The sequence below is a fragment of the Archocentrus centrarchus genome, chromosome 10 (assembly GCF_007364275.1).
Source record: "Archocentrus centrarchus isolate MPI-CPG fArcCen1 chromosome 10, fArcCen1, whole genome shotgun sequence".
NCBI lineage: Eukaryota > Metazoa > Chordata > Actinopteri > Cichliformes > Cichlidae > Archocentrus > Archocentrus centrarchus.
This window is the reverse complement of record NC_044355.1, coordinates 3,130,790-3,202,878: the sequence shown is the minus strand read 5'-3', so window position 1 is coordinate 3,202,878 and position 72,089 is coordinate 3,130,790. Positions and strand designations below refer to the sequence as shown.

Here is a 72,089-nt window from a genome sequence, read left to right as displayed (position 1 = left end):
TAGTCTGAGGATGGTAGGCTGTGGTAAGGCGATGCATGGACCCAAGCGCAGAGAGGACATGCTCAAACAACTCGCTCACAAACGGTGAGCCCCTATCTGAGATAAGATATGTGGGGGTACCGTGTCTGGCAAAAACTTCACTGACAAACTTACTGGCCGCCACCTGCGCTGTAGCCTCTCTAACAGCACACACCTCGACCCACTTGGAAAAATAGTCAACAAAGACCAGCAAATGGGCATTCCCTGAGGCAGTGCGAGGCAGTGGCCCGACAAAATCCACCCCTGTGTACTCCCAGGGTTTTTGGGGCATGATAGGAACCATGAAACCAGCTGGTTTCCTTTGGCTTGGTTTAGTGAGCTGACAGACCGAACAGGAAGCAACATAACGCTTGACATCCGCAGCCATTTGAGGCCAGAAAAACCTGGACTGCAGTCTCACCAGTGATTTAGAAATACCAAGGTGACCTGCGGGGGGGTGATCGTGGTAGTAGCTGAGCAAGGTACCACGGAGTGACGTAGGAGCATACAATTTAAGCTCCTTCAATGGATGCAATCCACACTTGTGTTTTGGGTCTTTATAATAGAGTAGACCATCATACACAGTGTATAATGAGGAGTCACTCTCATTCATGTTATTGAGGTCCATTTCATTACCTCTGAGCAGTTGGCCAGTGACTGGGTCATCCAACTGCAATCGCTTAACATGTTCGCGATCCGCCAGTAGTACTGGAGGCAGAGTACGGAGATCCAAACTGCCAATGACAGCATACTCAGGCAAAAGATCTGTAGGTGTCGACAGCTTGCAACCAGTCCTCTGGGCGCACCCCAGTATCACCTGCAAATACTGGAGGCTCCAGCTTAGCATGGTGCAAAGCAGCAGCAATCATCCTGGACGTGTTGTTCAGTTCCAGGGAATGTTGTTGCAGGAAAGAACAGGATTTTGTGTCCTGGGATGGGGGCACTGTCTTAGTCACAGCTGGTGAATATGGAGTTGACGAGGCTACCGGGTTAGAGGTTGGCTGTTGTGCTGCGCGTGTGTCACAGTCTTTCTTGTCACACTGATCCCAGCATTTCAATATACTCTTCTGCAGGCTGAGGGAGTCTTGTAGACATTCTCGTAATCTTTCAACCTCTGTTTGTAACTCTTGAACCTGTTGGTTAAGCTCAGAAGTTATGGGTTGGGGAGCCAAGTACTCTGTTAGGCTAACAATGTCCATGTCAGAGTGACAGTCAACCTCGTCATCCATTATATCCGGATGGCATGCCATTCTGCATTGATTTTTTTTTTGAATTTGCACCTTAAATCAGCAACACAGTGTTATTAGAGTGTGTTATTAGCAGAGGTGGGAAGTAACGAAGTACAAATACTTCGTTACTGTACTTAAGTAGATTTTTCAGGTATCTGTACTTTACTTAAGTATTTATTTTTCTGACTACTTTTTACTTTTACTCCCTACATTTTTACGCAAGTATCGGTACTTTCTACTTCTTACATTTTCAAACAGACTCGTTACTTTTTAACGTCAGAGAGAAGTTTGCATTTCCGGTCAGTGCGCCGTCAAACATAAAACGATCTGAGCCTAAACGGAGGAATAATAACATATAAGAGACAATCGTACTGCGTATCCTCCATCACCGGGGCTTATCTCGTACAAAGGGATTAAATACGCAAACCCATATAATTAATGTATCATTTATAGCGCTATAATCGGGCCGGACCGAGTCCGTAAGTTGCGCTGCGGCACATAAACAGCTTAGCTAGCGCTACTGAAGAGGAGCAAGCATAAAGGGAGTAACGTGTGGCAGGTAAATGCAACGTTTCTAAATGCTCAACAAATATCAGCAAACACACAAAGTGTGTGCAGTTTGTCACACAGCTAGCTAAAAGAAGAGCTGCTGTATTTCAGGGAGAGCAAAGAGAGAGAAGTTCACTCAGAGATGGAGAAAGAGGACAGGAGAGGAAGAAGAGAGGTTAGAATTAAAGGTAAGGACTGCAAAACAAACTGAAGTATGCTGACTTTGTGTAATTCAAAGATTCTATGAAAATGCTGCAGTTTAGGTTAGCTTGTTGTACTGTATTTACAGTAAAGCTCTGTGTTGGACTGGAGCACAGTGTTTGTGTTCATGGTCAGAGTTACAGGTTACATCAGTGCAGCAGAGATGAGTTTGAATCAAAGCTGCTGATGCTGAGATTCATTCACTGAATCCAACATTTCTACAGCCTGTATGCTGTCAGTGTAGGGGATGGAGATCAGCTCAGAGAGCTGTGAAATACTGGGTTACATCTTTGTAATTTCACTTCATCCACACAGAGCAGTAAACCTCAGAGCAGCAGCAGCAGCAGGTCAGCTGATCACAGCCTGCACACCAACATCATTTACTGCAGCTCACAATAGAAAGCTGTGATTCTTCTCCCCATGCAGAGCCACTACAGCTGATCTTAGGGTTCCTCCACCTTCTGAATCCCACTGTAACCCCTGAGTATCCTCATGTTTGTGTTTAGGTGGAGGCACAGTCACCCTCTACTATGGAGGACACAGAGAACAGAGCTGTGTTTAAATTCCCTTTCACAGTTTGTGTCCTACATAACAGATTCAAGCTGAGTGCATTCATTAGGATTACAATTTATATTGGAATAACATTTGTATTCTCATGTACTATTTTATATTATTACAATAATATATAATGAGGTTCGGTTTGTTTTACACAAAAATAGCAGGTAGAAACATCCTCCAAAGAACTACTTTTACTTTCTTACTTTGAGTACATTTCAGAGCCTGTACTTTTTTACTTTTACTTAAGTAGAGAAGTTGAACCAGTACTTCGACTTTTACTAAAGTATTTTTTAACATAAGTACTTGTACTTCTACTTAAGTACAGAATGTCAGTACTTTTGCCACCTCTGGTTATTAGCAGCCAGAAGTCTGTAGTCTATAAGACCACTGAAATCTCAAATCTCAGTGATTTAAAGTCAAAACATCAAATTCACATAGCAAAAACACCCCAAAATACACTGCCCTGCAAAGAACAATAGTTAACAATGAATGAAAGAAGCAAGGTTCACCAAAACATCGATTAATCACAGCAAAATAACAATAAAAAAATAACGCTGTAGGTAATAGAAAAAATTTTTTTTTTTTTTTTTTTTTTTCAGCTATAAGCGGAGTCTGTACACTTCGCAGTCAGTTAGCGATGAAGAGTAAAGTTCCAAAATAGTCCTTAAATCCAACACGGCAAAAGAAAACTTCTGGCGTACTTCTTGTAATATACCTCAGTTCTCTCCAGCATAAAAAAGTTACTTTGTGAATGTCCGGCGTGCCGCGGTCATATAATCCATCACACCCAGTCACGGTCACGCCAGGGGAGGTTAGCTTTGCTTTAATGGACGAGCCGGACAAAAAGCAAATTATCCACTTACACAGACATCCGTGGTTGGCGATCGGGAAATCGACTGAATCCAATCCAAACCTCGGCCGGTGTGCTCGAGAAGAGGTCCAAGGAACAATGTTCGGGCGCCAATTTGTAACGAGGGCTAACTGCGGGTGGAGAGTCTAGCGAGATTAGCTAGGGTTAGCACTAGCCATGCCTGGGTAACTCATAAACATAACCGACAAGATTCCGAATACAGTGCCTTTATTTGGCAGAACTTACGACCATCAAACGCCAGGTCTCCACGGTTCTACATAGCCAGATCATACATGACAATAGGCACAGAGAGTCCCGCGATCAGCTTGTCACAATGTAGAGCTCGCGCTCCAAGATGTCGGCTGGGTGGGCATCAGCGGCGTTCTGCAGTGGTTCTCAGTCCAACACACACAACAAGGAAGAAACACCACCTTGTGGCATCATTCAACCTTGCAACATATCCCATCCCTGTTGCTCTGGCTGTTACAGTAACCAGTATATCAGGGGGACAGCTCAGGTTGCGTGCTTTGGAAACAAAGCAGGAGAGGCAAAGTTGAGATGGTCTGGACATGTGAAGAGAAGGGATAGTGGATAATTTGGACAAAGGATGTTGAAGATGGAGCTACCAGGCAGGAGGAAAAGAGGAAGACCTCAGAGGAGGTTCATGGATGAAGTGAATGGGGACATGCAGAGGGTCGATGTGACAGAGTAGGATTCCAGGGATAGGGTGAGATGGAGGCAGATGATCTGCTGTAGCGAACCTTAAAGGGAGCAGCTAAAAAAATGTCTAAATAAAGCCTGCGTCAAAACACAGGCTTTATTTAGACACACATTCCAACTGGACCACATTTTGAGAAAGGTTTATCATACCTGTCATACCTGTATGAAGCCTAATATTCTTGGTCACATTCTCAGGATGAGACCACACAACTTCTTATATAACAGAAAGTTGCAGCCAAGCTACCAGATTGCTTCAGTGATGCTTTCCTGTCATAATGATAATTCCACAATGCTCTAGGTACATGTTATGAAAAATGGAAGTGGTTTCACAACTAACTCATGTTAATAACCAGGAGCACAAAGACAATTTGTCTTTCTCTGCTGTGGCAATCTCACATGTGACTGTTTAATAAAACAAACCAAAGCCAAATCACAGTTGCATAGCCTGATGTTAGAGTCCTCTCCTGGATTTTATTACTATAATAAAGAATGTGAGTACTGGGTTTGCCTGCACATTTCAGCACTCTGCTCAAAGATGCTTTTTTTTTTTTCCATCAGACTAATCTGCCATATTTATCACTTTGCTGTGTGTTCTTCCACTTTTCTTTCATTTTTGTTTTTGTTTTTTATAGACAGATCCCCCCTCTTCCATCCATTGCTGTATTATGTTGGCATGGTTGCCTCACAGTTTGTATCCACTGACTGTCTAGGGCCTTTCTGTGTGGAGTTTGCATGTTCTCCTCGTGCCTGCCTGGGTTTTCTCCAAGTTTCCTGGCATCTTTCCACAAGATAGACATGTAAGGTTGTAGGTGAGAATGTGCACGTGAATGGTTGTTTGTCTTTATGTGTTAACCCTGTGACATACTGGGGATCTGTCCGGGGTGCACCCCACTTCTTGCCCTGTGTCCGCTGGGATGGGTTCGAGCCCCAAATAAAAAAAAAAAAAAAACTTCATATTTCTGCTGCAGATGTTTAATGTTTGCTTTTTGCTTATTCACTTGCCACCTCGGTTTTTCACACACTGTTACATGTGTATAAAAACACATATTCTAACTGATCTCAGAGCAGTGAAAGTGGAGAAAATACTGAACATGAAACACATGCCACATGGCTATTAAAAGTCAAATGCCCAAACTGAAAGTAAGGCAATGTTCCACAAGGGAAAAAAAAAACTACAGCGATAGTTGGATAGTGATTTTGGCATACCATAATTTCTACACTGATACAAAATGGTTTAATCATTGACAGATGTCCAGGGATGGGTTTTACAAGCCACTAGCCAAAATCAACCCCCCACTGGGACTAAACATCAGTGAATTTTAGTTTTTTTTTATGTCTTAGAAGTATCGTATTATCCCAACAGAGCACTTCACATTCAGAGTGGAGGCTTCTTGTAGCTCTTAGAGTTTCCAGAAGTAGAACAGGAGGCAGAGCCTTCAGCTATCAGCCCCTCTAATGTGGAACCAGCTCCCAGTTTAGATTTGGGAGACAGACACCCTCTCTCTTTCAAAATTAGCTTCAAAACTTTCCATTTTAATAGAAATTATACTTAGGGCTAATCAAGTGACCATGATCAATTATGCTGCTGTAGGTTCAGACGGTGGGGGACTTCCCATGATATACTTAGCATGATATACTTAGCATTTCTTCTCCATTCTCCTCTTTTCCATCCTGCTGCATTTACATGCCACTACTGCATGTTACCAACTTACTGCTCTCTCCCATAGTTTGTGCGTTGTTCTTGTTTTGTCCTCTTTTGTCCTGTTTTCACCCATTTTTTTTCTTCCCACGGTCACCAACTGCTTGCTTATAGTTGACCAAATGACTGATTTTTTTTTTTTTTTTTTTGAGAATAAGCTTCAGCATTTAAGTTAATGTAACTTAATGTATCTTTTTAAGCAGTAGAACTATAAAGAAGAAAAGAGAAGCCTGCAGCTGTTATGACTTATAAACATTCACTTTAACTTTTTCAGCTGATCGCTTTCACTAGCACCACTATGTCTACCCATAGAGCAGGTGGTGCTAGTGCAGAAATGGTGGATGGATATCTGCTACTTTACCTACTTTAATTAGATCTACAAACTATTGTGGTGGAAAATCTGGGGGCCATTATGTGCCCTGAAGACTTCAACTTGAACAACAACATATGAGATATTACACCATGTTGTGATTTATTTGACAAAAACTAAACCAAAATGCAGAAGCAGCATGTGAACAACTAAGTGCACCCTATTATTCAATAGCTTGCAGAAGCACCTTTGGCAAAACCACCTTTAACAGCAATAGCTTGATGATATTCATTTTCTGTATGACTATATCAGTCTCTCACATCATTGTGGATGAATTTTGGCCCTTGACTCTTCTTTATTAGTTTGTGTGCATTCATTTATGCACAACTCTCCTAGTTGTGCATAAACAAATATTTCAGTTGGTTTGAGGTCTGGATTTGGTTGGTCTACACAATGATCATTTTCTCGATATTTTGTTGTAGATTTGCTGGTGTGTTTGGATCATTGTCCTGTTGCACGGCCCAGTTTGGACTAAGTTTTAGCTGTTGGACAGATGGCCTCACATTTGAGTCTAGAATACTTTGGTATAAAAAGGAGTTCATGGTCGATTCAGTGACTACAAGGTGCCCAGGTCCTGTGGCTGCAAAACAAGCCGAAATCATCATCCCTCCACCACCACACTTGGCAGTTGGTTTGAGGTTTTTTTGCACTGATATGCAGTGTTTGTTTTTACTAAATGTGGGATTATGCATTACAGCCAAACATCTCTACTTTGGTCTCATCTGAAAAAGGACGTTGTTCTAGAAGTCTTGTGTTTTGTTCATATGCCACTCTGTGAACCTGAGCAGTACTGTTGTCTTTTTAGAGAGAAGAGGCTTTCTCCTTACAACCCTTCCAAACAAGCCATACTTGTTCAGTCTTTTTCGGATTAAACTATTATGGATTTTAATATTTAACATGCTAACTGAGGCTTGTAGAGTCTAAGATGTAGTTCTGTAAGGTTTTACCTTAGGGTAAATTTGCTGGGAAATCCACCTCTGGGAAGACTGTCAACTGTCTTGAATGTTTTCCACTTGTGAATAATCATTCTCCCTGGAGACTGATGGATTTCAAATTGTTTGGAAACCCTTCCCAGATTGGCAGGCAGCAACAATTGCTTCTTTGAGATGACTGCTGATGTCTTTCTTCCTTGGCACGATGCTAACACACACCTGAATGCTCCAAACCAGCAAACTGCCAAAACCATCTGCTTTTATAAAAGTGGTCGGATTTGCTGATAATCAGTTAATCACATCACCTGACTAAAGGTGATGTTACCAACGTTCGTCATTCCTACGGCAACAGTAAGGGTGTAGTTAGTTTTCACACATTGCTTCTGCATTTGGGCTTAGTTTTTGTCAAATAATGACATGTTGTTCATGAGGTTGTCTTTCCTAATCTTAAGATCTGCTAAGAGCTAGATGATTTTTTTTATTATAATGTCCTGATATGTCACGACATAATAGAAAGCAGGAATTGAAAGCAGGTGCACCTTTTTTTTTAACCATGCAGTGATAGATTGAGGCACATTTGACAGAGACAAGTACAACACAGTTCAACCAAGACCTCTGTAACCTGAGCCAGCAAAGGAAAAAAAATCATCTGAAAACTCAACAATATGCCATTAATTTTGGATCACAGCATTCTGTTTAAGAAAATATTTTGCTTTGTTTTCGTCAAATTCTCTCAGTAACCTTGGAATCTGTCAAAACAGTTTGGGTGCATCAAGTTTACCTGACAGTGTTCGATTCCATCAGAATACAGGTCTGAAATATTCCACTGTCCCAGATTAGTTGGTGTTTTGTTAAACAAAGGAGGGTTTGACTCTGAGCAGAACTCGGTACTCCACCTCCTCGGCATTACATAAAGCGTGAGCGTTGACTTGGCGTAGTCTGCCTGTGACAGCGCTCCATGAGAACATGACTGAGCAATGCAAAACCCATGACCCCACTTACACTTGTACCCCTCATCACCCTGTCACCACCTCTGTGTCTCATTCGCTCTGTTTTTCAGTTTTTAGTCTTCTCCTCCCTTCTGTCCTCGCTGTTCCCTCTTAAACAGCTTATCCTGTGTTTGACTGGATGTACACAGGATCCAAAGAGCTCTTCAGTACTATCAGCAAGAATAATACCATTAGTAAAGAGTAGACCTGAAAGTAGTGGCCAAAACTGCTAAAAGTAGTAGTAGTAGTATGGGAATTATTAAAAGCTAAATTAGTGGCAGTAGTTATAAGAGTACAAGTTGCAGAAGCTGTAGTAAATAGCAGCAGCAGTTGGAAGTGAAGACAGTGAAACTGTAGCCTCATAGCTGCAGAGGTAGTATTACTATAAGTGTATCAGTACTTGTTCAGTGAGATAACCACAATTGTTGTTTCTGTGTCTGGCTTCCTCTCTCTCTCCCTCTCCTACCTGCTAAGACTTGCAGCTTTGCAAGTCCAGCCGGTACACCTTGTACCATAACACAATCAAACCCACCTCCTATTTGTCTCGTGTCTCGCTCTGCAGCTTACATCCTATCACAAAAGTCCTGTCACTTATTTAATAACACATCAAAGGCCCTTTAGCTTGGATCATATCATATGAAAATATCACTGCTGTCACTGATTCTGTTATTGTTAAGAGTAATGACAGTCTTGTCTGCCCTCTTTGCATATTTTGGGTGGAGTATAGCCCCAAGTAAAAGTATTATAGAAAGTTAATTCAGTAACTACTGCTCCAGACATGGGCAAAATTTAGCACAGAACAGTCCAAAAGAGCCATGTGAAAGAGAGGAAAAGCAAGGCAGTCCAGGGACCGAGCAGTGTGTCAACTTTTACGCACAGGGCCAAATTATTATGGTTAGACCAATGGTTGGAGGTGTTTGAGCACCAACAGTCACCACAACATAGAAAGAGGAAAGGGTTGGATGTGGCTGAGGTGTGCAAAAGCATCACTGTCATAAGTTTGACATTTGTTTTGCAATATGCAACTGTCAGTAAAAAATGTCAGCGCTGATATACTTAATTGATAAACTCAGACACATACAATTATGACGGATTAGACAAGTTGGATCAGGTTCTCAACTGGTTTTCAGTCTGCATCCCTGCTTGTAGATTGCCCTTTGGAGAATAAGAGTGTCATTTCATTCACTGCTGAGATGAATTCATAAGCTTGAATGCTTCTGATTTGGATGGACTGGAGAATTTGGAAATAGCACTCAGTTCCCATCCCCTCTTGTAAACTGACCATCAGAGCCTGAAGATCAGCGTCGTCTCAAGCCTCAGGTCTTCCCCGCCCACCACACCGCTTGGTGACAGACCAATCATTGTCTCTCCACCATTGCCAAAGGATTCTTTGGGAATTGAATAAATGCAGGTGAGTTAGTGCTCTGACAGGGAACTGAAATATTCCTATATTGTATAAACATTACATCACCCACCCTATAAGCTGTAACTGGCAATTGTCCACAAGTTATTAGATGCAGGAACCTAAAGTTTTGTCTCTGGTTCTCTGTGTTGCCTGGTCTGGTCCTTTGACTGAACACAAAAGATTAATTGTGTTGGACCATTTTTAGATAGATTTCATTAAGACTATTGACAGAAACTTTAAAAACTTTGTACAAGCTCACTCAGTTAACTCCAACAGACGCCCAGCGCCAGAACTATACTTGGGTTGAGGACAGACAAATATTAGGAACATCAGCAGGAAACGCTCTGTTTAAGACCAAGACATTTTCTTTTATTACCTCTTGGCACTTTTAAAACATTCCACTTATTTTCTCCCTCTTCCCCTCATCCATAAAATCTGATAAAACAACCAGACTTAAACAGTTTGTAAGCAACTGCTAATATTTCTTTTTCTGTTGCAAGTCCCACATTGTGCGCTCGGTTCTTACTCGAATGGCTCTCTTCATTATAAACCAGGTGTTTATTAGTTTAAGAAGAAATGTTGGAAAAGACACGACACAGCAGAAGACCCGTTTCAAAACAAAGGCTCGTAAATCTGTGAAGGCATTTCTATAATATTTTTTCCTCCCAGACAGAAGGAGTTAACGCAGGCACACATCTGCAATGCCTTTTTTTTTTTTTTCTTGACACTGTCAAGTGATACTTTTAAAAACATTGTTATGGCTAGGCTTTTATTTATGCCAAAGGATATGTGAGAAAACATTTCAAGATACATCATCATGACAAGATGACCATTCAGGATGTTGTTCACACAAAAGAAAAAATAATAATAATAATAATCCTTGTTCTTTTTTATTATATCTTTGTTTTATCAGGTTTCATTGAAAGAAAACTAAACAACCCATCAACTATCATCAGATCTAATTCAAATGTTGCTAAAAGTTGCTATCACAACATTCACATACCTGATGTGAGTTTCATCTCTTTCCCTGTCATGTTCATCTTGTTGTGAAATGCTGTGAGCATACCAGCATTCCCGCTACGTTCCAATTGCCTTGAATCTGTTCTACTTGCCGTGTGCACTGGATCTTCTCTACTGTGTCAAAAACAACACATTCTCACAATTTGACGCCCTGATCTGGTTAAAAGGAGACCCTGCAAGTGGAATTTAATTTTGGGGAAGAGTATAACGTTAAACCTGTTAAGCTGAACTGATGACTGAACTAGGTTATGGTGATGTGGCTGAAAAAATTAAACAAAACCCCTCCCTTTTATAATATTCTTGTGAGCAAGCAAAAGTTCTCCCATACACACCTTAGGATGTCAGAATAAAGGTCTGCATTGACAATCTGACCCTATGGTGCAAAGCTGCAGAGTGAATATTGGAAAAGAAAAAAGCAACAAAATTCATGCTGCTTTAGAGCTCGAACACAATTATTAGTGATGATCGTCAATGCAAAGGCTGCATTAGGTTAACACAGTAGTTGTTGCCTGCTGTCAGAGCAGCTTCTGAGGTCTACAGTGAAATCCCAAATGCACACATTCAAATGACCAGAATGGGATTTCCAAGGAGTGGCTTAAATGGTGCAGGAGTGTTTCAGCACTCCCTTCACAACAAGACAACCCGGAAAGCCAAAGCACGTTAAATATAGAAGCTGATTAAGAAAATTCGTTTTCACTGTCTTTGAAATACTGTTTCTTAGAGGCAGTAACCTTAACATTTGGTAGACAATTTAACTTTGAGCAAAGACATTTAGAAAAAACTAAACAATACAGCAATTTTAATAAAATCAACAGGGGAATTTTCACTGCACACTAAGGAACTGTGCTATCAGTAGGAAGGATCCTGGGCATTGCTATCTTATTTCCACTGTAGCCATTCCTCGTTTTCCTCACAGTTTGTCCAGATCATATAGTCACAGGCTGCCTAGTCTCCCATCTGTAACAGCTGATAGAGCAGCAGGAGCAGCTGTAATCTGATCATAGATAATCTGGGGATAATCTGTGGGATCATACATCACTACCGTATGACAACAGTTTGAACTCGTCTGAAGCCTTGCACAGCAGTGACCTCTGTGCAAACAAAAACTCTTGACGGGCAATCTGTCACTCTCTGTTCAACCTATACATGAGATAGCAACAAATTGCCTTTGAATTGCTTGTTGTGGGTGAAATCCCAGCTTCAGGGGAGAGTTTTTCTCCTCCTCTCTCAGAGCAATGAATCATAAAAATGTGACAAATATACTTTGACATTGCTTTTTGGGGCTGATTAATGAGTGTAGCTATAGTCACGGTGGAAAGTCCCACACAGACAGGTTTGAAGATTTCTGTTTAGCGGTGGAGCGGTGAAGAAAAGCCTCTTCATGTGTGTCCTGGCGTTGAACACAGTTTGGCTGGATGACATGCAATCAGGCCGTTCCCCTTATGTGAACCTTGAAATTTACTTTACAGCTTGCTGCTGTCTTTTTACTGCCTCCACAGTAACAACAGAATGCTCAATTTGTCATCTACTGTGTGTATTGACACTTTCAGTACTGCAGTATAACAGAAAGTGTTTTACAACAGCAGTGTGAGCGTTAATGCAGCACAAATAAGAATAAAGGATCAGTCACATTTGCCTTCAATCAGGAGATTATGCACTCAATATGAAGAAAGGATGTGCTGTCATGTGTTTGATGTACTTAAGGTAACAAAGTATCAAACATATCAAACATGCAGAAATAGAATAGTCTAGAAGAGCTCTCCTCCTTTATGTGTTAATCATAACAAGACACTAAAACACTAAAGGGCATTTTTAAGGGCCTTTTTTAAAAAAACAAAATGGTGTAAGGCAGCAATTTGAATCTGATGCAACTTGTATTGAAATACATTACACCATGCCACTGTTTTATGCTGCATATAACAAACACAAACTAATATATTTATTCAAGAAAGTGAGGAATGTGATTTCACCATCACCCTTGAAAATATGCACAAAATGCAAATACACTGGCCAAAATACTGACTCATCTAGCAAATTACTTGCCAACTCTCTCTAGTTCCTTTACTCCATCCAATATTTAAAATTGTCCTGATGTCAAATTGTGCTGAATTTGTCTTGTTTTACAGGAGCACGTTTTCAATATTTTACCAGTTGGCTTAAAACACCAGTGTGCAGCAGAGTTCTGTCTCCATTAGCAGGAAGTCAATACCACTGTGCACGAGACAAAAGTAGTAGTGGACAGAACTGACTAATGAGATAAAATTACAGATTTTAACAAATGTTTGCATGCATTGTTTTCTGTAAATCCCAGTGTTGGCAATGACCACCATTACTCACCGGCTTTGGACTCCACATTTTGAAGCTTCAAAGCTAGCTTTTTAGCGCCATCATGTTAGCGTTTGCGTAATAGGGTGAGACAGTGACATTGCTAGTTTATCAACCAACACTAGGTTAGTTAGTAAGGTATTTGCATAATGGCTCAGTCACACTAGATTAAAAATAGGACAGCAACTTCCTTGTAATTAGTAAAAACCATTCATGCAAGTAGTTGTAGGTCACTAACTGGTTACCTATAATTACTTGGTTAAGTCTGCAAAATCCTCAACCTCTGGGGATGGCAACCTGTTGCCAAACAATCATGGTCTGATTCAGACTGACTGCAGTCATTCTCAGATTGGTGAAGGTTTGCAAATAACTGCCATCTAATAATTTATAAATGCAGATTGCCAATAAGTTGCAATCAGTCTGAGTCAGTTTGCACCAATGAACACAACTTAGTAGTCTCCAACCACTTTGGCTAGTGTGACTGTAGCATGAAGTATATGGGTGCATCTCACAGATGCTAATTAGCCAAGTAACAGACCAATGAAGTGGTAGAATTTTAATCACCAAAACTGATGTACAAACTTCGTGTATGTTCTGTATCTCAAAGCAGGACATGTTATTTCTCAGATAATTCCAGAAAACACAAAATTTTTGTACCAAGAGCAGAATCACTGCAGAAAGGTTCCCGAATTAGCGGCGGTGAGAAGGGCTAGCACATAACTGTTGGCTGCAGCTGTCTCAAAGTGGCCATGTTCTTAACTGTCTGCCTGAACAAAGTTCAAAGGGATTATTTATGAAAACAATTACACCACTGCAGCTGTTTGTATCCATGGGGACTGACTCACTTTGAGTATTTTTTTTTAGCCCTGGAGATTGCCACTTTGGGAGTAGTAGTAGTAGTAGTTGTGTAGATTTATAAAAGTTATAGTAGTAACAAAGTAATGCTAATTTTTTCTTAGAATATCTGAATTACCTGTTGTATAGTAGCAGAAGTGGTAACATCATAGTTTTGGTGGTAACACTATAAGATGTGTAATAGCAACAAAAGTACTGGTAAAATAAAGAAATAAATACTCCTATTTGAGGTAGTCGTTAATGCTGAAAAGGTTGGGGATCAAAAGATGGGCATTAAAAGTAGTAACAGTAGTAGTATGATATCAGCACCACCGTGTATGATTAACAGTACAGCGGTTTGTGTTAAAATACTGGAAGTTATAGTGATGAGGTCTTCTGAGAACGTCAAAGGGAATGCTCAAGTCCCTGTGGTGTTTCAAAGTATCACCACACAGAGAGACGAGCTTTAAGGCCCACTAAATATTTCATAGTTGAAGAGTTACAGCAGCAAAATATGAAATCATCATCTTCAGCTATGAAAAGTCACTGGTATTTCTTCTGTCGGCACCTATGATAGTAACCATGACTTCATACAGAACTGTTTGAAAACAACCGTTTCAACCTGCTAACCTCTCACCGGTTTATTTTATTTGTCACCTGTAGCAACATGTTCGTCTGTGTTTTATTTAGCCATGCATTCCAACTGGACTACATTTAGAGAAAGGTTTATCATACCTGTCATACTTTCAGAGCCATTTTCCTCCCTTAGGAAGCCTAATATGCTCAGTCAGACCACACAGAGCATGCAGCTTTTTATACAACATCCAGCACAAGTAATTGGTCAATGATGCGTTCCAGGCGTGCCGATTATTCTCACAATGCACTGCATATGTTTCATCAAAAAAAGTTTAACTAGTTGCTATGGTAGCAAATGGCTACAATGTAAAAAGGTATCGAAATATGTACGACACCTCCTCTGAAAACATCCCCAACTCTATTGGTGTTGCATCATAATAAAAAACACCTGGAGATTTTTTTTTTAAAGGGGTGGATTCAGTTTTTTTAATCCCCAGGAGTCTACTGCACCATTAATGGTGGAGGTTTCCCTTTAAGAAGTGAAATAAATTTCTGCCCAGATGTGAAGATCAACACAGTTTAACACAATGGTCAATGTAATATGTGTTTGCCTGTAAAAGAAGGACACAGAATTTGAGTTTATAGAAAACACTATGGAGGAGGAGGAAGAGCAATGGCAAGAAGTTACTACAGGAAATTCTTTGCTTGAACTGCAGAGGTGGAACTATTCGTGAAAGATGAACAACAAAACAGAATGGGAGTCGTGGAAAACAATATGAAATGGCCACAGTGTCCACACAAGAACGATGAAGTCAAAACAGACAAGCTAGCTACAGGCTAGCTGTTTTGGCCTAATTTTTGTAACTGATAAAACCCTTTGAGAAAGCAGCAGTCTGACCTCCACTTTCTATTTAGGCTCTAAAGAGCCATCAGTCGTCTCACTGCCAGCTCTTGATCTATTGTTTCTTTTTGGTGTGTTTTTAATGACATACATAATTATGTATCATTTAGTGTTCACGCTTGGGTGTCTTAATGGGTGTTACGTCCAGTGATCAAAACTGATTTGCGATAGCTGGTAATGTAACGTTGTTGTTGTTATTGCTGTTGGATGTTTGTTTACAGATCCCAGCTCAGCTGAAATGATTTTACAAGACAAGAATTTTTATTTTAAGTATGTAAGATCATAGGTTTTCTGCAAGCCCTTTGATCAACTGGAATGCTGTGCAGGGTGTACCCTGCCTGTTGCCCAGTAACAGCTGAGATAGGCGCCAGCCCCCCCGCCCCCCATATCCCTGTATGAGCAGCAAAGACAATTGATGGATGGACTTCTGTGATCTGTTCCAGGTTTATCACCCAGCTTCAGACCGTGCTATTTGCACACACTCATTAACAAGGACCAGTTTGTGATAATGATTTCTCATTTAATGAAATCATGTCTGGATGAAACACAACTGATGAGCTCCCTGTACCAAAAAAATACATTCAAGCACACAGATGCATGGCAAAATGCCAAAGCTTAAAAGCTGGGAGACATTTTTTAAAAAGTCCGGGTGGTGCCATAACATAATTTGTGAAGCACTGAGTTACACTCAGTATTTATAACCGAAAATATCAAATCAATTATTGTAAAACAGAAAATATCTAACATTCATTAAAAAGTAAGTATAATCACAAAATACATATGAAATTTAAGGCTATTAAACAAACAGGAAAGTCCTCATAGAGTGCTTTATGTAAAAAAATTATTTTGTAATAATCTGAAAGCTGCTGATGTGTTTATTTCAAAACTCCTGCCTGTCAAAAAGAAGACAGACATTCTTTTCATGCTTTTCATTGTGGTTTTGTCCCACAGCTGCAAGATCGCTGTAATAACTTTTGTCCCATTACAACAGACTATGTGATTTCAGCATTGTTTGGGAATTTCCCCCAAAGAAGCCTAATATTGCATAATTGTATTAAGACCGCACAAAGACTTTGGCTACAGAATAGGTAGAGACAATTTTTCAGATGATTCAGCTGCAGCAATAATAAACACTGACATTCCTTACTTTATCTCACTATCTAGAGTTACACACAAGCTGCCAAAATGAGCAAGGTGTTTTTTACTACTTGTGAAAAATATTATTATGTACAAGACTCGAGACCACGATGGAATAGAATCCCACCAGCTGCAACACTCAACATGTCGATGGGCAGACTGCTCGGTATCTGATTAAATTATTACTTATGTCTTGTCCCTTGGTCACCATATTAAAAGCTGAATGTATAAAATCAGTATTTATTTTAAATGGACATATTATGCTCACTTATGGTTTCATAATCTCATTTTACATTATAGGAGCTCTTCTTTTCACCTTGTGTCTGTGACACTTCACTTTAGCTCTGGTCTCATAAAGATGCCTCCAATAAAAGCAGACTCTGACAGAAACAAATCAAAGGTATATTAGTTACATATTACGAGCCTTTCTATTACTATAGCATAACCCTGTAAGACCTCAGCTTTAAAGTTCAACCATCTAATTTAACCACAACAAACTGAGACTCCAGCAGAAATTGTGACATTAAAGATTTTGTGCAACAGTGTTACTATTTTACAAAATTACTTGCATTCTGATTATTTTTCACACATGTACTATCAGGTAATGTTAAGGGGAGGAAAAAAAGATGATTTTAGAATACACAGTAGCATAAAAGGTGACAACGTCGTAACCCACGTGCAGGGAGCTTTGCTGTGGTGTGTGGCTTTGCTTACAATACTGTTCCTACACAAATAACCAATAAATAAGCAGATGGTACTTGTTTATTAGTTTCAAGCTTTAAATATTAAAATTATTTATTTTTTCCCTCATCTTTAAATTTTTGATACATTTCTGGCCTCTGAGCATACAGTCAAAGCTAATGGTAACATCACTCACATTACGCACACAACCATGGGAATGCTGTAGGTTTATGTTCAAATTACTCGTCAGCTACCACACAGCGTGTCCACACGGTCGGCTCTGTCACCATCTAAAGGAGTTCACCAGGCCTGCAGGGTAGAACCACAGGTCTCCTCTATATACCTGACAATTTATCAAGTGCTGTGACACAGTTAAATGGCAAAATCATCTGAACCTTTCCAGATCAAAACTCAAGGCACTGAAACTGAAATGGGTACAGCATGAGAGTCTTTAGGTATGATTACAGATCAGAATTTGTCATTTAAAACTCTCGTTGAAAAGCTGGTTATCAAGCTGAAACTTAATTTAGAGGATTTGTTTGTTTTTTTGAATAAATCTTGTTTTTCTTTCTCCATGTGGAGAAAATATTTTATTTATCAAGGGTGGGCAGAAAGGTCCCAAACGCAGGACTCACAGACACACAAGAATGAACTAAAAACAGCCTTTTATTATTAGGTGGAATGACAAAGTCCATAAACAAAGAACAAAATCCAAAATGGAACTACAGCACAGTCAAAGGCAGGAAAGCAGGCAGGTAGCTTAACAGAAGGAATATAAACACTGAGACAAAGGGCAGAGAAAACAGGGACTATCTATACACACACACACACACACACACACACACACACACACACACAAAGACACACTGAGGGCTAATCAGGGAATTAGACCCAGCTGGGGAATGAGGCACAGGTGAAACTAATAGGATAACACAGTTTGAGACATTCTAGAGTTAGCAAATGTGGCTGTAGGAAATAAAATAATAATAATAAATAGCTCAGAGGAAACTGTTCATTCTTTATTTGAAGGAATAATGCTAAATGCTAAACTAGTTGCCATGCTAAATCTGTAATGATGTATAAGCAGTAGTTGAGGGTCAGTGTCTTTAACAACTACAAGTCCACTGAAGGCAGATAACACACAAAATAAGCTGCCTACAGTTTTGCTCATGGTATCAAAAACACCATAAATGTGTCATCAAATTAAGGCAACTAAATCTACTTGTATACATATATTATGTTACTTAAGTGATATGTTTGCTTTGATGAGCAGCCTCAGACTGTTCTGTGTGTGCATACTCTCACTAATAAATACAACTCAATCTAACACTGAAACTGAACTTGTTTAACTTAGCCTAGGAATACATTAAAATGTCAATAATCCAAACTTAAGATAGGGATTTCAAAAGACTCCCTATTCTCACAACTGTTTATATTAAACATGCTCACAGTTTAATTTATACCCTTTTCAAAGAGCTGGTAAGAGCAAGTTGTTTTTGTAGGCTTTCTAAATTCTAAAAAAAAAAAAGAAAAGAAAGGGAAGTAAGACAGAAAAAGTAGCCTAAAGGAGTTAATACAAAAATATAACCTTTCTCACAGTAGTGTGACATAACATCAAGTACTGAGAGTGATGGATTGGGCTGTGCTTGATGAAAGCAGAATCCTTATTTTTTATTTATTTATTTTTTCACTTCAGGGCAGTGCAAGAAAAAAAACACACAACATTGCCATCTAACCTTATAAAGTTATTGAGCTAAACGTGTGAGCTGAGAGACCTGGAGCAACAATAATTTATTAATTCCTTCCAGCAAAAAGCAACAGAATCAATCATTTCAACAAATCCCTGAAAATAACATCTTCACTCTTAAGCAGCAGAGAGAGGTCAGGTATAGAGCACGGGTTCTCTGACTCTGGTGGGGCACAAAGCCGCTGCAGGGAGGGAGGCGTGGTTGAGGTCAAATATGTGAAACTAAGTTGTATGAACAATATATGTCAAGGAAAAATAAGCGAGAGAGATCCTATCATGCTGACCTTTATTTTACTAGCTTTTTTTTTTGTTAATGATTGATTAAAAAAATGTTGGTTATGGGGTATGAACTTGCTTTGGATTCTAAATCCATACACGCCAGAAAAGGTTTGTGTCACAGTTAGGCTGCGTGACACAAAACTAAACTTCAAGGCAGCTTTAATGCTGAATCGCTTTAACAGTGTCCAGAATACAAAAATCCAAGGTCAGCCATTAATCCATAATATGAAACACTTGGAAATCAAAATAGGGAAGGCGTGCGCGCACACAGCGGGCCAGGAACACAGACGATGACATAATAATGAACTGAGGAAGACTGAGGTCTTAAATACACACACACACACACACACACACACACACACACCAGGTAATCAAGGAGAGAGAGAGACAGCTGGAGAGGACGAAGCACAGGTGAACAGAATTACACAAAACAAAGCAGCACACAGAACACACAGAACACAAGACCGGAAGAGAGAAGACAAGGAACCAAAAGCAACCTTGGCACCACACGGGGAGGCAGACACACTGAGGAAAACAGACACAAGAGACTCCACACAAAAGGGAGGAACGCCGAGGGAAAACGCAGGGAGAACCAAACTCCAAAGCCGTCGGGAAGCCAAGGACACGTGATTAAACGGAAACCTAAACACAACACGCAGGGAAACAACAGGAAGTGAAGCTCATTCTAAAGTGTGATTTCAATTATTTGTTGGTTTTGTTTGGAGCGTTTCTGTCTTCCTCGTGGATATATATTCACATCTGTTAGTCTCCAAAAACTTCTCAGGGGAAAATTTGAGTTTTTACTTGCTTAATGTTTCACTAGTTCCTAGTAATACTATTGGTAAGATAAAAGTTATGAATGCAGCCTTATGGTGAAAATAAGAAACCTGAAACAGGAAATAGAGATGCAGTAAAACTCCATCCTCTCTAACAGAGACCAAAATTACACCAAATAATCACTGGATGTGAGGCCTGTCTTTAATTGTTGCTTTTATGTTTTCAGTTGTTGTACTTTTTCTAAGTATTGTTACCTGCTGTATATAGACAGTGCAGCATAAAATACATATTATTCTCAAACATGCCTTTCACGCAGGACTGGCTATTGTAGATGAATGCAGAGTTTCTTTATTCAAGCTCTCCCGGAGTTCATCCAGCCATGGCAAAGTGCTATTGGCATTCTGTGTTGCTATGATTGGTGGTGTTGATACGTTTCATTAAGCGGTAACTCTAGCTCCTCATATCTGTGTTTTATCCTCACAGAGTCTCCTAAGAGCTCGCTGGAAAACAAAGGCGGCAGGGTCCTTTGTGGGGTACACTTAAGACTGGTTGAGTTTACTGTAAACACAGTGGCAGGGGCATCGCAGAGGTCACATATGAGTGTTTGTGTATGGGTGTGGAGGCTTTTGTCACAGGGCATACATAGACTTAGGTTGGGGTTAGTGATGGAGAATGAAAAGAGAACTGCAGAGGAAGCCGAGGAGAATTTAGATTCTGGACTGTTTCTGGTGTAGGCCTGTGGGTGAGATTGATTTTTAAATCCTTTTTGCTAAAGTTGACATTAGACAATCTTTTATTAATGCTATTAATGCAGTTACATAAAAAATGAAAATATTTACTACTCAAAACTTCCTTTAAGGTATAATTAATCATCATAAGCTGCAGCTGTATATTTTGCTGGTGATTTTATAGCTTCTTCTGCTTTTTGCTGTTTTACCCGTTTACTGAGAACAAAAACCTCCACCACAGCAATCTGAGACAAATCTATGGTTAATACAGCCATCCATCCATTTTCTTAATTGCCTATCTAACCCTGGTTGTCTATCACAGGGATAAACTGTAAGTCATGTATAGAATTAATATCATTCTTTATTGACTGGGGTTAAATAATGACCGAGGGTCGATAACTTTGTAAATCCAGATTTCCTGTTCCTGAACTTGTTAATGATTGCACAACATGTTTTTGTAAACGGCTTTTATGGTATATTATCTTCTGTTTTTACAGTATCAGATGCTTCCAATAAAAACTTCCAAGGCCAGCTGCTGTGTTATGTCTTTAGTTTAAACGTGTTTAGCTAATTGGATACCGCAGTTATGCTTATTGCATGTTAGGGTTCATGTGAGATGGATAATTCTTTTTTTTTTTTGCCTACCCTTTTGATTACAACAGCTGAAAATGTTGTGAAAAGCAACTCTAAAAGGTTCACTTTTTTTTTTTTTATTGTGTAGCATAAGTAGTAAAAGTACAACATTCCTACAATACGCTGCTCTAACAGAGATCTAAAGCTTACCCAGGAAGTAAGTTAGAAGAAGTAGGTTAATTGTTGGCTGACCAGTTAGCAGAGATTGGTATTTGTCACCTTGACCCCTAGTCTTTCTACAAACACTGGTTGTGGCCTGCAAGGTACATGCTGTGAAGTCTGCATATGTGAGTGTGTGTATGTTCTTGTATTACTCATGTTGTGGGGACATAAATTATTTTGCATTGCCACATTGTGGTGACTCGATTCCTCATCAGGGAGAAAAAGTTGCCATGTTGTATTTCAAGTAGGTTTAAGACCATGAGGTTAGGTTTAGAGTTATGGTTAGAAAAGAAATGAATGTTTGCAATGTCCTCTGAAGTGATAGAAACATGACATTGTGTGTGTGTTTGCACTTTACCTTTTCCGATACACGGGTCAACCAGTCAACTAGGTGATGAGGGAACGATTTTTCACAAGCTTTGATTTGCCTGTGAGTAAGTTGGCAAGTATGCTTTCAAAGTCCAGTAGTCTGCGGTCCCAGCAGACCACCACAAAGGAGTTAATCCCCCCTATCACAGCCAGTGCAAACACATTAGCCACACAACATCAACACAGCACTCAAGAGCCCCATTGACAAATCCTCCTCGCTTTCTCAATGAAATTCAGACTGGAAGCCACGATGTTCCTTTCCCAGCAAAACAAGGAGCTCACATGTTGAAATGCAAGATACTGTGAAGAATAATTACACTGCATTGTGTAAAGTTTTTATCTTAAAATAATAACTGAATAAAGTGCATATATGTTAGGAGTTGTTTTTTGTCTCTGGCATGGGCTTATCATGTGAATGAGCCTAATTTTTAAGGTCAAGATACAATGATGAGGCTTAGAAGTACAATGAGGTTTAAGCAACTAAGGGACTTTTTCCATTTATTATTATTATGTTGTTGTTATAGATGGTTTCTGTCAGCAATGTCTGATAACATATGATATGCCTTTTTTTGGCACTGCTTCGTGTATACAGTGAAATTCAGATGGACTATCAGAAATGTGCTCAGAATCTAACACGCACAGCTCACCTCACACATTCACAGGGCTGTATTGCACCAGTTAGGATATTAAATAAACAAATAATAAGTGCAAAAATTGCACAGTTGTATCTACAAGGTGTGTGGTTGGAAACACACCTTGGCATACAGGGCATACAGATCATCGAGATGAGTGTTGGAGTATCAACTTGACTGAGATGTAGCTAAAAAAAACAGTCAAAACCATTTATTGTATCTTAGGCCCCACTCACACAGGCCTAGACAGCAGTTGGTGACTGCCTGGCAACCTCCGGTCACCAGGGAAAAATAAGTATTCCCCAATCATTTGCGAGTGGTTGCTGGCAGCTGCTGTGAAATTGATTGGGGAAGCTCCAGTTCCACAGGCCAGAAACCAGTCAGTGACCTCTGGTAACTATCAGCATCTTGGACCTCAGTCATACAGCCCTAGACAACAGTTGGCATCTGCCTGGCAACCTCCGGTCACTAGGGAAAAAACGTGTACACCCAGCTATTGGTGAGTGGGTGTTAGAGGCTGCTCAAAGTTGCTAGGTGAAACTGAAAAGAGTTGAACAGTGATGCACCAAAAACCTCCTTACGATTGCTTTGCTCAATAGCAGATTGCTGCAGTCATCCATAGTTTGCATGGAAGATGCTGACTTGTCTTCAAGCATTCACCAAATACCCACTAAGCTGTAGAGAATCTGAAGAGTGTGACGCACCGTTTGAAACATGTTGGTTTCATCAGTAAGGCACAACCTTTATTCTGAAGATGAACTTTCTCTGTTTCCGGTTTGCGTTGCACTCTTACAAGTTCCACTACAACTCGGAGAATAGTTAGCAAGTATTCCAGGCATCTTCCTTCCCTGTGGTACTCTGTTAGCGACCAAAGCAATCGGAAGCACACTCTTTGCAACCGATTTCACCCGGTGACAGTCAGCAATGTCCAGGAACCCCTCAGCTGGTTTCTAGGTCTGTGTGACGAAGGCCTTAAATGGTACCGGTTGCAGCAACTCTTACTATGAAGTGTTCTTAATTAAAATTTTCTTCATATGGTACAATCAATTAGAAGTGGTTGATAGTTTTATTAAACATATCAGAAATTGTTGTACAAAATGTCACATGGGCTTAAATAACCCGTACAATAAACATACCAGTCTGCATTATTTAGAATTTAAAAAGAAAAAAAGTTTAAAAGAAAGAAATTATTTTGGATTCCCAGACCGCTTTGTCTAAAGAACCGGTGTCTTGTTACCCCACTGAGTAATCTATAAATTTAGTTGTCTGTGTAGATTCTCAGTTATCCAGGTCATAGTAGTCTCTGGAGCTTGAAAAAAGGCGACTGGACTCAAGAAACAAAAAGAAGTCCAGTCGCCTTTTTTCAAGCTCCAGAGACTATAAATTTAGTTACTACTCGCATATATGTGGAAATCATCTTGCTATTAAAGCATTTTCAGAGGTTTGCTTTGCCACATTTGTCTGTGTAGTTTCAGAGGGACACCAGAGAAACCTAATCAGAAATCCATCCTATCATTTCATTTGGAGCCAATGCTCATGTTGACTCCAGGCGTCTTCCTTCCTTGTCTGACTGTAAACATTTGGTAGACATTCCCCTCTAGCAGCCAAACATGGACCAGCATTGCATGACGTTCTGCCTCTCTGTGTGGCTCTGCTGGCACCACACCTTGCAATCAGGCCACTGAAAAGTAGAACACCAACATAGCTGCTAGCAGTGTGAACACAGAATTACTGTCGAGCTCCTGAGAGGACGTCACTGGAGGCACAATGGTGAGTGGGCAGCGGCCCCTTGGTCCCCCGTGGGGGTTGCAGGCTCCCGAGAGAGAGCACTGTAGACTCCCAGCTGTTCTATGCAACATGCTGAACAGTAGGGGGTCGCCCTGTGTTTGTTTAAAACTAACAGGAATCCCATTAAAGCCCTGACTCCCCTCATTTAGGACTGCCATGGGGACACAAAGGACAGCCCTGGGAAGCGGCACGTTGCAAGGGACACCAATTATTGAGGCAAGGACACTGGCCAGCTTGTTCTTGCTCAGGGACATGTCAACTCGTTGGACGACCCCCTCTGTCAAACCCATTGACCAGAGCACACGGAGAGGCATCTTAATTGGTGTTGGGCAAACAGATTTTGTCACAAAGTTGCAAAGGAAGCTAAGTAGCTGAATGTTCACATTGTCTAACCCCTGACCTGAGCTTCAGGGGCCCCTCCGAGACATCATTATGCTCCATTACTTTGAGTAATCGTCTCAGACTCGTCCTATACCGCAGCAGGGAATCCAGGACAGCAATTAAAAGCAATATTCTGGCAATAAAGATGGCGTAAATAAAAAGTGAGCCCTTTTCTCTGTGTACAGTGATATGATAGTGGCGAGGGGCAAGATCTGGCACAGAAAGTAGCTGCTAGGGTCTTTTAGCTGGAACAAGTTGAGTTTTGATAATGAGGAGTGGTCTTTTCAGTCTTTTTTTCTTTTTTTTTGCTCTAACCTGTCGCTCAGCTTCAGCTCTATCCCCTTGTTGGACCCCCAGAGCCCCTGCACTTCCTCCCCTCTCTGCCTCTTTCATTCTGTTTTAAAAGGGATTTTGTTAGAGGGAATCACTTGACATCATTAGTTTTGGAGAGCGGCCACCATGGCAGGGTTGCTTGTCTTGGCTCATGAAAACATATGTTAGATTAGCAGCAGGGGACTTGTGTTTCGACCTCAGGTGAAAGGTCGAAACACGTCTTTTCTTCTTTTTTTTTTTTTTTTTTTTTGCTTTTGTTTCCTACTGTTCTTGTCTGGCCTGTCATTAAACTGAGAATAGATATTGGTCACAAATTATTCTGGGCATTCACTTTAACCTGGCAGGGGGTCTGTGTTGTCGCTTTGTGTCACCTTAATGTAAGCTGGCCATGAAGCAAGACGGTGCTGCTGTTTTCTTAATACAAATTCTATAAAATGAACTGTCCTCACCAGAACTTCCCATCCCCTTTCTAATACTTACTCAGTACATTGTATGTATCTTGTACCACTGGGTAAATTGTTCCTGTGCCTGGGTCCCTTTAATGCTGTTCTAATGCATTTTAAAAATCATGGCCTATTTGTTACACTGCTACTGTAATTGCATGTATTATATGTCAAGTAAACAATACACATGTTTATATGTGTATTGCAGTGTTTCAAGCTAATATGGTTCTTCATAACTTCTGTAACCAGCATATAGAGGCTCTTAAAAGATAACTGTTGCATAGTCTTCAACAGGGAGGTTAGCACGAGACTATCCCCCACACATAAACAAACACCCTTGTACAAGTTGTTTGTACAAGTTGTATTAAGTGACCTCTAGTTGCACGTTTGCATCAGCATCAGTTGTTTTAACAAATGCCCAAAAATACATGGAAGCGAAGGAGGATGTCAGTAAGGTAGTAATAGAGCCACAAATCTATGGAGAGAAGATCAGGTGGATTGATGGATAAACTAAAGCTTGGATTTTATGAGCAGTCCACGACCTTAAAGCTTAGCTTATGCTTGCTTGCTGTGTGCTTTAGTGCTGCTTCAGGTCATCATGCATCTCCCAGTTTTTCAAACATGGCGTGCACTGTAGGGCTGTTGTATATAACAAGCCAGAGTGACAAGTCTGTGAGCAGGTCCCTCTCTGCAGGCATCTCAATCACTCGATGCGGGAGCATAAGGATTCCCAGATGAAACAGAACTCATGGAGGGAGATTGCTACAACAATTGAAAAAGATGAGACTTTCAGCTGAAAACCTGAGAGAAACTACCCGCTTTGACTGTTATCATCACAATGAATGGTCCTTATCAGTTGTAATCACTCCCATAGATATGGTCAGTAGGCACCCTTGTGTATCTACAGGTAGTCCAAAAGGTGCACTATCAACCCTCCTAATCAGTGATATAAGAGAAAGCAACCCAGATTGTGTATGAGAACTCTTCATGTGAATAAGTGTGTGTAAAGTCTCTAGTGGAGACCCTTGTAAGCAAGCATTCTGATATGTAGTTGAAAATTTGAAAGGATGTGCTTGAACCCAAATCACTGTATTTTCCTAAGCTTACGTGCATATAAGACAAGGCAGAGACATGGCACTCAAGAATCCTGAATAGAAATCCTTGAGAAAACTCTGCCTAAAATGTCAGTTCTCTTCCCCCCAAGAAGCCAATCATCATCAGCTGCTACACCCGGACAACTTTGCTGTGCACAGTGCAGAGTTCTGACTGTGTGCTGACAGCATATCTATGTGTTATTATAGTAAATAATCTTTCTTGGCTTATTGTGCATGTATAACTTGAATTACTGTGGTGTTTTGTTCAGTGCCTGGGTGCACTGAGCCAGAGACACAAAAAAACAACTTTTAAAATCTTGTTTTGGGCCAAAGTCACAGATCAGTTTTGTCGAGGTGACCATTAAAATAAATAATAATAAGTAATATTTTCTAACTATTCATTTAGATAGGTGCTTGGTCTTGTTGCAGGCCAGAGGTGTTGCCAATATCGCTGCCAAGTGGGTAGACTTGACTAGACTTGAAAGATTTTGCTGTAACCAATTAGATTTTGGTGCCTAAACCTAAGCAAGTCAAAATGCAAAGAAGGGTGTCTAATTCAGCTCTGGAGCCAAGTTTTTGTGCTAATGTCTGAATAATTAAGCTTTACTGTAGAATTATCACAACATAAATTTGTTAATAATGTTTTTTTTCAACAATGATTTTCAATATTTTATCTGTGGCAAAACAACCTAATAATCTGATCAGGTTGGAGGGTTGTTGTCATGCATTGTGTAACAAACTGTAACCACATTCTTCTCGCTCAGCTCTCGCTCTCGCCCTTTGTCTGTACAACTGTGAATCAAAAGCACCCACACAAATCTCACAGCACTGCACTGGGCTGTCGCTGTTTGGTGCTATTTTGCAAGCAAATGCTTAAGGGCAACTCTGATAATAATTAACCAAAGAGCACAAATTAAAGAAAATAAGGATTAAAAAGAAAAACATAACAGGAGAGTAGATAACACAAGACAATCTGGCTGCTAATAAAATCATTCCTTTGAGTCAGTTTTATGTGAACAACAACCATTAAAATCATTGCTTCATACATTAGTAATAGTAGCACTTGGGACAGGTGTAACAGTAGACTTCTCAGTTGTCAGGCAGCTTGCCACTGGTGGTTTAAACACTGATGCTCACTGCTTTGTTTTACATAACCAGTTGCAAAATCTGGCATATATACCAACTTAAATAAAACATAAAAAGTACAAATATGTGATTATACCTAAATACAGTCATTTTATTTGATTTGTTACATTGGATGACCCCCTCACAAACTGCATCATTTATGTTCAGAAATCATTGCTGCATCCTGACATTTCCACTGCCGGAAAGAGGCTTCACAACTTAAAAATTTGGCCTTGATAGAACCAAGCATTTTCTGCCCATTGGTGGGAAAGTGCTGATTAATTGTGTCGTAGCCCTGTGAGAAAGTACGCCCAGCGCAAAGCACTAATTACGGGCCCTGCCTGGCTGAGAGAAAAGGGGGCAAAACTCTCAACAAAGGCTCATCTCATATCTCAAGACAATGAGGAGCCAAAATAATAGGGGAAAGGAGAAGTTAATGAGCTGTGTCACCTGGCATCTGTTGATGCAGAGACAAGGACTGACTGGTATGGTCTGCCTGTGAACATGTGAGAAGAGAAAATATTTTTATGTATGTTCATATGTTTCATGGTTCATTGCTGTAAGCTCTTCTTTTTTTCCCCCTGCAGCATTAACCAAAAGATGGAAAACATGTAGCAGAGATATAATAAATGTAAACTTTATATTGCAGTGCTTTATCATTATGTGTGTGGTGTGAAGCTTTGTCAGTGTTGCTGTTGGGTGTTCAGCCACAGCGGCTGTCCATCAGATCTGCTAAGGTTTGAAGAATAATAAATAAATAAATAATGAACCTTTTATGAGTTTGAAAAACTACACTGGGAAACAAACAGAGGCCCAGGAGTAATAACAGAGGTCAGGAAAAAGACAACGGGGAAGGTGCACAGATGCTTTGAAGGACAGAAGAAGCCAGGACTACATACGCAAACAGGGGAACACAGTCAGCACAGGTGAGAACAATCAGGGAATCAGACAGGAAGTAATCATAAGACAAAATGCTACGCACAGAGACAGAACCACACCAGGGGGAAGAGGCCCGAACAGAAAGACAAGACAGAGGGTGGAAAATCAAGACATGCACCAAAACATGACTGCAAAACCGAAACTCATTTCTAGAATCATCATAAAGTAGAAACAGGAACTAAAGACTCACAGTGAGGAATCAAAGCTCAACTCAACAATAACCAGAAAGCATTAAATCAACAGTGAAAGCAAATAGAAATCACTAAATCATAAAGAGGAATTCAGAAACTGTAAAGCTACTCAAAAGACCAGGAACACCTTGAATTTTGGGTATGAGCAAAAAATGGTATTAAGTTGTTGCCAGTTTGACACTTTCTAGATGGTACTGGCTCTAAATCTGAACGTAGCTTCCTGCATTCATAATTCCATCAGTTTAGAAAAAAAAGAAACAAAAGAAAGAAAAACACTGCACTGACTGAAATGCAGCTGCAATCCATGACCGAGCCTCCACCGTGTTTTACAGACGGCTGTATACACTCACTGCTGTACCACTGTCCTCCTCTGTACACACCGACAACCATCTGAGCCAGAAATGTCAGATTTGGATTCATCGCTCCATCAGATCTGCTGCCACTGATTTTCAGCCTAGTTCCTGTCGTTTGGCATACATCAGCCTTTGCTCCCTGTTCCCTTAAGACTAACAATACACGGATCAACCGAAGGACAGACATCTTTCAGGTTCTCTGTCAGGTCTTTGCAGGATTTTTGGTATTGAGACTGTACATCTGTTACATATCATTTTTAGGCATGCCACGTCTTCTTTTGTCTTCCATGAGTCCCGTTAATAAGTAATTAACATTCCTCTGAAAATAATCAGGTACAAGGACCGGACAGCAGCTAATGTCTAAAGAAAAAGTTTGGAAGGCTTTTGAAAAACCTGGAGAACTATTACTCGAGGCCATGTTGTTGCTAATACCTCTACTACATCTACAGCAATTATGAGAAAAACATCAGTGGCATCAGTTTACCAAATCAAAAACAAGTATCTCTCCTGGTGGAGTCAAATCCATAACTGTTCTGGGTGCAGGTGTGTTCCCCGCAGCTGTAAAATGCTGTGAATGGTAACATAATGTTGTAACCAATCGATCAAAGGAATGAGGATTTCATGCTGCTGGGTTCATTTAAGTTATAAAATTGTCAAAATCGCAGGCTTTTTAGTAAAGTATGTAGGTTTGTTTCCCAATAAAATGATTTTGGTTAGAGGCTTTAACCACTGTGCTTAGTTTAAAAATCAATACTTCATATGAACTTGGAGTAAAACGATAAGTATACCAGCTGACCTTTATTTTTGACCCTTCTTATTCAAAACATGCTGGCCACATGTTGTTATGAGGAGAACAGAGAAGAGGTCTGGCTTTCCAGAAACTGTATGTACAGTAAGCACATTTGTAATCCTGTAAAAACACAACTCAGCCATGTATTCAAAAATACTTTGAGATTCACAGAGAGGGTTTCCCCTGCGGATTTCACAGTCACAAAGGCCGTCCAGTCAACTGTGGTTAGCGCTTAGCGTGAGTTAGACGGGCGGTAGCGGCAGTCCTGTTTTGACAGTAAATGACGTGATGTGAAACTACATTTAATGGCACGAGGTATATTATAGCTTGAACTCTGTTTTATTTGGCTTTGGAGTTTCGTTTTTCACTGACCTTGAGGGACAATTTCAGTAATATTCAGAGAGTCAAACAGAACAAATTTCTGTTGACAGGGCTAATTCTTGAGTGTGTGGTTGCTGATCTCAATGCCAAAGAACCACTTTTGGTTGTTCCACTAAAATTTGTATAATTTATTCAGAACCACAAGGTTTTTCTCTACGTTGACTCTGCTTTCTGGTCATACTGTACCCATTGTGCACAGTGCTGAGATTTTCTAATAATAGAATATAAACTACTTGGCAAGCAGGACTGCATTTAAAGATTCCACCTCCTCTGAAAAGGGGCTGGGCTTTGCAAAAGGGAATTCTATGTTTCATTTTGAAGTTATTGGTCCAGTTCCAAGACCATCTAGCCTCCAATGATCAAAGGTTGAATCACAGAAAGGCCTAGCGGGAGGCTTATGCAAAAATGTCATCTCCTTATTGCAAATGGGCCGCCATGTTGGAAACCGTCAGCTCTCGTTTAAATGTCAATATACCCAGATGCACTTTGGCTGTGCTTGGTCAAGTTTGAAGTATGCAGAATGAAAAAGAAAAAAAAAAAGCTTCTTGCTTGTATAAATAGAATTTGGAGGGTTTCAAAAGTTGCATTGATTAAATTCCTCAAACATCTACCAGGCTGATTTTAACTCCCAGTCCTCTGGAATAACAAATATCCGCAGTGAGTGACTGACAGGACAGAACTTTGGCAATTTGAATGGGAAACAGTGAACTTAAAGTTTTTATTTGTAGCACTTTTTAAAGGATTGCCCTGTTACTGGGATGCTTCTGGCTGCATGTTTCTTTTCCTGTTAGTAATGTGATCATTCCTATACAAAGGTGACAATACACAGTGAAAGAAGATGAAGACAGGATAAAGGACATAACACATTCCTCAGAATCCTGCAGATACCTCCATCCCCCCCCCCCAAAGACAAGCACCATCTTCAGTGCTGATCCATTACGTTAATGGCACATCACAGGGTCGCACTTCAAGCACTATGTTTCCACCTTTAAAAGCAGCAGCCAGACATTCAAAATCCCATGACGGAATGGGGGAACTTCTGGATGTGTTGAAGTGAGGGGGGGGGGGGGGGGGGGGGGGGTGATTGCATTGCATGGAATTTAAACAGAATTTTTTTTTTCCCCTCAAAGCCGCCATCTTTCAGTCTGACGGTTACTGTAAACATCATTCCTGCGCACAGCATTGTAAGACATGCTTTCCCCACATTCCTTCGGTGCTTTTAACAGATGGAAAGTTGTCCATCTCGTACCTTCTCCGCTTACCGTTTGATTTAAATGCTTCGCTCTCTAAAGCAGGTCGCATTGCAGGTACCTGATCAAGTTACTCTTGTGACAAATATATTTGGCACCGTCATGCCACTCACTTTAGCTATGACTGAAAATTTCTTAAGTTTCTTAAATGTAAAAAAAAACAACAAAAAAAAAACAACAATGTTTAAAACCAAACAAAAACCCCCCAAACAAAAATACTGTTTGAACTTCAGTTGCCATGTGCAATCATATAAAAAGGCAAGAAATATCTCAGTGGGCCTTTTTCAAATCACTAAGCTTAAAAGCAGTCCTCAAACTTTTGGGTTTGTATATAAAAATGCATAACTTGGCAGTATGCAGAGAAGGGAATGTACTCTATTCATCCAAAGCCTACCTGGAGAGAGTTCAGGGAGTACATCAGTGTGCACATCTTAAAACTCTGTCCTAAATTAGCCTAAAAAAAAAAAAAGACAACTATACCTGTATTCACAGTGCAATAAAGACATAAAATAAGTATTTTAAAATATAGTCCTCATTTTATTAAGAGGCCAAATAAAACTCACATTTTATTTACAAAGAGAGGCAATAAATATCTTAATAATAGTCATAAAATTATTTTTTGCTTACATTTGTTTAAAAAAAAAAAAATCATAAACGTGTCATGTTGTTAGTAGCAACTCATACAAAAATCTGCCATGAGACAGGTAAATACATACTACAGGTGATAAGGCTGGAGTTTGTTGTCAGTGAGGAAAAAAAAAAATTATAATAGCAGACTTTTCCCTTTAGGATTCAGATAAAAAAAGAAAAAAAAAAAAAAGAAAAAAAAAACTACAATGCTGCTAAAAATATTCCCTGGATCCTGGACATGCTGGTCATCTGGGTTTAACTGTCAAATATGAGTTTATGAGGTGATCTGGGGTGGATTATGTACAGTATTCCTGTCCATGGATGACTGATCTGCATACAGCTAAGTCTTCCCAAAAGCATCTTTGAGACTGTCTTCCAGTAAGAGCGAAAAGAGCAAAGGTCGACGGAAAGGCTCCTGAAATGAACTGAATGCAGACCGTCCAACAAGGTGAAGCTAAACAACAGAACAAGGAGGTAGAGGAAGTCATCGGCCCACAGACGCTAGCTCCAACCCACAGGATCAAAGCGGGCTTTTTTTGTCGAACAGCTTTAAGACATGCAAGAAAAGAGGCGCAAGAAAGGCGATCTGAGGGGAGATGAAAGGGATTAAGATCCCTACTCAAAGGCAATGAAGTTGGAAGATGGTGCGGAAACATGAATCACATCAGCTGTTATAGTTTAGTTTTGTTTTGTTTTTTTTAGTGTTTAAACTGAACAAAAGCCGTGTTGGGTGCCTGACTAGTCAAAGCATGTTGGGTTTCAGCTGAATCTCAGGCTGTACGGAAATCACACTCACAACACTTGGAGGTTTCGGCGCATTCTAGGAGCCGAGCCACATATGGAAAGAAAGACGACGAGAAAGAGAGAGACCTGTAAAATATTGCACTCGAAGCTACACAGTTATTCCGGCAGCCCAGTGTCACCTGCAACCGCCACCTCTCTCCGTTTCATCTCCATGGTTTCTAATTCCAGTGGAAAGTATGGGATCCGCATTGTCGGGGGCAACACAAACAAAAACCGACAGGTATTCCAATAAATCTCTAGTTGGCTGATTTTTATAACATTGCATCAGCTCCTGCTTTTGTCAAAAAGAAACCATGCCTTCAGCTTGCAGTTCATATGTAGCTGAGGGCCACAGTGACAGGAATTCTCTCAGAGGTCCTTTAGTTTATCCAGTATAAATAACATGTCAGACACATTAGCTCAATGGCATCAACCCAGAAGAATTCAACAGTTAGGAAATATTCAGTCATCCTGAAATACAAAAATAAAAAATCTTTTTTTTTTGTTCTTTTACTCAATCTTTTTACAGAAGAGAAGTCTTCTTTTAAGAATCTTGAGATTTTCGCGTACAGTTTTTTTTTCCCCCTCCACAAGGAAAACTAGAGCTGTCCCATCGGTTCTGTCAGTTCCTCTTCGCGTTGGATTTTAACCGCCGAGCCCTTCGTGTCCGCTTAGTTACTGTGGTGAAGCGAAACTCCTGCAGTGGGTCCACCTTGCCCTTCGGCTGCCGCTTCATAAAGTGGACTTCCTGTTGTCTTTGCGTGGTCCGTGAGCCTTTCTTAGGCCGCCCCTTTCGATTGAAGCCGAGGTACCATCCTTTGTACTTCGCCGAGACGAGAGCCGTGTAGTTGTTCTCCAGGAATTCCTCGATAAAGACGCACTCCTGCTTCCTTCCATCAGGCTGAAAGAAAGAATACAGAGGTAGAGGAAGTCATTACATGACACCAATTAACATAGCAGTGTGGCCTCTTAAAGTCTTTTTTTTTTTAAAAACACTTTCAGTTTGGTGTAGTTTTGTGGTGCAACACAGGAGATGTATCTAATTTTCCCTCTTCTGTGTTCAGAAAGCAAATACCTCATTTTCACATAGTAGGCTCAAAAAGCTAAAACTACTTTTTTGTTATTTTTTTTTATAATTATTCTTCTTGAAAGTAGTAAAGGCCTTCTTATGAAGCGAGAGGTGATGTATAGTAAATGTAAACATATCAACTGTTACTTGACTGGTTCCCCTTTTCACTAAAGCACAGGAGAGAAAATTAATCTCCACGTTTAGTTGTGCCGTTTCCTAAATAGCTGTAGAAAAATCTTTTTATTTGAACGTCCTTGCTGATTTAGTGAGTTTTATATAAATTCCACAGGAAAAAAATAAAAAAATAAAAATCTACAGGATCTCTAAATCTTATTCAGTTATATAAAAACCAAAGTGTTGCAGTGGCAGATAAAATAAAATACCTGGCTTTACAGAAAGTTATGTGATGGAGCACTCCTTTAAGTAGTGAGGTTTTGTAGTTGGATAGATTTGTAGCTTATAGTTCAGTTGCGCTAGCTGTTTCCCACTGCTTCTAGCATTTATGCAGAGCTAAGCTAACTGTTTCCTGGCTGTAATAGCTTAATCACATGACTTTAATAGAGATGGTGATGTACAGTATGAAACACAGGAAGCTCTCACACCAGAGACTGTCTATAAAAGATGGACATAGCTTCCAGGTCATAAAAGTAAAGTCAATGCGGAAGTGCCTTCAACCTGCAGTCTTTCTGATGGCCAGAAGGGGGCACTCCTCTGGCTACAAAAAGATGTCCAGTTGTGTAGAAATCTCTGAGAAAATGGTTCTTTGCTCATCTCATTAAACAACTTCCTGTTGGGTTTATGGTCTCAGTTATTCGTTTCAAGTCTTACTGAACACAACATACTGTTCGATGGCCCAGCGGCACAAGGCCAAAACACCACTGGGTTCCAAACAAATCAGAAGCCGGGAACATGAAAACTATCCATTTGCTACACAGCAAATATTTTCCTTTAGTGAGCTTAATGACTGAAGTTTCTGGTACTCGCTGTGCCAAGGAATTCTTTTTAAACATATAACACCTACAACACTAAAAACACTTCTAACAGACAACCGTAAAGAGAAAGAGAAAACACGAGCGAAATAATACAGTCCGACTGATGCATGAGTTATTAAAGAGACAGCACACGTGCTCTGAAGAACATTTCACACAGTTTAAAATTTTAATTTTGTTTCACATTTAAACGGTCATCTGCCGAGCCGCATGCAGTCATCCTGCACTTGTGGCCACCTGGTGCGACTAAGTGATATAATTGCAATGGCATTCCTCCTAAGTGACTATTAGTCTCTCAATGCATTTTGGTGATTGCAGTCTGTAATTGACTGATCGAGTGTCAAAGGCGTAAGCCGATTACGTAATGGAAGAATGGCTGAGAGTTATCAAAGAGGTGTTGTTAGGGTGCAGAAAAGCAGCAGGAGAAAGCAGATCCGAGGCCGCGTTCGATTCAGCGACGGATTAAGCACTCGCTTAAAAATATTCATATTCATTCAATATCACCAAAATATACTCACCCTTCCAACTATTTTGCCCTTGTCATTCATGCAAATGTAGTGTTCGCTCTCTTTTCCTTTTATTCGGACGTGGCTCCCGAAGGTTTCTGTCTCCACAATAAGGAGAGCTGAAAATGAAGAGAGAGTGCATCCAGTTAAGGCCGTGTACATATCTGTATCACACAGAAATACAACTTAAGGAGTCAAACACATGCAGTTGATTGTTTGGTTCAGGTCATAATATTGTGAGCATTGGCTAAATTAAAATATATCTATATATATCTATATATCTATATATATATCTATATATATATATCTATATATATATATATCTATATATCTATATATATATCTATATATATATATCTATATATATATATATCTATATATATATATATATATATATATATATATATATCTATATATATATATATATATATATATATATATATATATATATATATATATATATACTATATATAATATATAATATGATTTTCAGGATTAAATGCAGTTAAAATATTTAAATTTAAACAATTTAAATGTTGTATAAGTGCATGAAGTATAAAATTATTTCAACATTCTCTCTATAATACACATCACAACAACAATGCCACTGTAACTTCAGCGGTCCACTTTAAAGACGTACCCCGGCAGCCCCTTTTAGTTTTCCATGCCCACTCCACCACCCCAGTGTTAACCCCTGAGAGGTCACCTTTGTCTCTGCTCACCCCCTGACCAGTAAAGAGATCTGCCAAACATTTGTGGAGCAGTTATGTGCCCCTCCAGATTAGGTTTCAAGTTCCCTTTAGTCTGTGCTCACTCAATCAAAAAGTTAAGATGATCCATTTGTTTAACACACAGGGCCATTCAGTAGCACTCAAGGGAGGAGAGGAAGAATAGTCGAAGGGGACGGGATAGGCTTGGGGGCAGAAATAACCCTCCACCCCCCTAAATCCAACCTTGGGAGAAAAGCGGGTAGTAGGTAATCTGTCTTAAAAGGTGAGGGAAGAAATAGTTATTCGTTGTCTTGTTGCGGGAGATTTGCTTATACGTCTTATTTGGGACCTAATGAACAGGACATTGGACTTGGCTTCATCGGTGAATAGATCTGCACAGATATGCATTTTTTGGGGGGATCCTTAAAAAAAAAAGAAAAACAGTCATAGAAGATCGGTTTACACACTACTCTGCATGTACGTTTATGAGTCACTGAGCTGCTTTTGCACAAATATGCAAAAATTCAACCTTAGGTATGACACTATGACCCAGAACATCAGATAAAACATGATTTCCCTCCTTACTGTAAGTCGTCCTTTGTGACCCTATTTTAACCCCAATCTTGAGTTTTTTCTGAGAAAAACCACTAATGGTTTGATCTTTATAAAAAAGAAGAGTTTGGCAGCTTAAAGCATCGATAAACTTAATTAGATCCTTGAGTCATAGTTCCAGTAAAACACAAACACTCGGAGGAATCTCACAGTCGTCAGTACCCACTGACAAATGGCATTCAGTTGACAAAGGAGGGAATGTGGTGCTTTTATTTATACCGTAAGCACTTGAATGCTCCTAATCTCCATAATCCACAACCTTAAAAATTGCTTAACGTATGAACGAAGCGCTTCAGTAATCTTTCGGCAGCCTTCTGAACGTAGCATTCCTTCCTGCTTCACAGGTCTTATGGATAAACAAAAAGTTTAGAACATGAAAAGAAGTCAGAAGTTAAAATCAGCGAGCCTGTGAGATAATTCTCGTGGTTTCCTTAAATCGGGGTCAGGCAAAAAAAAGACTCCTTTTTTTACACCAGTCTTCTTAAACGATCCAAAGAAAATGAAAAATCTGAGAAAAGTTTCAGACAAACTTGCCAAAAGTCTAATTTCTAAAGTTGAAGAGACATACGGGGCAAACTGAGAGTCATGAACCCCTTCACTTATGCTGCTTCTGAGCTATGTTGCACTTTTTGTGCCTTGGTTCAACATGAATTATGCAGGTCGCAGCCATATTTTGACCTCAGCAAGAGGCCACCTGTTCAAAATTCTGAAAAAAAGTCAGCTTTAATCCAAGATTGCAGCTTTTATCAATTTAAAAGCCTTTACAATGACCCGCCATCACTCTTGGCAGACATCACCTGCAGTGGACTGTTCTGGAAAATGACTGGCCGGGTCTCGTAAAAGTAATGAATATGCTACATTAATACCTAAGAAGAGTTATAATGCCAACAATGTTAACTGGAGAGATACGCACTTAGCAGTCATAAAGCTCTGCATTGAAGCAATATATTGCATTTCTTCTGTGGTGTATTTTGGTCCCTTGACGTGAGGCTGCAGACACTATGCATGAATTAGAGTAAGGAGTTATCTCACTGAGCATTATTGCTGCAAAGGAGTTCACAGGTGCCAGGTACTGCAGCTGGATGGGGAGGAGGGGTGGAGGGTAGAATTGGCAAAGCCTCATGGGAAAAATTGGATCTGCTTCCACTCAAGCTCTAACAAGCAGTGAGGAAACTTCGCCTCGGCGCATCTGTGACTGAACAAACTCACTCAGAGGCATTCAAGACCAGCAATTTTAGAGCCGTGAGTCAGCTGTTATGAGCAAAGTATCTGCAGGGAAGCACAACGCAAGCCCCACTGCTCTGCAATTGGGCTACTGCATCAAAGGTGCGCTGTACTGACCATCGATTTAGTCAGTCGGCATACTCGTTTAAAACTGGAATAGCGAAAAGTGCATGTAAAAAAGTTGAAAAAAGCATAAAATTCTACTTGAAATACTTTGGGTAATTACATAACAACAATGATAATTACTAAGTCAAGCTGCCAAATGCTTTTTGACATCTTTAACCTTCATGCTGAACATTTTCCAGTGAGCATGAAGTACTTTTACACTGCCAGGCTGAACAAAACCCTCACAGTTTGGCATATCCAGCATTAGCTTGTATATAAATTTAGTTTCTTAAAATGCAAATGTAAGATTTCACCATTTTGCATGATGGATATGCACAGTAACTTAGCTGAGACTGAATCCCAACAGATCTCAAAAAACTATATTTTACAACTCAAAAGCCAACAATGTTTTCACTGTCAAAAACCAACAAGTCTTGGTCTGTATAATACAAAAAAAAAAAAAAAAAAGATAACACTGCTGACGTATGAAACCAACAGGATAAAAACAGACTCGCTCCAGATACCCAAATGCTACAGTAAACATCGAAAGCAAAGTCAGCAATTGCAGCATGTATTCATCCACCTCAACCTGTAGTTGGTGGCTTTCACCATCGTCTCTTGAGCCAGCCAAACACAGAGCACAGAAAACCACCTACAAACAATGAGTAGTAAACAGCCAAAGTGGCTGGTGGAGATAGAAAGACTCTGGCTGGTGGGTAATTTCTCATCCTGTTATAACAGCCTAGCTAAAGTGTCAAGTGAGATGCACAGGAGTTCTCCCATACCATACTTGCCCCCATCATCTCCATTGGCGTTGATTTTCTTCCCCAAGATCTGGACGTGTTTGCCGGTGGTTCTGCTATAGAGCTGATAGATCCGGACCTGCTTCCGGCTCAGGTCGTCTGGGTTTCTGGTGTGGTTTTCGATGTAAAACCTGAAATCAGCAGAGCTCTGCTGCGATTCCTGCACAGGTGTGAGACAGGAGGAGACGGAGAGAAGGAGAGACAAATAGTGAGAGATCACCACGGCACAGGTGTTGATAGTAATGTGTGCCGCTCGTTTTATGGGCCTGGTGTCAAAAAAAAAAAAAAAAAAAAAAGTGCTCCAGGGTCTAAAAAACTCGGATAACAACCTGGAAATTGTGGCCGTGGCATTTTAGTTTTTTTGCTCTTTGCTTTCAACTGACACATTTTATATGCGATGCATTTACAAGCTGCTAACTATGTTACGAGACATGTTAATGAAGTCACTGTTTGAGTAAAAATCGCACAGAGCAAGTGCAAAGCACACAGTGAAAACTGTGTGTTGGTTTATATTGAGACACTATATATTCTGTGCCCTGGGCAATACTGAGAAACCTGTATTCCATTTCCACAAGCAAGCCAGCCACTAGCAATTATACACCTGAAGCATCCAGACCTGTTGCACTGTCATCAAACAAATATCTGCCTGCAGGCTAAGAAAGGTCCATAAATTAGGAAATGCAGCAGGCGGAGAACAAGCTGGAAAGAGGCACCTCAAACAACAAACCCGTGGGAGGAATTTTTGTTGGAAACGCACCGAAACCGGCTTCTCAAAGCTCACCGGTCAGCTGTTTAAGAATCAATTTAGATGCAGTGTGAAAAAATCGAGGAAATTGCAGAATTCAACAACAGCTCAGAAAAGAAACTGTGACTCAACATGAGCAAGAGGAAACATATACTTTCAGAAGCCCTGGAATCTAAGTTCACGCCAAGATCCCATTTCCTCATCTGTATGGTGTCGTAATTGCACAGTAATGGCTTTTCATGTGGCTGTTCTCAGGTGGCTAATTATATACACATTACATACCCCGAGTCCTTGTTATTCTACCAAAATGAATGACATGTAGCAAACCTGACTGGAAATTATGGCCTCTGCTGAATAAATCCTTAAAATCTGAGGGGAAAACTAAACAACTTCCGCAAACCTGGGTGCAATTCTGAAGAGGCTCCCAACAAGGCTGCGCTGAAACATGTGTCATACAAGTTGTGCCCCAAGGATGTGGTCCATGAACATGGGTTCTTCTGAGGAAGCCCAACTTTACAGCTTAACCTCAAAGAAACCAAAAATAAAGGCATGTCTGGGCAGCGACTCATCAATTTGTAAACGTTTTAAATTGCCCGAAAGGTCATGAGGTACAGCATTAAGTAGCACTTCTCGGTCATATTTCAAAGAGCCTTTGAAATAGGAAGGATGTGTTTGCTTGTTATGGCATATTTGGTTTACAACCATGACACATCCTCTGTGTCTGTTGACATTTCGGAAACACACCCATGATATTACTTTTGGCATCAGACAGTGTGGAAAATAAGAGGCTGAAGATAATCAAATGTAAAATGCATGCTTACGAAAATTTATGGGTTCAATATTGATTTCAAGACATGAGATGATTTTTCTTTCTCTAGTCACAAAATTGCCTGTGCCCTTATAAGAAGATTCTTCCCAATAATGTAGCTGCTAGCCCTAGAAAGGTGTCACCTACTCCATGTAAGCACACAACCTGCATGATACAACATGACATAATGATGTTACACACTGGCCTATAATAGATTTAGACTTTACCCACACTAAAGACAATACAAAAGCAAAATAAGCCACAAGCAGACCCATTGAAAATAAAAAAAAATAAATAAAAAACCCTAACCACCCTATGGTCTTTAACCCAGCAGAGGCTTGTAATGCAAAGCAGAATCTGTGCTTGTCAGGCTCATTTCAGGTTTAACCTTCAATTTTCAGAGTTACAGTCCTGGTTCACTTCTTATTCAGGTACCACATCATGCCAGCACATCCTGAACACCTAAACTCCCCCACAGGTTATGCTCAACTTAACAGAGCGACCCATATAAACAGACTTGAGTCCGACTAATCAGTTCCCCTAGAAAATACTGTCAATGTCATAATTTGCTAAAAGGTCCCATGCAGATGGGTGGGCGGATTGTGAGAGGGGTTCTTAGGAGGGTTAGAGTATTCCAGCAAAACCCTTTGCCATTCCTCAACAAGAGATGTAGATTCTCAGGGATGGAGCTGCTCATCTTTGTAAGCTGATTAAGGCACTGATTGAAGCCTTTGTTGATCTTACAAAGATATATGAGATAAGTCTGCTGACTGGCTGGAATTATGCTTTTATATGTGTTCTCCATTTTGCCTTCTAGACTATTTACCACCACCAGGGTTGCAGCTCAAAGAAAAAAAAAAAAAAAAAAAAAAAAAAAAAGACACCAATGAACAGCATTACTTTAATGGAATAAACACTAATTATAGTAAGACCTACTCATGCCTTACTGAAGGGGCAATGAAATTCTCTAGACCTGTTCAGTTTTGTAACTGTTTTTTATGTGAACAGGCTCATAATAATAATAATAATAATAATAATAATAATAATAATAATAATAATAATAATAATAATAATAATAATAATAATAATAATGATACATTTTACTTGTAAGCACCTTTCAAGGCACCCAAGGACACTTTATAGGGGGTAAAAACAAAAATCACAGATAAAACATTAAAGCACAAAAGAAGAAACTAAATGGTCAAAGGAAGCAAAGCGAGTATGCCATCTTGAACAGGTAAGTTTTGAGTCATGATTTGAAGACAGGAACAGAGTCAACAGAGCGGGAGAAAGCGCTGTCCCCCTGTGGTGCTGAGGCGGGCAGAGGGCAAAGTAAGGATAGAAAAGGAAGAAAGGAGGCAGCGTGAGGAGGAGGTGATGTAAAAACGTTTGGCTAAAAAAAAAGGGGGGGGGGGGTACAGGATTTTGAAATGATTTCTGAATTTAAATGAAAGCAGTGGACTTGCTGTAGGACTGGTGAAATGATAGAGTTTTGGTAATGATGCGAGCGGCTGAGTTTTGAAGCTTCTGGGGGGATTTGTGAGGGAGGCCAAACAGAAGAGAATTACAGTAATCAATACGGGACTTAGCAAGACTATGGACAAGGATGGAGGTGCTATGCGGGGAGAGGGAAAGGCAGAGGCGATTTATGTTCGTAGATGGAAATATGCAGACCGGGTAATATTATTGATATAAGAGTGAAAAGAGAGTGCTGTCAAGGATGACACCCAGACTCTTAACCTGAAGGGAGGGGAAAACTGAGGAGCTGTCGATTGTGAGGGAGAAACTGTGGACTTTGGATAGGGTGAATTCTGTTCACATGAGGAAGAACTCCGTTTTGTCGCTGTTTAATTTACAAACGTTTGAGGTGAACCAGGATTTGATTTCATATAAGAAGGTGGTGAGGGAGGAGGGTGGGAAAGAAGAGTTAGGTTTGGTGGATAAGTAGAGCTGGGTGTCATCCGCGAAGCAATGGAAATGGGCGCTGAATTTGCAGAAGATATTGCCAAGGGGAAGGAGGGAAGTGATGAAGAGGAGGGGCCCCAGGATAGAATCTTGAGGCACACCTGAAGATACAACAGTTAAAGAAACGGAGAAAAACAGATGTTGCCATTTCAGGTGAAGAAGTTGGCTGAATAGTGAAGGGCTGGATTACCAGTAACTAATACACAACAGTTTAAAATGAAGCAACAGACTTGCTTATCATGGAATATACACAACAGTGTTTAAAAGCTGAACACTAACATCATCTATTGTCAACACTCTCTCTCAAATATGAACCTCAAAGCTGATGAACAAGGGAAGAAAAAAGAAAACTAACACACAACAAAACGTGGCCTAACTGGGCTGCTGAGGGATTTATCCCAAATCTCCCCATCTCTAAACAAACATAAAGGTGTGTTTGGTAGACAGTTGCATTTCATGTCAAGGGAAAGGCAAGCCTAAGCACATGGCTGAGGTGAATGCTAGCGACAACAGTTTTTTTTTTTTTTTTTTTTTTAAATCGCTCACTCTGTCTCCTTTCTTCAAAGACAACATGAAAACAGATATGGTTGAAACTTCAAAAGTCTGGCACTCATCTCCACTGAGGAAGTGAAGTTGTCGCATCCATCTAAGATACACCTTGCTATCTGCTGCATACTCACACACACACACACACACACACACAGATGGTCACACACACTCAAATATGGAAAGACATTCCGACTGGCAGTGTATCCAAATGTGGTTGCTTCTTTTGTTTTTCCTTGAAGTCACAACCACAGCATGACATGCAAGAGTCATTAGCCATACAGAGGAGCACTGGGAAGGAGTGGAGGATAAAGGCATGTCCCTGCAATGATTAGGGTGAAACCACTTAATGAACATCCTTTGTTTACCTATATCTATCCTGTGACTAACTTTAATCCACAACCATCATGCAGCTCACATATTTAAAAAAAAATACCCAAAAACATGAACTATTATTAAACACTCATTCAGTTGTTGGGTCAAGTGAGGAGTGGTCAACTTACTCACCAGCTATGTTTGTGCCATCTGACTACAAGTGGGTTTACATTTTGTCCCTAGGAAATTCATCCAGTTACTCTAAAAGCTAATGATTTTCAGCCTGGGACAATCTGATCCCAGCAGCAGTAACTGCAACCAATAAAACGTATTGTTTATAGTTTACAAACAAACAGGCTCTCCTTACTCCCAGAAAAGGTCAAAGATTAACTCTTTATTCTTAGTTTAGTTTATTTCTCTTCAATTAAAAAAAAAAATAGAAATGCAGTATTTTTTAAAAGATGGAATTAGATAAACACTTAAACGCTGTCAACTTTTTGAGATCTGTTTATTTTTAAAATAATAATAATAATAATAATGATTTAAAAGAAAAAAAAGGATGAGATGAAAAACCACCTGAGCCTTTTAAAGCAGTCGGTCCCGTTTTTGTTAAATATCGTAGATCACAGTAACACTGAGAAATTAATATAAAACAACTGTGTGTGCAGTATTACGGTCAGCCACGTCATACCAACAAACCCATCAGATAGTTTTATGAGAGAAGGAGTGTGCTGACTGCATCCTATGTGAATCACGGCGCGCAGTCAATTAGCTGAGTGGGTGCCTGCAAATCATTACTGTTCAAAGTGAGACGCGCAACTAATAAAAGCTGAGCGCCAAAAGAGCCATCTGTTCAAAGAACAACTGTTAACCTCAGGGATCTAAATATTTTTTACACAATTCTGCTGTAAAATATCCAAACTGCTACTTGAATTTCAAATTAAAAATGTCGGGTTTTAATTAAGGCTGAGCCAAGGTAATAGTACCGATTTGAATGATCAGTGAATACTTTGAATACCTTTATGCATTACCGCACTATTCATGACACTGATTAAATCATTTAAACTAAATCTGTTCTGCATGTTTCCAAAGATTTTTGGACTTAACGTGTACGACTCCAAGTTTTGTTTTTACTGTGGTAAGTAGCAGGCCTATCGATCTAAAATAGTCATTTTTCTTCATCATTCTAACTAATTAGTATTGAGCTTAATTGAATTAAAGCACGTGAATTCACTGTCCTGCATAGCACAAAAAAATAAAATAAAATAAACCATAACATCATACAATCACCATTCACATTATGAAGCTTCACAGGGGTATACAAACACATACACGCAAAAAGTAATAGAACAAGGGTGTGAACATACCTGCAGTTGGAAATAGAACACCAGAAAATGTAAACACCTAAGTGGAGAGAGGGAGAGAGAAGGGAAGACGGGAGTTAATCACACAGACAATTACCTGAAAAATAAACGCTGCCTACCTGGATGACAGCAATGCAGAAATATGAAGCTTTTGGCGACTTCTATTGGTAAGAATGCAAGAGTTTGGGTGCAAAAGCAAACGGAGAGGTGAAAGACTTACAGGTATATGAACCTCGAAGGCAGCAGAGACATCTTGACTTGCAGAAATACAGCTGAAATACATCTGCTTCCACAGATTTAGCCTAAGGAAAGGTTGGCGAAATCGCCCCCCTCTCTCGCTCCGTTTCGCTCCCCTGCGCGTATTTTACGCACACAACTCCGGGGGTAAGTAGGAGATTGGATCCCAGTGTAAGGACAGTTGACGGGACAACAGCGGCAGAGTTACGGAGTGCAACATTGGGTGCTTCCTTGTTGAGGGAAATTATCCAGATGATTATTTCTTCTCTGCTCAGTCTCCTCCACTTCCCGAAAAAACGCAATGCCAAGCGTGGAAATCAGTATTCGACCTCTCCAAAAAATACAACTCTAAAAATTATCCTCTTAGTTTTGCGCACCAACAACTAAGTTAGCCCACAAACCCAAGCCTGCTCCTCCAGAGATCACATGCTTCTCAGCTCCGTCCGTACCTGCAGTGGATTTCTACACCTTGCATCGGTCATTTTATTCTACCTGCAGGAGAGTAAAAAGAAAGCGGCGATAAATAGCCGTCCACCAAAAAGAAGTCGTTTAATACGGGAGGACAAACTTATCCAAGCTTAATATATATTATATATATAACTTTTTTTTTTTATTTAAAAAAAAAAAAAGTGTTGAGGAATCGTAGCGGTAGCAACAGAAGCGGATCCCTGGAGAGGTTCGGGAGCTGAGGATGGCGCAGCAGTGCCTGTCAGTGGTGTTTGTGCGTCTGCGGCTTGAGATTTGGGCACAGAGAGGCTTTTTTGTTGTTGGTGGGTGGAAACATGTCAGCGGTTAGCACCTGATAGGGTAATCTTGGAGAGACCATCAGCTCGGAGAGGGTTTTTTTTCTGCTCGGTGGGCGAAGCGTTGCGCAAAGAACTTGAACACAGAGATTTGGTGCTTTTTGATTTAGTTTAAATTTCTGTTAATGTCTCAGAACTTTTCGGAATGTGAATGTGTATTCGCACATGGACAAAGATAATCTAATCTGACAACCAAATATAAAAGCTCTTCCTCTCAGTGACACTTTCAATTTAATTTAATTTAATATAAAGAAAAGTCGATTCTTTTTTTGTATTGATTAATATTAGTAGTAGTGGTATTAGTGGAAATTTGAGATGATGTGTTGGAAGAGCGACAGAAACTGTTGTTCTCTGGGTAATTTGTGTGTTTGAAACTGTGGCTGGTTTGTGTATTGGCCTGGCTCTCCCAGACACCATTCAAATGCAGGTTGTCTCGAATTTTTTTCAGTAATGTGCTATAACTTATCCTGCATTTAAATGAAAGAGAGGTGCGAATGTGTTTGTGAGCAGCTTGCGCCAGAGCTGGTAGCAGTAAAGTGAGTCCATCTCTGCATGCTGCCTTTAAAAAAAGAGAAAACCTTTGTGGCTGGCTCTTATTGTCCCATTAAAACTGGGTCCTCGGGATTCTTCTCCCATTGATATTCAAAATGATTCTAAATGATCACATACATAACTCCCCATGCTGGGAATTTCAAAGGGTCCCCTGCAGCTGTTTCAGTGGGAACTGAAAATGAGTGTTTAACTAAGAGCTCCAGCTTATAATTCAGGGCAGCAAAACAGCAGAAAAAAGTCAGGATGCTATCAGTAAAATATCAATCACTTTGATTTAAAATATATGGTGTTCATGAGTTTTGCAAAGCCTTTATCTTTCCAGCAAGTGCATGGATAATGTGGGTTTATCCGGTGATTTATGGCTTTCTGCCTAACAAGACTCCTTGATCCTGTCAACCACAGTGCACTGTACAAATCCCTTTAACACACCTGATGTACAATGTAATTTAAAGCATGACTAATTTAGTCTTGTCTGCCTTAGGGTGGGAAATCACCAAAAAATTGAGCAAATAGTAATTATCCTGAAAGATAATTTGATTATTTCCTTAGAAATAAAGGGCTTTGGGATTGTTTGATCAAACAATCGCTGCTGCTCACTGATAAAAAATTCTCTGAAGGTCAAAAATAAAGGCAGCTGACAATTGATTTAAACACAGGATGATAAAACAGCAATTACCGCACCAACTGTGATAGAGCCAGCATTGTGGAATCACTCATTGCCTCTTAAGCACATGTTTGCGACAAACTTCTCGGAGCATGACCGTAAATTTACAGCTGAGGGATGAGAGCAGAAGGCTTGGATGTGGCCACCTGTGAGGCACAAGAAGGAGGAAACCTCGCTTAGCTCATGGCAAAAGGGAAGGCCCCTTTTTTAAGGGACTTTTATCATTTCATCAGTGTTACAAGTATGGGAATAAGCAATGGCCACAAGTCAACTGTGTGATGGTTCGGCGGTGCACTTGTCTGGTCTAGTAATCACTTCGGCAGCTGACCAATTGCAGGAGTCAGCCGGTACGATTTATTCTAGAAAGCTAAAGAAATATGTAGAACAAAATAATATAAAGAAGTTTTTTTTCTAATCTTCCTACAGAATTTAATATTTACCAGTTACATGATTTGACTGCCTTGTTTTAACACACATTTGCTTCATCAACACTTTAATTTATTTCTACCTGTGTTTTTATGTAACTTTTGCATGAGGAGATTAAAGTGAAATAATGCTCAAAGATTCAGATCCAAAACAAAAATTCATGTGCAAAACTTGATGCAGATTTAAAACTACAAAGTAAAGAAAATCCACTGATCAGCCACACCATTAAAACCAGTGACAGGTGTCATTTATAACATTGGCTTTTTTTTTTATTCACGTGGATGCGACTTTAACATTTACAAACCATCTAAAACTTGTTGCAGATTAAGAACACCCCCTCATGGAAACGGCACTCTTTTATGGCGTCACCTCGCTGCAAAAACTGGAACAAAGATGTTGGACCCAGCCTCTAAATTTCACACTTCCCAATCCGACTGAGCATCCGCTGGATGAGGCTGAACAGGCCAGAGCCGCGGAGGCCCCACCACGAAAACCATACGATTCAAATGCACTGCCAATGTCCCAGAGCCAGACGCTAAAGGACAACCCTAGACAACATGTGTTAATGCCCCAACAGGTCAGAGCTGCTTTGGTGGATCAAAGGAAACATATGTACCATTAGGATGTGGTTTTTAATCAGTGTATGTGTGTTTGAATTTACCTTGAACCAACAAAGTCAGTCAGAAGAGTCAGCGCACCTAAAAAATGTGTGCTGATACCATTTAAAAGAAAAAATCCTAATGAAACCATGAAAATCAATCAATGTAGGCTGATGCTGGAAAAGTGTAACAAGAGAGAGCTTTGTGAATGAGGAGAAAAGTTTCAGTTCAGTTCATGGGGTTTGGAGGAGGGAGGGGGGGGGGGGGGGGGGGCAACCACTCAAGAGTTGGGATAAGGTTACCCACACAGATTAGCTGAAAAGAGAGAGGGAGTGAGAAAAAACAAGCAAGCAAGTTAAAGGTCTTAGTTTACCTGGCTTGCTGTGCTTGGCAGCCATTGAAAGTGCTTTCAGGCCACAGATTCCTGGTGCCTGAAATGAATGAATGAATGAATGAATCCTCTGCAGCCACATTTGTCAATGCTATTTCAATTTTTATAAAAAATAAACAGAACTTTTTAGCCAGGAGCTACGAAGCGGCGATGATGTTACTTAGATGACTCCCAAAATCCTCGCAAGCCTTTGAATTTGAACCTCGCCGCTTCCGTGCAGTTATGCGTGTCTGTCTGCAGCAACGAGACTGTGGGAATGTCACCGAGGATATCTCATTGAAGCTAAAAGAGGAGGCATCTGAGGGCGGGCGAGCGCTCAACAGTTCAAAGGAACCTAGCAGGCATTTAAGGCTTGATAAAAGAACTTGGCAGATCAGTAAGTGAAGCCCAATGTACTACATTAGTGTCAGGACCCCCTCCGCGTCCCTCCCACTTTGCACTTTCATCTCTGACACGGACATATTGACTTAAAGGAAAGGAGGGGTACCCGGGCCACGAAGGAGGGGTCGGTAGTTGTGGTGTGTGTTGAGGGGGTGCATGTGTCCCATTCAGTGCCCAAGGTGAAGCGATTGATGCTGAGGGGTGACCACTGACTCATATAAGCCACCCAGAAGCCTTTTTTAAAATAGAAGTCACAGGCCGACAAGCATGTGAGACCTAAATGGGACGGCCCCCTTCCTCTCATCTCCCTAAAACTCAGCCTCACCCCATTAGTACATGCTGACCCTACCCCCGCCTCTGCACGCACACACACACAAACATCCTTTTTCACACTGGTGATCATGCCCTGCTGCTGGTTACCCAAAGTCCAATTGCTACGTGGGTCCAGGTCATGAAGGGGTCGCGACACCTTGACATTGTGGAGGGTGACAGAGAAAGGAGCCAGAGGAGGGAGGGTTCAGTGAGCTCTACCTCAGAGACCTTTCAAGTATCACCTGAAGACGAGTGAGGAAGAAAAAAAAAAAGAAGTGCTTTAGTAATTTGTCCCCCGTCACACATTGTTTGCACGGAGTCATTAGGGACCATTTACAATTTGCCTCGAAGGGAAGCGGACAAGAATTTGGGTGCAGGCCGTGGAAGGTAAGGGTTAAAATAAAAGCGTCGCTCTTCAACAAATTATCTCCGAGCACCACATTACATGTCGAACGTATTATTATTTCCATTAGCTTTGGTCGCCTGTTTGACATTAATGATGATTTGCTCCAAAGTGATCCAGCAGGGAGTCTAAAGTTGTCCAAAATCATAAACACAAGTTTGGGCCTTCTCGTTGCTAGTTGCTAACATATGCTATAACCTTCTGTGACTACATGCATTTTGAAGACCTCACTAAACTATTCATGCCTGGATGAATTCTTTGGCCGTTGCCTCGTAAAGAGAAACTGCCAAAATGTGTCACAGTGCTACAATTGAATAACAATCAGCCGACAGAATTCATGTGTTCTAAGTTTTTGGCCCGCGTTTGACAGATAAATGTCAACTCCCTTGGACAAGCAAAGGTAATCAAAAAGTCGTGTTTCTGTTCGCAGACTTTTGCTGAACAATATGAGTGCTTTAATGACATAATAAGCCTTCAGAGTTGGGTGGACTAGTGGTGAAAGTTTGGGAAGTTAAATGATGTAAGTGTTTCTTGTCAGCTCTTTAATTTTTTTTCCTCCCTGAATTGAACAACCTCAAAATTGTTTTCTTGGATGGCCACAATTACTGAATTAAGGGGCTGGTTGTTTGTAATGTGGCATAAAATTGCTTAGAGACTCACAAACTGGACAGGTTTGACTCATTCACACAAAACGTGTGGTTATTTGACAGCTACTAAAAACACTTAACCCCCCACCCCCGCTGTGTTTAAATGAATCCTGGACCCTTGATGGATGGCAATTTATAGATGCCATTAAAGAGACAGGGACTAAGTAAATTAAAAAATTTGCTTTGAAACAGCTTTGAAAAGGTGATACTTTCAAATCAAAAGGATTTTAAAGCCCACCAAGAGTGTGACCTGAACTCACACTCATAATTTGATGAGGACTTTGATTTTAGCTCATTACCTTCAAGCTGGGCGGGTTTGGGGATGTACTAAGTGAGTGCTCAGAGGTGAAACCTGTCAGACTAACATTTATCTGATTACTGTGTCGTGTTAAAAAAAAAAAAAGCACTTCCCCAGGTGTAACCGGCCTGCTGTGGTAGCCCCATCAGGTTCAAGGCCTTTTAGAATAATATTAAATTTGCACTTACAGTTAAAGCAATTTTTACAATTTTAAAAATAAACTCTTTTTAAAGCAGGACTTCATCAAAAAAAAAAATTTTTTCACAACTTTCAAGAGGGGTTAAATTTGATATTGATCAATTTCCAGAATCCACTTAGACCACCTACTTCCAACTTTCCTGTAAAATGCAACGGTTTCTTCAAGTGAGAATACAGTGCAGAGGATATATCGGGTTTCTCTTCAAAATATTAGAAGAATACATTATTTTTATAAAAAGAAGAAGATCATGAAACAGCCATGTTTCCCAGTTTCTAGCACACGGGGTTGCAGATGGTTTCAACTTTGTAGCTCGGGGGTAAATCAACTTTAAAGTTCTACATCACAGACTTCTTAAAGTTGGACTCTTTTAAGATGGGAGCTTCATTATGTCTTGCACTGAAATGCAGCTGCTGCCAACACGTCCTCTGTTCCCAGTCACAAAATCCTCAGCAGCTGAAGTGGAGTCTCTCCTTGTGCCGTCTCTGCAGTGGTAAGCTAGCCTGAACCTGCAGTTCCACTCATCCTAATCGCTGAGCCCAATCCATTCCCCTGTCTAGCACCTCTTCAGAGGCCGCTTGCCCCTTTGTTCTGACAATGCACAAACGACCATTCAAATGGAGTGACTCTGTAATCAGTGAAATACTAGCCTCTGGGCTTTTTAGAATAGAAAAAAAAAAAAAAGCAGGGAGAGAGCAGAAAGAGTGAGAGAAAATCCATCCATGACCAATCAACTCTAACTACCTGTCTGGCTTTTTAGCTGCAGATGTTATTTGCAAAAGAAGGGGGGAGGGGAGGGGGGGGGGGGGGGGGGGGGGGTGCCCATTCCAGATGTAAGATGTACAAAAGGAAGGCAGGCTGGTACCTCCACCCACTGAGAAAAAGGCTGGACTCGTCCACACCCAACCATCTCTGATATAGCTAAAGTTTCTGCTCTTGCCTACACAACAAATATGTGATGTATTGCATCATCTGACACTGAAGTGAAAGATAAAATATGATAGATGCAGTCTCGCTGTCAACGCATGCTGAGATATTCCCCGATGAACTGCAGATGGATCATTTCTGCATCAATTACACAGGGATTATTAATTTCTAAATCATAAGATGTTACTTCCTAATTCCTCCTGTTTGCTCGTCTCTTTTAGTCCAAAGGCACCAAATAAAAAAATACATACAGAAAAGGGTCACTGTGCATGGTTTGTATATCACATGAGCCGATGCTCTAATTTAGGGCTACTCTGTTAGTGACACAGCGTTCTGCAGCACTGTGAATGCATGCAAGCTGCGAAACGTGCAGATTTGTATGCACTAACACTTTTTAAATGCTGGCATTAAAATAAAGCGAGTGTGATTATCTAACAGCCAGGAGGGTATCTGGGTTCAGGGCTGGTAGTCAGTTTTTATTATGTTCACAATTTGTCTCCCTGTGTCACACAAGACAAATAAACCCATTAGGAAAGTAAAAAAAGTTAAACCAGTAAATCAAGTTGGTGCTGGTAAAAGTGTGCTGTAGGTCAAGAAATGCATTCGCTCACCTCAGATAAAGAATGGGAGATATAGTTTTGCCACCTACAGGTCATCCTTCCTCTGAACTGTTCTTGTGAAACCACTTTTGAAATTCTAATTGCTCACAGCTCTGTGGCTTCTCTCACCTGTGTATAGAAGGACGCATTGTTGAGTGAGAGCGTGGGTTTGAAGCTCTGTTTTAGGTTTTAGGAGGGACTCTTAGTGTGGTGTCTCGTTGCGCCCGCCTATGTGATAAATCACATTAATGCTCTTTTATCTGTCAATTCTGTGACTCTTAATTAAATGTCTGAAATACGGAAACCAATAAAATTGATTTGTTATTATCTGTTGTCTGTTACCTTCTACTTCATGCAAATTTCAGTTGCATCCTGCGGACAGCCAGAGAGTGGAAACAGTAGCTGCGCACACAGAGTAAAACCATCAGTCATTACAAATGGTCACATCTTGCTTTACATACAAACTGGAAGTCTTCACTTTGTTAAAATGAATATACCGGGGAGCTGTGAAAGATGTCAGATGAGACAACGCGCAAGGTTCGTGATGGCCTCACAGAGCTTGGGGGCTAAAGTCATTACCGTTATCAGCTTTTTGAAGTTTGGGGACTGACAAATTACCTTGTTGAACCTTATTATACTGAATGAGGCTTGTCTGTCAAATCTCTGATAAAAGGGCTGCCTTAGGCTGCTGTTGGACTGATCCTGGACAGATAAGCGCATGTGAAACACATAAATGTAAATTCAGTAGCGCGAATGTGTGATGTGGTGATAAATGAATATTAAAGTTACATTTGAAATGTTCTTCCTTCACCATAAAGCAAGAATCATAATAATAATGTTAGTCGTAGTTAGTCGAGATATTTTTATATCTTTAGCCATCATTCGTATTGCATTCTGTAACTTGTTAAAAAGCATTTTAACACTGGTATAATACTGAGTGGAGTCCTTTAGTAGGCGCCAATCAGGCAGACTGCAAATAAACATTATACATCACTTTTGTTCAAGTTGATTCAATTTTATTTATATAGCACCAAATCACAACAGTCGCCTCAAGCCTCATTCGGTGAGGTTCACACACTTATCGTACGTTTATCATGAACTAAAACAGAGATGTGACAGTCCATTCATTTACTTCCCATCGCTTATCTTAAGCTGTTTTCATATATGCACTGCAGCCCTGAATTTTTCCAGGACTTACCCAGCAGAGGCACATGTGAGAACAACAACATCTGACACAGCCAGATCCCACATTAGCCAGTCTCCAACTTGCCAGCTCTCTAGTACAAAGTCGGTTTGGTATCGGATAGTGCTAGTGGGCAACAACTGAGCACTCTGGAGCACTCCTGGCACCATATGTGCTTCTTGCTGCACACTCTATTCAGCCAGCTCCATCACCTTGACTACATCGAAGACTCCCAGTAAGCCAAAAGCATCTGAGAAAGTGGCCTAGACACCTTCTTAACCTCGAGAGCATACAGTACTACTTTTTTAACCATACCGTCCACCAGCAAAGTCAGTCCCAAAGTCAGCAATTAAAAGAAATATGAACCAAGGTAGCTCATGCCTGCAACCCTAAAACCCAAGAGCCATTTTAAATAGTGGAACCTCGGGCACCTAGCTGCACATGATAACAAATTTTTAACATCCGGCTAAGACTGCAGGTGTTTCAGGCTTTATTTGTTTGGGTTGAACATGAACATGAAGTGAGACTCATCTTTGTGTCCATTTGCATAGGTATTTAGCTATGCAGAGTGCACGATTTTGGCTTTGAAACCTATGCAAAAACCCAAAAGTGTGTAGCCAGATGCGGATGCCACCATGCATAGTTGGAATGCAGATTGGTAGAAAAGTGGCCCTGAACAGCAAAGTTTACCACCAACAGGAGAACCCAATCAAAGATCAATAAGTGGCTGCAGTGGCCTGAGTCGTAACACTCAGTTTACTTCAACTGTTTGTTAGTTCACTCGTCTCTGTTGCTGGCTGAAGGACCAGCAGCTGCACAAGCCCACACACTGGCTGTTCCTTATATTTCTGACACTGCCCCCTGGTTACAGTAAACAACTACAACACGCAGATGATGAGACGTGGACCAGTACGCATCTTTGAAGCTTCTACTCTTTGGTAATCTTCTCGTCTGGGAGAATTGAAGGATTACTGAATAATCGTACTGGGCACAGGCTGAGGGGTCGGGACAGTCAGGGAACCACTTGTTTTATTCTAAAGAAAGAGGTCAAAAAATGTTCAAAACAACTAAAATATGACCAAAACGGAGACCAAAATGATCACAAAAGGACCAAATGGGACAAAAACGAGCACAGAGATGCCAAATGAACTCAAAATGTGCAATGTGAGGCAAAAATTACCAACACGACAGATAAAATAACCATAATACGATGCAAATGACCTCAAATGATGCAAAACGACCACAAAGTCAAGCAAAATTATGCCAAATATTTGCGAGATAAAAAATATCTCCATAGTTTGTGGTTTATCTGTGTCTCATTCGATCTGAGTGTCAGGGATAGTTGTTGTTTAATCTGTCCATACCTGAGGCCACTTTGTCAATATAATGTTGCCCCTTACTGCACAGTCTCAGGGGGGGTCACGGGGGGTGCAATGGAAACAGCACATATCTAAAAACTGAGCCATATCTAAGAACTGCAGTTCTCCACAAGCAGAAGACGTTGAGGACGATATCATTTCTACAAACAGACTAAGCCCAATCCCACATGGATCAGCCCACTGCCTGCCCGGTGCTTTTCAGCTGTCAGTCTGATCATAAATTTATTTTTGGCTTTTACAAAGAGGTCAAAGTTTTTAAAGGCAGACCTAATAATGGTGTTGACGAAACAGGTTGGAGCATAACCAGAAATAATGGAAATGTTAATCATTTAAGAGCAAGCGGTAGGCAACAGCTTTTATAACTTCCTTGAAAATATAAGAGGAAATACAAACGGAGACACTGCAAGAAGTAGAAGAGCTCTTTTAGGCTGCTGAGTGCAAAATGGCTCCTTATGACTGAATCCTCCTGAGTGACATCAAACTTAAGCGTGGACAGTAAAACCAAGTTTGACAACATCAATTTTTCAACCAGAAATCTTGTAGACTTCCAAGGTGTTTATGGGCTGGATTCACATGTGGGAGCTCTTCATTTTAAACAGTTAATATACAAACATTTGTAAAAAATGTTATTTAAAAAAATATATATATAAAAAAAAAAAAAAGATGAGTGACCAGTGTCAAAGTGCATGATATTAAAGCCCAGATGTTACACTGTTACATGTGATTAAGATGCACCGGCTGCAGCTTCTCTCCGTTTTTTCCAAATATAAAGTCAACTGCGCTGAGATTTCGCCAACTTCTTGTGCTGATGTGATGAGCTTCGTAGTGTAGAAAACATGTCCAGACTTCTCAAAAGCAAACATAAAACTGAGTCATATAGAATTTGGAAAGTCACTGGAAATTTTCATCTTCCAAAAAACAGTAACCGTGTGTACAGACTGGCACGGCTCAAAGTGCAGCGCGCTGCACATCTATCCAGATTTGTTATCTTGTCCAAATTTATGGTAAAAGGGGAAATAAAGAAAAACATTTTTAAAAAAAGAAAGAGCTGAATGAATATGTGAGATATACCACAAAGTTAAAGTGGCTTCTCTTTCACAGTGCCCCAGCCCTCAAATTCCTCCAGCAGAGTAACTGTCAGAAGCCTCTCTACTGCATTAGGGGAAGAAAGCTCCCGGTTTGTGGGCAGAGGAATGCAGCTCGCATCTTTGCCATAGCAGTCGTAAAGGTAATGTGCTCGCGTGTTGGCGCTTGTCGAGGTGAGCGCACCTCCCTCTTCTGTATTAATAACCGCATGTCCTATTGCTGCATCAACTGGGCCCTGTTTTACTAGGCCTGGGTTTGCTTATGGGAAGACAGATGATAAACGCCCCCCACCTCTTCCTTTAATTTACACAATAACTTCCCCCACTGTCTGTTTCACTGAAGTATTCCCAGTCCGTGAATGAAAAACACTTGTACAACCCCCATCGTGTCATCCCCCACGTATCATAAATGCCAAGAGCATACTTTAGCTCAAAAAAAAAAAAAATGCACGTGGCGTAAAGACGGTGATCGCAAGTACTGCATTTATAAGTGAATATGCAGACATTTCGTGCACAGCAGAAACAGTTAAAAATAGATCTGTTTACCTTTCAGAGTATTAAATTATGATGCCAGAGAGTTCACAAATCCTGACAGGAAAAGAGATGACTGCTTCTTTTAGGGGGGGGTTGGAAAAAATGTTTATATAAGTGCATCACCCTTGACAATTGACTTATACATAGAAGGAATTGTTATTAAGATACAGTCAACTGTCAGAATCGTGCTGTGAAAGAGAAAATCACTGGTGATGACAATGATGGCTTCCTTTCTGTCTAATATAAACATACCAGCATGATCACTTTTTCCCCCCAGGGCAAAGTCATTGTTCCATTTTGAAAGCTCTCTGTGAATGCTTGAAATGCTGCCTTGATATTTTTTCACTCTGCTCTTTATTTGCTTGTATCCAGGTGATGTGCCAACCTGTCACATCAAGCACACACAGCCTTATTTCCTCAGAGCAAAGGTCAAAGCAATCGTCATGGGACAGGTGGGTGTGTGTGTGCGCGTGTGCACGTGTGTGTGTGTGTGTGTGTGTGTGGGGGGGGGGGGGGGGGGGGGGGTGTGATAGATCACACTCAGTAGTTGTAGTTTGATGAATGAAGTACAAACTAACTGCAGAAACAGTCTCATTCAAACCTTTCTGTGACACAAACCTCTTTGCAGAAGAAAGAGACCCAAGATTTCTGTATGAAAACACATTTTTATCAGCCTAAATAAAAAGTTTAACATCTAGACTCAGTCTGTTGCTTATTTTGAATATTAATTTAACTTGAGTTTGTCTGTCAGTGGATACCAATATTCTAATCACAACCTACAAGAAAAACAGACATTTTTTTAATCTGTCCCAAATCCTGTTACATCATATTACAAGGCTAATAAAGCTACAACACCAAAACAGGTTACATTTCTCTGCCACTTGGGGCCGCCAAAGTGCTCACCAAACAGTGCAGTTAAAAATGCTTCTACACCAACACATCTGCATGTCTCGTCTCTGAAGGACAAATAAACCACTTTCCAGTGTCTCTCTATCTTAACAATAACACAAAAGCATAAGTTACAATACTGACCACATGTCTTAACTACAAAAATATTACATACTATCAGAACACAATAATAACATCTGCTGGAGAGATTTTTTTTTTTAACAAACTCGACACACAGATGTCTCTAAAATCACACATCCCTTTGGGTCATGAGAAAAAAGAGGGCGGAAATGTACATGCCTGCAGAGACATGACCTTACATTTCTTTCCACCACAGACGGCGTATGAAAATCTTGTCCTCAGTTAGATGTCCTGCAGGTAAACCCTAAAAAAGACAATCTGACTGATAAAACTTGATTTGACTGGATTCACAAAGTATTGCAGAACTTCTCATGTCAGCAACGTGCTCCTAAATGTTGGCAGTCATTCTGAAAAAAAAAAGCAAGAACAATCAAAGAGACATTTCTAAACAAACTAAATAAATAGACTGGTAGGTCTTGCCATCGCCGCTTCTACCTATCAAAACTGAAGCTGTAAAAGAACAGACTTGGCTGTGGTGAGTAGAGTGATATAGTCAGTCTGACAGTAGTGTTAGCGTTCCCTGAAGGCAGTTTAAAGAACAGTGTAGAATGAGATTGCATAATCCTTCCTTCAGACTCATGGAAAAGGGAGCCTGATCTCTGTGAAAGATACTGACACTTCCAAGATGTCTGTAGAGAAGTATGTGGAGTAATGCTCTTGGCAGCAATGCATGTGATTGTATGAAATGGAAATTTGTAGCTTAATTGATACTAGTTGCTACAAGCCGTAATAACAGACAAAGTGATGAGGGAGTAACAAGGCGTGTATGAATAAAAAATGGATATGAGAGTTTGTATTTTGATACATTCTTGAACAGATTTTCAATATTATTTGTTTTTTGGTCTTTTCAGAAAAGACCAAAGCATGAGAACTCTTTGACCTTTAACCTGCACGCAAACTTCCGGTGATATGTCACCAGTTTTGAAGGCACCCTGCAGAGTCTGTATGGATCAGCATTTTGGATGGATGGAAAAAAAATTAGGTTAAATGTGCCAACAAAGCTTGCATAAAAGAGACCTGCAAGCCAGAAAACATGGACAGAAATGAAAGCACACTTTATGTTTCATAATGTTTAAAGATAACCTGTTATGCTCATTTCCAACTTCATATTTTCATTACTTAACTGTGCTCTTAACTCTTTGGATGATTCACAGTTCAAAATAATCCTTATAATAATCTTACAGTGGGCCTTGGTCTTCTGTCTGAAACATGCTGATTCAGTAAGACAGCTTTCATCTAGCTGACTGCACCCCAGAAACAGAACACTTGGAAAGCAGATGGGCGGGGCTTCTGTGGCAATAATAATAATAATAATAATAATAATAATAATAACTTAGATTTCTATAGCGCCTTTCATGAAACCCAAGGACGCTGAAAAAACAAAAAACAAAAAAAAAAAACTAGGAATCGAAGGCCTATCTGTACAGATGATTTTTTTTAACAGTTTCTTAAAAGCGTCCAGGAATGGGGCATTGCGAGGCTGAGCAGGGAGAGAGTTGAGGAGAATAGGGGCTGACACGCTGAAGGCTCTGTCCCCAAAGGCATGGCGGTTGGTGCGAGGGACAGTGAGCAGACCCAAGGCTGAGGACCGTAATGTCCGAGGCTGTTTGTATGGGTGCAAGAGGTCGGAGAAATACTGAGGGGTCAAAGCATTGAGGGATTTGTAAGTGAGGAGAAGGATCTTGTACACAATGCAAGACTTTACTGGGAGCCGGGTGTTGACAAAGGCATGGATAAGGGTCTCTGCTATAGAACCAGTAAGTAGAGGCCGGAGTCTACAGATGGTGGAAAAGACTGATTAATATGATTCTTGAATGAAAGTGTGGAGTCTAACATGACACCCAAGTCATGAACATATGGTGAAGGTGAGATGGGGGAACCATCTATGTTGATGAGTAGGTCTCCAAATTTCTGAAGTAGGGCTTTACTGTTTAGCTTAAGTAGGTTAAATGACATCCAGGTTTTGATTTCATGCAGACAACTGACAAGAGACTGAGGGGGGGGGAGCGGGGGGGGGGGGGGGGGGGGGGGGGGGGGGTGAGAGGAGGGTTTGGTACTAAGATAAAGTTGAGTGTCATCAGCGTAGGAATGAAAACAGAGACCATGGCGACGGATGATCTGACCAAGGGGAAGCATGTAGATGGTGAAGAGAAGGGGGTCCAAGCACAGAACCTTGAGGCACGCCGTGGTGAACTGGAGCAGAGGTGGAGCAGGAGCCTCCCACTGTGACAAACTGTGTACGGTTGGAGAGGTAGGACTGAAACCAGGACAGCGCAGTGCCAGTGAGACCAAGATGGTTGGACAGATGGGTAAGAAGGATGGTATGAGAAATGGTGTCAAAAGCTGCAGAGAGGTCCAGGAGGATGAGGATGCTGATATGGCCATATTAGGGTTCTCACCATTCAGTGACATCACACAGAGCCAAGAGTATAAAAAAACTGCCTGAAGTTGAGTGTTTAGAGAAGTGTGAAGCGAAAGCTTTTGGCTCAGGAGTACTTGCACATATGCTGAGCTCTTTATTTCAAACTTTGGCCGTGTTTGCTCCACTAGTTTAACCGTATATATATATATATATATATATATATATATATATATATAGACACACACACACACACACACAGACAGCAGAAAAACAAACATGGCCTCTTTAAATATAACTGCTGGAGCTCATCCAGAAGGGGCTGAACTATAGTAAGTATCCCATATCATCATATAAGCCTCTGGCTACTCTAGCAGGTATATATATATATATATTTTATTTCATCTGCCAGAAGCATTCAGTTCTGTCATGGCTCAGCAACCAAGTAAAGAGAGGTGAAAGCAGCAGAATGTTAATGCATCTTTCAATAATAAAAGACCAGTATGAAGAAAAGCAAAAGAAGATAAGAGAAAATGTATAAAATGATAGATATAGATGGTACAAAACAGTAGAAACAGAGTGGTTAATACTCTGTATTTGCTCTGTCCACTGTTCTATTTGCATCATTTCTATAAAAATTTTCTTGGGAGCTTTTTCTAAAGAGATGTTCCATCCAGTCCTTTTAAACTACATGCATTTGGGGTTAAACCCTGTTACTGGTCACTTGTATAACACAAGATCCTGGTTTGCATTACAAAAGTATTCAGTTTCCTCAAAGGAAAGGTTTTAAACAACTGTTTAAGGTTCCCCTGCGTTTTTTCAAGCTTTTACAACAGATTGTTTGAATGTACGGGAACAGCTTGTGCCTATTAGATGTTATCTACAGTTCTTCCTCTTCCCCACTTCCATTTCGTGTGTTGTGAAAACAGTTATTTGTGTACAGTGGTGTCTGATATGCAGCTGTTCATGTCTTTAGAGTTGCAATAAACACAAAATCTCTGTAGCTGAAAGTTTTACTATTTTAAAGTTAAAGTCCTCCAAACAGTACAAATACTGTAGATTATTTTCTATAGATTACTTAGCCCCCTACCTCGCTTTACACACACACACACACACACACACAGACACACACTTTAAGGCTGTTAATAAGGCAGATGGTTGTACAAGCTGGTTTTACCCAGCACAAACTGCCTATGGTGTGCTACGCTTACACTCTCTTCAATGGGGGTACAAATGCAGGCAAACAAAACACACCTGTTCTCCTCAGAGCACAAACATGCACACACACACAAAGGCAGGATGCAGTCCTCTCCGCAGACTGAGTTCTGTCCCATATCGCGTGACACCTGGATTAAAGAAAAGGGCAATATTTCCCTAATGGCTGAATGTTGTGCTTGGCTGATACATGCTGGGTACTGATACCTGCGGTCTCACACATGACAGCCCACCTGCTGTTTGTCTGTGTGGTTTAACTTTTATCATAAGGCACTGACATGAACCAATGGGGGATTAAAGGGTCAGTTCATTCAAATTAGAGAAGTCAAATATATTTCCATTCACTCCTGGTGCCAGTCTCTCATTTCTGCCTTCATTCTATAACAGTGAGGATGTTTTAGCAAAAAGTAGTCCCACTTTCATTCATGAGGACATTGAAAGTGAAGTAGTCACCTGCACTGGTGTAGGGAAGAGGTTTTTGGTGTCGCTGCACACACACATCCATAGAAAAGTGTGTGCTATGAGATTGCCCACCCTCTCTGCTCCATTCACTGGGCCGCTCTCACACTGAGGATCTGGGCCCCCAACTAGGTGTGACTCTCCTGCTTGCCCTCTCACTCTTGCAGACCATGAGTTTCAGGATTTTACATTCACATAGTTGCTGATTACTTAACAAAGCAATTTTTATGAAGGCAGCTGTAGTCGATCACACTACATGCGTACTTTGCCTGAGTGCAATTTAACCACGCCCAGGCGCACCTTTTCACAGGCATAATTCGCTTACCTGGCATGGTATGGATCGCCCAATCAGTACACACAAAAAGGGAAGTAGACACCTGCATCTTCTCTGGGCTCTTTGACCAGAGGCCTTGGTCAAACAAAGGTCTTTCTAATGGGTTTAGCAAAAGTCTTTCACCCGAGCGAGTAAGGTTTAAATTTTGTGCAAAAATTCAGTAGACTTCTTTTTAGCTGTTGTGAATCGTGCAAATGCTTTTGCTCGTTTAGTGGGAGGGGCTTAAGCCTTTAGCAGGGAGAGCTGCAGGATGAGGTTTGTTTATATTCTGGCAGTATTTTTTTTTTTCATTTAAATTTCTGCCTTCTGCAGCTTTAAGTGTCAAGAAGATTTCAGCATCACTAGAACTGAGGAGTTTTTGTGTGCTTCTTTCTCTTGCATCTTTTTAGTGATTCCTACCCTTGAGTTATTACCTTTTGCAACAGGTTTCTAAAGATCTTTGCTTTCAGTGTTGTCTGGGCCCATTTCCTATACACATCCTTTTGTCTCTGTATCTACCTGGCTGATGCCTAATTTACTGGTAATGGATACTGGTAGCTGGAGTGGAATTAAATCTGGCAAGTCAATAGCACTGTTCTTTCTCCACATAGAGATACTTGGAGGCCTACTTCTATAGCCCCTATATTTGAACGTGCTATTTGAACGTGCTTTGGGATTTCAGTGTGCGAGCGAGTGTGTCAATACCTCCAGGCTGGTTCAGTCAAACCCTGGACTGGAATTCAAGTGAACTACAATGGGGGGATTTCCACGTGCCTTGCAGTCGTCTTGCTTGGAACATAAAATTGTGCGTCATCCTGTGGCTGCATCTGCTGGTGCGCCTCACTTCCTTGTGGCTAGGGGGCAAAAATTGTTCAGCTGGCAGTGAAGTAATGCTTGACTCACACTTCAGGTAAAAGCTTAATCAATTTATATCATTATGGAGTCTGGCTTTGAAGTTAATGCCTGGACTTCAGTGCCACCCAGTGGAGACAACAAAGGTGGATGGTTCATCATCCCGGACCTGAATTTTTTTTTTTTTTTAAATAACCAGATGTCTGCTGATAATGCTGTGAAGGTAATCACAACAGATTCTTGCAAATATGTTAAAGAAACAGTGTCTCAAAATATGTTAAAGAGACAGTGTCTCAAATCTCAAAATTTCAACTCTTTGGAAATGTTGAGAGACGTTACATTGAACCGACTCAAAATATTTTAAGAGTAGTGATACGCTGGGATTTGGAAGCATCAGCAGACATAATCAAGGAGTTTTCATTGAATCTACGGCAAAAAGGCCGAGTGTGGGGAATTTTGAAAGGTAATTTACCCCATATGTTTCATAATTGTTTCTTTATGCTGAAATTTTACAGCCATGTTATCAACAAAGGAAACTAACAACAACAACACGGATAAATTGCAAACAAATGTACCAGGTTGATGGTAAATGTACGGTAATAGCTCGCGTAGTGATGGACAACTTAACAAGCTTAAACATCGAACAACCACTGGAGTTTATGCTTTGTGTCAGTACATGGAGATTAATCTTTTCTTTTATTCACCTTAATCATGTAACAAAGCAAATTTATAAGCTAATAAGGCCCATGTGTCCAGGCATATTTTTAATGATAATGAAAATATTCTTATACCTCAGTCATATCTTGTCCAACATACAAGCCCAATAGCAATGTTGGACAGTTAGAACCATCATTTGTTGGACAAATACATAATCCTTGTAGTTTTGAAGACTTTTGGCTTTAATTCAAGGGACTTTACAAAAATTTTGCATTAACTATTTAAGAATTATGTTTTTATACACAGTCCTCCATTTTCAGAAGCTCAAAAATAATTGGAAAAACAAACAAAATTTTAAATATAATGTGCATATTTGTCACTCTGATATGTTTCAAATCATCAGACAAATTTTAATATCAAAGATAACCAGAGAAAATACAAAATGTAGTTTCTAAATGATAATTTCATTTATTAATGGAAAAAAGCTATCCAAACCTACCTGGCCTTATGTGAAAAAAGTAATTGCCCCTTAACCTAATTACAGCTTGTGTCACCCTTGGCAGCAAGAACTGCAATCAAGGGTTTCAGATAACTGGCAATGAGTCTTTCACATCACTGTGGAGGAATTTTTGCCTGCTCTTCTTTGCAGAATTATTTTAATTCAGCCACACTGGAGGGTTTTCCAGCATGACCAGCCTGTTTAAGGACATGCCAAAGCATCTCAATCGGATTTGGAAGTCTGGACTTTGACACGGCCACAGCAAAGCCTTCCAAAATCATTCAGAGGTGGACTGAATGTGCTGGACATTCTCCTTCAGTTATGGCAAGCTCTCCAGGTCCTGAAGCAGCAAAGCAGCCCCAACCATTACACTACCACCACCATGTTTGACTGTTGACAGCATGATGTAATCTTTATGAAATGCTTTGTTGGTTTTACGCCAGATGTAACAAGACTCAAACCTTCCAAAAAGTACAACTACTATCTCGTCAGTCCACCTAATTTGCCCAAAAGTCTTGGGGCTCATCAAGATGTTTTCTGGCAAATGTGAGATGAGCCTTTGTGCTCTTTTTGGTTTGCAGTGGTTTTCTCCTTGGAGCTCTCCCATGGATGCCATTTTTGCCCAGTTTCTTTCTCACTGTTGAATCATGAACTTTGTCCTTAACTGAGACAAGTGAGGCCTGCAGGTCTCTAGATGTTGTTCTGGGTTCTCTGGTGACCTCCTCGATGAGTCGCTGACGTGCTTGGGAAGGTTCATCACCGTTCAAAATTGTCTTCATTTGTGGGTAAAGGCTCTCACCATGGTTCAGTGGAGTCCCAAGGACTTAGAAATGGCTTTGCAAAGCTTTCCAGACTGATAGAAGTCAGTGATTTTGTTTCTCATCTGTTCTTTAATTTCTTTAGATCGTGGCATGATGTGTTGCTGGGTGTGGCTGATGAAACTGAGCCCAGCTTTCCAAAAAAATGTGGTTAATCACAGTTAATTAGTGCTTTAACAAAGGGGGGGGGGGGCAACTACTTTTTCACACAGGGTCAGGTATGGATAGCTTTTTTCACTTAAATAAAAACATTTAAAAACTTTTTTTTGAGTTACTTGGATTATCTTTGTCAAATACTACGTGTTTGATGATCTGAAACATGTGGAAAACATTAAAAAATAAATAAATAAAAATCAGGAAGAGTGCAAATATTTTAACAGCACTGTAAGGATTCTTTTTAATGCTTGAACCAACAGACATCACCAAACGCTTGAGATGCTGTTAGGCATTTACTGCAGTCACCTTCAGTGGCTGCTTGTTTGACTTTCTCAAAAGCATGCTCCATTTTGATTGAGATCAGGTGGCTACTGAAAATTTCCCATTTCTTTGTTTTGAGAAACTCTGGTTGCTTTTACAGTATGCTTTGGGTCATTATCCATTTCCACAGAGCAGCAGATAGCCTAGTGTGCTTCAGAATTAATCCATGTATTCTGCTACAGCAGTCGCGTCATCAATAAACACGAGTGGCGTAGTGGTTAGCACTGCTGCCTCACAGTTAGAATACCATCTGGAATGGTGGAATCTGTTCGATTCCACCTTGGCCCAGGCCTCTCCCTCTCTCTGTGTGGAGTTTGCATGTTCTCCCCGTGCTTGCGTGGGTTTCCTCCGGGTACTCCGGTTTCCTCCCACATTCCAAAGACATGCACTTACTGGGGTTAGGTTAATTGGCTACTCTAAATTGCCCATAGGTGTGAATGAGAGCATGAATGTGAGTGTGAAAGGTTGTCTGTCACTCTGTGTTGGCCCTGCAACAGGCTGGCGACCTGTTCAGGGTGTACCCTGCCTCTTGCCCTATGACAGCTGGGATAGGCTCCAGCCCCCCCCCCCCCCCGCGACCCTTAACAGGATGTGCGGAAGCGAATGGATGGATGGACCCGGTTCCACTGGCAGCCGTAAATGCCCATACCTCACATTGCCTCCACCATGGTTGACAGATTATGTGGTATGCTTTCTCTCATTCTCCATATTTTTCTCTTCCCATTATTTAGTACAAATTCATCAGAGTTTCATCTGTCGAACTGTGCAGGCTCTTTTAGATGTTTTCTGGGAAAGTCCAACCTGGTCTTCCTGGTTTTTTAGTGTAACCAGTGGTTTGCACCTTATAGTAAACCCCATGTTTCCATTGACAATGATACGCCTACCTACTTGAGACTGTTCTTGACTTGGTTAGATGTTGTGAAATTGTCTTTTGTCTCTTCCTCTGTGGTACTTGGTGTTTCAGGGCTGGGCAGTACATCCCCTCCTTCCAATCACATTTTGACTGCTTGATTTAAAGTTGTACTGTGGTCGTGTACAACAGTAAAACTACTATCTTTTTTTTTTTTTGTCCAACAAATTATGGGAGTTAAAATGTGAATGTGTGATAGACTGATAAACAGTTCAGAATGTGAGTCAAAACCTACTAGAATTTATTTTATTCAGGTAAATGTTACAGGTAGGTACAAAAAAAGTACACGCATGTTCCTCTCAACAAACCATGACTGAATATCCTCATTACCAATTAACTAAGTTAGATGTATGAAATGAACAAAATGCTTTTTTTTTTTTTTTAACAATGGCTCAGCCAAGACACCTCATTACAATTTAGACTTGACTACATCACACAGTATATTATAATTTTATGTACTTTTGTTTTTAATCCAGTCAAACCGAAGATGGGTACTTGTACTTCAGGTCACAGGAAAAAAGCCAGTCATTTGGATAAGGAAAATGCACAAGAACAGACTAAAAAGTAAAGAAAATGTAATGACAGCTTTACAATGTTGTTCTAAATTCAAAGACTTGCCATTATATGGTTTGGAAGAAAGCTCATTTAGCAAAGCGATACTTGTATCACCTGCTCATCGTGTACTGCCAAAAAAAAAAAAAAAAACTCAACTACGTGTTTGCTAATAACATCCCTTATATTTTTTTTAAGCCAAATTAAACCAGATGTTTGTGGTTACAAAAATATTAAAAATAATGAGCCTTAAACATGCATCAGGTATCAACAAAAAAAAAAAACAATTGCTTTTCGCAGTTGGACTTACTTAAGGTCCTGGTTTCACCATTGCTCAAAAAATGACAGACTGACTTACAGCAGGGGTAAACCCAAAGGTCAACGGCAAGAACAGAACAGTGCTCAGGATCTGTTAAAAAGGGATTTTATACTAAAACACAAGATTTCAAACAGACCAAGACAACAGATCGATTCTATAAAACAAGCTGTTAGAAAGGGCAGGAGAAACGCTAAAATGCATCAGTTCAGCTGCCGGTCTTGGAAATAAAAGCAAGAAATATATTTACACAACAAAATATTAGGTTTGATATGATAGAAGTATTAAAAAACAAAAAAAACAAAAAATTCACAAATACATGCAAAGCAAAAAAAAAAAAAAAAATTAATTCTGGAAACCTGCTGCTACTGAAACCTCACTATAAAAGACGTCACTAACTATTAATAATTCAATTTAGGTAAATCATAGGGGCAGACTGATCAAAATTGAAATGATAGATTTTCAAAAACCCTTTCTGCACAATTCAAAGTTGGAACAGGTCAATTTAACTGGTTAAAGATGGGGAACATTTTCATATTATATGGGAATAGAAACACATCATAAGCCCAGCGTGAACGAATGGTGGTTGTCATCAGAGCACTGATATACGAGTGCAAACAATTACAGAGTTGAATTCTTTAAGGTGATGTCATGTTACTCTGATTTAATTGTCTGATACCTCATACTGTACCAATATTACTAATATGCTTGTAATCTGTTTTAATGCATTACAGTGCATTAAACTATAATGTAAACCAGCACTGGAGCTAATATACTCCTGGATTTAGCAATCTGTTTTGCTTTTGATATGAAATGTACATTAAAAAGAAAAAAAAACATCTGATTCAGAGCACCTGCGCTGCTTTTATAGATTCCATCATACTCTGCAAGAGATGATATGAAGGCTGCTTTTTTTTTTTAAAGGATTTTTAATAACTTTCTCCAGTTATACATTTGTGGTTTCTACTCTGCATGTTTTATGTATTTATTTTTGTGAAATTTTTTACAGTTAAAAAGTATAGTTACTGTTACTATATTATAATGCCTGAACTCAGAACTTTAAAAATAAATTACTTCTATAATTGAGGTTTAAATAAAGCAGTATAGCATTCTAAACAAATTGCATGTACAGTCTGTAAGTTTGCGAGTTCAAATGCTTTTTAACTGCAGAAAAGCTGAAATAACAAAAACAACACTTACTGTCACTGGCTGATGATAGAAAATTGTCCAATTATCAAACTGTCTTCTTTTATCAGCTGTCTTGACCACCCACGTACACGCTGCTCAAATTCACACACATCGGGGCTCTGATTTATCTCAGTTTTCAGTAGAGATATTTAAAGGCACATTCTGCAATATCTCCTATTGCAATATTGACTTGACACACAGATGTGAAGCACCTCAAACCCAATCGCACACGTTTTCAGAATCACAGAATCAGTTAAGTTCAACTCAACAGCTGTTTCAAGGTAACCTACATCATCTTCAGTGCACGAAGAAAGCGGGATGCTTAATGAGGATATCACCACCTATAGGGAAAGAAAGGAATAGCTTCTGTATTGTGAGTTACACCAGCTGCAGGTTTCTACAGTATTATTATTTTTTTTTTTTTTTTTTTACTTTTTCTTGAGCATACTTGTGTTTGGTGTGTCCTTCTGGTGGTATGAAAATAATACTGTTTTGCCAAGAGGGTGTACTACAGAACTATTAACTAGCTTAGGCTCTGAGTCAGCCTGTTTTTGGTCTTAAATACTTGAGTTTTGTTAGTAACTAATAATTTGCACATTCAGTTATTACAGCAGCTACATAAACCTGCAGGTAGTGTAAATTTTAGAACCTTTTCCTTTCTTGTAGCAACATGTAAGAAGCTTCCCCTCGCGACAAATCTACAGTCTGCTAAACACGAATGAGCCCAAGAACCAACTCCATGAAGTGCTTTGCATCTAGAGGAAAAAAAAACAAGACATTGACATCTAAAACTATGCATTGATGGCTTTACCATTTTTCAGCACTTAGTCCACCTGATTATAGTCCTTAGCAGTTCTGACAGCATGAAACCGAGTAGGAAATCTCGCCGACTGTGCCTTTAAATGCCTTGCAGGACGCAAAACATACAAAATGCTTCAAGGTGCATGTGTGTTACTTCTTCTCAGTCTTCAGTGTTTGCACAAAACTCCAAAGATCCTTGACCACCTGTGGAAGGTGAGGGAAAAGAGGGATAACACCAAAATAAGAAAGAACGAGAAAGAAATGATAAATTATCCAAATGAAGTGCTATACAACATGACTCACTTTTACTACAACATGCTTTTGTGTGTCTCGGCTGTGGGAACGCTGAGCTTGGATGGGGCTGCTGGGGAACGACGAGGGGCTGGGTGGGGGCAGCATTACATACCACAGTATATGACTAGGTGCTCCAGGTCTGACAGATCTCAGCCTTGGCTGATGAAACCAAAGCGCTTGCACAGATGTTTCTACACACTGGGATCAACAAGCGCTCCCTGACCCAGCTCCACCCCCACTCTTTCCCTTGTCCACCCAACCCATGTGCCGCTCTAAAGAGCTTTCACCTGCTCTCATAACTGTACGGTTATTATTTAAACACCGCAAAGCAATCACATATGAATGTTCAAATAGCTCAGTTCAAGTGATCGCCATCTAACAGACTCCTTAACACAGAAAACACAACTTCACTATCTGACACTCTGCCCAGAATCATTAAGTCTGTAGTGATCATCTAAGGGTTTAGGGTGATTAATTCATGCTTTGCCAAATAATGTGCAGGGGATGTTGTTTTTCTTCTGAAGTGACAGAAGCCGCATTAGAAAAGATTTAAGTCTCGCATTTGGTCAAAGGCCTTGAATGCGAAAAAGGCTGGTACCACGCACATACCACCAGTCCCTTCATTAGCGCTACAAAAAGACACACTCCATTAAATCACTGAGAAAGAGTTTGCCTTGGCAGGTGTACTCCCAAATCCATCTTGTAAGAGCCCACCGACACAGTGTGAATATAATTCAAAGAGTACACACTGTGCCGGAGAGACATTTGTGGTTTACTGGACAGAAAAAGCTATGAGGACAGCGAGAGGAAGAATAATTTATGCCTGGTTACATATCACGGCAAGGAGCTCTTAAAGATAAAATGAGGTTGGGTGTAAATGTGCAGGTGACTGCTAACACTCTGCAACTGAAGGAGTATTTCCAGAAATCTGACAGCAAACAATCACTCCCGAGCAAGAATTTATGAGACCAAATACAGACTGCAGAGCAGCGGAAAATTGATGAAATCTGCACACGGAATGTAAAAGCTAAAAATGTAACAACTTAAAGGGGGAACAGCACCCCTTTATAAGCTCATCTCAGGCACACAGCACTGGTGTGAACAGAGGCCTCTCTCACCTGCTGTTCAAACCCTGCAAGGGGCAGCTGATCAGACAACAGTTGGCTTAAAGTGAGAGTGAAGGAAGCTAAAGCAGCTTGTTTCAAAAAGTCAATGACCTGAAGGGGCTGCACCAAGGTCCAGAACATTAGATTATGATTATTTTGAACTGTGAGTCATGCAAAACTACTCTAGCAGAGCCCCAGAAGAAATATATGGAGTCGGTCCCCTTTGACACCAAGTGAAAACCTTTGTCTCTTCCTCGTAATCAGGGTGCAAGGATTACTTACTTGTTTGTCTGAGATTTTAAAAGCACTTCTCAAGTAATTCTCAAACTTCGGCTCCGTCTTTGGAAGGGGCTTCCCCTGAAGAAAAGGACCATTAAATCATCATCTTAACAGTCGTAAAATTAAGAAGGATCCTTTTCAGAGAATGGATAACAACCTTACCTCCTTGGCTGCAGTTGACAACTTGCTCTTAATCTCAGTCAGAGATTTAGACGGGCCAGGCAGAGGTTTATCTTTTCCTGGGGCAGGTGTCTAGAAAAATACATCAGCTGGATTAGACACTTGCTGATATGTCAAATAATGAGGGATTTATAGAGCTACAGATAAAAAGCTGGTTTCAAATCATGCCACAGCATTTCATCTTTAACAAAGGTTCACTTCTTGTCGTCAGTGTTATTTTTCTAAGAGGAACTCAACACATAGCTGCTAATTTTAGCACACCGCTGATTAATTAATCTGCTGACCAACAGGCCAGTCTGGGCAAAAGCCCTATCGTGACCCATTTTAATCTTGGTCTGTGTTTACAGGCTTGGCATGGGCAACCAGCTGGAAGAGGATAAAAGCATTAGAGAAGACAACAAATTCTAGCCTAATTACACCATCTTTTTTTTCACAAATACATCAGGTACAAATTATGTTTTTATTGTCTGCAAGCAAGAGAGGGCAAGCCCTGACGCTCCAGTGAGCAATACGGATCGTTTGTCAAGTGTTTTCCATTGAAGAAAAGTTCTAATGATGAAATTAAAATTTATTTTAGGGTTGTTTTCAGTAACAGATGAATATAAAATTTTTTGACTTCAAGTAAAACAACGTATTTTCTGTTCAACATACAGTACTGTGCAAAAATCTTACGCCACCTCTCATTTCTTTATATTTTCCTAGGATCATGTTTATACTTCCACACAGCCTGAACCCTATTTAGCAGGTTTTATAATGTCTTTAAATAATCTCCAGGAATAGTTCTTCGGGGTTCCTGAAGGAACCTCCAAACCTCTTCATTGGATGTTTTCTGCCTTTTGTTCCAGTCTGTTAATATGACCCCCCAACCACAACAGAGCCTCCACCGTGTTTTACATACGGTGTAGACACTCACTGTTGGACCCTTCTCCTGGCCTCCTCTGTACATATTGACAATAATTTGAACCAAAGTCCAGCTCAGTTCTTATGTAATGTGGCATACCTAAGCCCTTTTTCCCCATTCCCTCCTTTAAGAATGGCCTCTTAATAGCCATTCTGACATTGAGACAATTTGCCGTCAACAGTAAATGAATCAGAGCCAGAGGCATCTCTCCAGTCCTGCGCCAGGTCTTTGCTTGATTTTTTTTCTTATTTTTTAAGGACATGGTTTTAAGCCACAGGCTTTGCGCAGTACTATATAAAGTATCCATGGTTATTTACCCAGCAGTACCGTCACAAGAAGCCTCCGTTTATCCTTTTTGTAACAGTGAATGTGTTATCTCAAAACACAAAGACTCCTCTGTGTTGAGCATGAGGGAAGCACGAGCACTGGACTACAAGGCCCATAAGGTGTGTCCAGACCTGGGCAGCCAAGGACTCAGAGGTCCTCAATTAGCAAGTGTCTGAATGTGACAACAAAAACACACATACACCAAACTCTGTTACTGCATGTTATGCAAGCCACAGAGCTTGTCCCTACATGCAAAGCCGGTGCGGAATCCAGTGAAATTGCAGGGTTTCATTGATAGCCAGAGACACATCTGAAACAGGGCAGTATACAAATGCACAGAGAAACTCTATACCCACACTATACTCAACTCACTGGGTT

The 72,089-nt window shown here is 40.3% G+C and overlaps 2 protein-coding genes across 2 annotated transcripts in view; both read right to left on the bottom strand.

The window, feature by feature from the left end:
* Positions 1-31,915: 31,915 nt before the first annotated feature.
* On the bottom strand, positions 31,916-45,500 carry fgf24 (fibroblast growth factor 24). The gene is made up of 6 exons (XM_030738538.1): positions 44,784-45,500; positions 44,567-44,603; positions 38,803-38,980; positions 35,379-35,485; positions 33,430-33,703; positions 31,916-32,137 (listed from the first exon to the last, which is right to left on the bottom strand). The coding sequence occupies exons 1-6, from the start codon at positions 44,813-44,815 to the stop codon at positions 32,133-32,135; spliced, it is 633 nt and encodes a 210-aa protein (XP_030594398.1). The 5' UTR covers positions 44,816-45,500; the 3' UTR covers positions 31,916-32,132.
* A 20,710-nt stretch (positions 45,501-66,210) lies between these two features.
* The window catches only part of npm1b (nucleophosmin 1b), a 16,803-nt gene continuing 10,924 nt past the window's right edge, over positions 66,211-72,089 (bottom strand). Inside the window, exons 9-11 of the mRNA XM_030739970.1 lie at positions 70,466-70,555; positions 70,307-70,381; positions 66,211-68,828 (exon numbers count right to left, since the gene is read on the bottom strand). Coding sequence (XP_030595830.1) covers positions 68,775-68,828; positions 70,307-70,381; positions 70,466-70,555 — 219 coding nt within the window. The 3' untranslated portion in view covers positions 66,211-68,774. The remainder of the gene's footprint in view (positions 68,829-70,306; positions 70,382-70,465; positions 70,556-72,089) is intronic.

What these genes read in the sequence shown, in the direction of transcription:
- fgf24 (XM_030738538.1), bottom strand. Translation starts at nt 44,815, where the DNA reads ATGTCTCTGCTGCCTTCGAGGTTCATATACCT. An exon ending in TGTTCTATTTCCAACTGCAG is followed by an intron (nt 38,981 to 44,566) that starts GTATGTTCACAC and finishes ACACCTGTGCAG; the next exon opens with GAATCGCAGCAGAGCTCTGC. An exon ending in AGGGCAAAATAGTTGGAAGG is followed by an intron (nt 33,704 to 35,378) that starts GTGAGTATATTT and finishes TCTTTCTTTCAG; the next exon opens with CCTGATGGAAGGAAGCAGGA.